Source organism: Mauremys mutica, chromosome 21, assembly GCF_020497125.1.
Source record: "Mauremys mutica isolate MM-2020 ecotype Southern chromosome 21, ASM2049712v1, whole genome shotgun sequence".
NCBI classification, from domain to species: Eukaryota; Metazoa; Chordata; order Testudines; family Geoemydidae; genus Mauremys; species Mauremys mutica.
In genome coordinates, this window is record NC_059092.1 from 17,147,234 (window position 1) to 17,216,196 (window position 68,963).

The window sequence follows — 68,963 nt, forward strand, 5'->3', positions numbered from 1 at the left end:
GATTTGGGGGAATTGGTGGAATAGGCCTAAAGCCGGCCCTGCAGGCTGGGCTCTCGTCCTCGCTCCGGGAAGGCGTGCCGCCTGGTTCCCAGAGGAGGGGAGAGGGGATCTGGATGCTGGTGCTTCCCCTCCCGTGCAGCGTGATCTCTGGGCCCCAGCGTCCCCAGCAGGACACCGGGGCCAGCGGGAAGGAGGGCGAGGCGTCAGAGTGCTGGGATCAGGGATGGACGATGCTGGGGTAGCACAGGGCGGGAGCAGCCGTTCCGTCGGCTGTTTGGCTGCGGCCCGTTCGGCTTTAGCCAAGCGCCAGGAGCAGCGTCCGGAAGCCGCAGGAATGGCAGAAACTCCCACGGCCAAGTGCCGCCCCGGCCCCTGGCCGGCCTTCGGGGCAGGAAGGAACTGGAAGGGCTTCTGCAGCTCCGGGGGCAGGAAACACCAGCTGGGCCGGATCCGCATTCCAGCACCCCCCCTCCCCCGTCCTGCTGCTGGGCTGGCGTCCCCAAGGGAGCGGCAGAGACCTGCGCCCTGGATGTGCCACCGGCCCCCCGCTGGGCCTGGGGGTGGGCGCCCTGGCACGCAGGCGTGGGGCCAGGCTTTGGGCTCAGTTACTGGGTGGGCTCAGTGGGGTGTCTCTGCTTTACACCGGGGTAACTGGGAGCCCAACCTGGCCCTGAGTCGGGGCCCACTCCCTGAGCCCGCTGCCCCAGCTTTCACCCCACCGAACCTGCGACCCCAACGCAGCCAGCCCCGGGGTGGAGGGGGGGTGCCTGGGAGAGTGGCCGGCTTGCTGCTGCAGGGAGACGCGCCAAGAGCAGGGTGGGCTCTAGCAGCAGAAACTCCTCCCCCTGCTCTGGGCTCTCCCCAGCACACTTGTGTAAGTGCGTGCACGTGTGTGTGCCGGGGTCTGCCCCGATCGCCTGGGACAACATCTTCCTTGCCTCCTCCCCTCTCTGTGATGCAGCGGGCGAGATTGCTGCTCGCCCCAGAGGTGGCTGCATCTCACCTGTGTTCTGCTGCTGCACCTGTGCAATCACGAACCCTGAGGATGACGCCCCTCATTGAACCAATGCAGAGATTGACACGAACTGCTCCTTCTTGGCCGTGCACAAGGTGGGACCAGCGACGGGCCAGCCTCCGGAGCTTGGGGTTCAGTGCTTTTCAGAGGCGTCTCTGCATCTTGTGTGAATAGCACTGGGCTGGAGAGCGCAGGAGGGAGCCCGTCCCAAAGAGCAGGGTTTTCTGAGAGACAGCCCAGCCCCGTGGAGAGGGCCCTGGCCTAAGACCTGAGAGACCACATTGTATTCCTGGCCTGCTGTGTGACCTTGGGCAAGTCACATCACTGCCCCGTGCCTCAATTTCCCCTCCCACCCTTTGTCTATTATGCCAGCTTAGCTTAAGTTCTTTTGGGCAGCGACTGTCTCGCACAGAAGACTGGTAGATGAGAAGACCGGGCGCCCTGGAGGCTTGTGGGCAAGGGCTGGCAGCCCATCATCTGTCACTCGTGGGAGCTGGTGTGGCCGTGCAGCATCGTTTGCAGACACCTCGAGTTAGCAGAAAGGCAGATGAGTTCATTTCCCGGCTGCCCTACACCCCAGAGCCTGAGAGCTGGGGGTAACCTCACGCTCTACCCGACACCCAGAGCCGGGTGGTTGGGGTAACCTCACGCTCTGCCCTACACCCAGAGCCGGGCAGCTGGGGGTAACCTCACGCTCTGCCCGACACCCCAGAGCCGGGCGGTTGGGGTAACCACACGCTCTGCCCTACACCCCAGAGCCGGGCGGTTGGGGGTAACCTCACGCTCTGCCCGACACCCAGAGCCGGGCGGTTGGGGTAACCTCACGCTCTGCCCGACACCCAGAGCCGGGCGGTTGGGGTAACCTCACGCTCTGCCCGACACCCAGAGCCGGGTGGTTGGGGTAACCTCACGCGCTGCCCGACACCCCAGAGCCTGAGAGCTGTGGGTAACCTCACGCTCTGCCCTACACCCCAGAGCCGGGTGGTTGGGGTAACCTCACGCTCTGCCCGACACCCAGAGCCAGGTGGTTGGGGTAACCTCACGCTCTGCCCGACACCCAGAGCCGGGTGGTTGGGGTAACCTCACGCTCTGCCCGACACCCAGAGCCGGGCGGTTGGGGTAACCTCACGCTCTGCCCTACACCCAGGGCTGGGCAGCTGGTGGTGGGGCCGAGTGGCACTGCTGAGGGATGCTGATGCCTGACCAGAGCGTGTTACTCTCGATTCACAGGGCGTTAAATATGTGCCTGCTCAGCGCCTTGCGTGATGGGCCCGACCTCAGCCGTTGCCATGATGGAGCCATTAATCTGTCCTGGGGCCTCGGTTCCTGGCTGGGGCGCACGGCCACTGCAGCGAACATGGAAAATGACGCTAACCGCAGCTTTTTTCCAAATCGCAGGAAATGTTTCGTTTGTGTCGGCTCCTCCTGGATCCAGCCCAGCTTCCCGCTGCCCCCCTCCCGCCTCGGTGGGACACAGAAAGGGGGGAGGGGGAGGGCACACTTTCCACCGAGCAGCAGTAACCGTCTGGGTACCGCGTTTCCCTGAGTCAGCGCTTGGGAGGCAGCTCGTGAGGGAGCAGTGGGCTGGCGCGGGACAGAGGGAAATTTGGGTCCAAGAGGGGAAACGAGTGAGTTACGGGAGGAAGAGCCGCGGTGTGGCTAAGACGCAGCCTGGCAGCACTGAGCCCTGGCTCTGACGGTGATTTGTTTGTATTGTGGTAGCGCTCGGGAATCCCATTCGTGGCTCCGGGCCCCGTTCTGCTAAGCACTGTATAGACAAGTAACAAAGGAGACAGGCCCTGCCCTGGAGAATTTTCTGCCACTGTCTTCTTGGGTGAGCTTGGGCAAGCGCGCCGTGCCTCAGTTTCCCCATCCGTTAGGCGAGGATAACAGTGCTGCCCTGCCTCCCGGGGGTCGTGTAAAGTGCTCTGAGATCATGGGCCGGAAGGAGCCGCAGAGTAGCCACAGGCTCCTGGGGACTGATTTCTGTATGAAGTGAGTGGGAGCCAATCCTTCCTTGCTAGGACTCCAGTAACCCCCAGGGAGCTGCCTCAGGGGTGAAATCGGCCCGATGTGACCAGGAAACTACAGCAGCCTCCTTCAGGCTCCCCTAGGAATTGGGACCCGCTGGCTGCCGGGGATAGAAATGTCTTCCCAGCCCCACCTGGCTGCTGCACCTCCCCTCTGACCTCTGTTCCCGCCTCCGAACATCCTTCCCAGCTCCAGGAGGGTCTTTGCCCCCCTCCCTAGGGCCCAGGCCTGTCCACTGACATTTGTAACAAAGGCGGCGAGATCAGACAGACCCTCCATTTCCTTGTGGATCGTTTGCTAAATTCCTGAGGATGGACCTGTGTCCATTGGCTGTGGCGTCAGGGCTTCCCCCTTGGCAAGCTGGCATAAACCACTGGCTGCGCTCCAGGGGCAAAGGGATTGGTCGTGGCTGCTTGGCTAAGGGGGCTGGCACCCATCACTCCCAGTGGTAGCAGATAGCAGAACAAGGAGCAATGGTCTCAAGTGGCAGTGGGGGAGGTCTAGGTGGGATATTAGGAAACACTATTTCACTAGGAGGGTGGTGAAGCACTGGAATGGGTTCCCTAGGTAGGTGGTGGAATCTCCATCCTTAGAGGTTTTTAAGGCCCGGCTTGACAAAGCCCTGGCTGGGATGATTTAGTTGGGATTGGTCCTGCTTTGAGCAGGGGGTTGGACTAGATACCTCCTGAGGTCCCTTCCAACCCTGATATTCTATGATTCTCTGATGTGCAGAACCAGAATCACACTGGATCTGACACTGAGGGAAGAGGTGAACTCATCCGGAGCCAGACGCCTGGCGCTCGCCACCTGCATCCAGAACCAGATGGTACCGGCCGCCTCAATCCCGCTGGGACGTCTGTTACTGAATCCAAACACCCCAAAACCACAGCGCAGCTGGAAGCTGGCTCCTGATTTGGCAGCCTGGCCTCATCTCGGTGTATCTAAAGCATAGGCCTTGTCCACACACACAGCCTGAAACCGGTTCGGCTTAAATCGGTGTTTAAACTGGGTTAGCGAAGCCGCTGCCGGCCCCTTTGTGGGCACTCCCATTTCAGGTCCAGAAGGGCTGATTTTAGCTTCGCTTTAACCTCTTCCCGAGCATTGACCCCTACCGGGGTTTGTGCGGCTTCGAGACGAGCCGCGCGGCCTCGGAGGTCCTAGGGAAGCCTGGGCTGGGGTAGGGGGCTGGCCTGACCTGTCTGAGTCGGCCCGGTGGGGAGCCCCTGTTCTGTGTTGCCCTGGGGCGGGGGTGCGGATGGCTGGCGGGGGGGTGGTGGTGGCAGGATGGTGGATAGTGACCCCCCTCGGCCTGCCAGCACATCCAAGGCTTTATGGAGATTTAACGACAGAGGAAGCAGCCCTGTGTGACACCAGAGCCCTATTCAGACTGTTTGCGCCCTCCTCCCCCAGCGATACACATTCAGCTTCCTCCCCCTCCCCCTGGTGACAGCTTTACGAGGGGGGCTGGGGTTCTCTCCCTTTGAATGAGCCGAGGCCCATAAACCGCAGGCCGCCCATGGCAGGGGCTGTGAGGAGCAGCACCTGGTTTACAAGGCGGATGCAGGAAGCTGGGGGCGCAGGGAGGCGATTTAGCAGGCCGGATGGTTGCAAGGAGGAGGCCAGGCTGGCCCTCGGACTGCAGACGGGGATGGGCAGAGAAGGACCGACTCGGGGTAGGCATGGGTGCCCCACCTCGCTGGCACCTTACAGACCCGATTGCACCCACCTTTAATAGAGGTGTGGCCCACAAAACTACCGATTCCAACGTGCCACGTTCCATCTTGCACGGAGCAGCCGGCCACGTTGCATCTGGGCACCCATGGGCGTAGACGGAGGGGGCACCCCTCCCTCCTGCAGAATGCAGGGGTTGCATAAAGGACAACAGTGATTTCCTCTGTGCACCTTGAAAACAGACGCTTTGGTTTGGGGTTCCCCTCAGTGAGGCTGGTGTCGGATTGCAGACGTAAACCCCCACACACCGTGGGTGGAATGCACGAAGCCACCTAACTTCTACTGATGCTCCTAACCCCCGTGGATTTCAACGCAGCACGGTTGGAGCTGTGTTCGTCCCAGGAGATGAGGGAGACAGGGCGGGCAAGGGAGTATCTTTTACTGGACCAGCGTCTGTGGGTGGCAGAGACGCACTCTCGAGCTCCGATCCAGCTCTGGGAACCGTACTCAGCTTTCCAGGGAAGTTAGGCGCCTACGGGCTGGTCTGCACCGACGTCACTCAGAGCTGTGAAAAATTTGCAACCTTGAGCACTGGGGTTAGGTCGACCTGCCCCCTGGTATGGCTGCGATTGGAAGGAGTCTTCCATCGATTTTGCTACGCCTCTCGGAGAGACGGACTAACCACACTGACGGAAAAACGCCATCCGGCGACGTAGGACGTGTCCACACAACAGGGCTGCGGCCGCACAGCTGCTGTGCCGTAGTGTAGACAGACCCGAGTGGGCTTTGCGGCTTGCAGCCGGTGCTCCCTGGCCAACTGACGCATTGAACTGGCCTCTTGCTTGCGACCGATAGTCCTAGTAGATCAGACTGGAGCGTGGCTGTGGGGAGAAAGGGGGCAGCCGATGCCGCTGGAAAACAACGGTTCCTCGCCCCCAGCGACTCTGGCGCGGAAAAGGCTGCCAAGAAGGTGGAAGCCCTTTGACCCCACCCCGGGGTGGATGGGCCTGGGGTGTGAGGCTGCGAAAGGACAGCCAAGGAGTCTGCCGGGCACCAGGAGCTGGGCTCTTCTGGGAGGAGCACGAGGCCCTTGTGCAGGAGCGGGGGGAAGGAGAGCAGAGAAGAGCCAATCGGGAGGCTCTGGAAGTCAGCCCCTGAGGAGTGACAGCTGGCTGGACCTATCCCGGGTCTCTCTAGAGAGCAAGAGAGGTTCAAAAGTTCCCATGTGGCTCTGCAGCCTTCGGGAAATGGCCAGGCTGGGTGGGTCCAGCCTGGGGCGCCTCCCGCAGCCATGCACAATTCCCCATCAATTCACAGCCAGGGCAGACCCGGCTCGCTGAGCCCGCCCAGCCAGGGCAGCAAGGAGCCGGAGCCCGGGCCTGGCTACCAGAGCCAGCGGGGCAGAGAGCAGAGCTCAGCCGGCTGGAGAGAGCCTGGGATCCCTTCTCAGGGGACGCCCGGCTACGACAACTGGAGTGTGGCAAAACACCATTCGGCCGCTCGGATTGTAGCCCCTCTCCTCCCGATGAAGAGTTGCCTCCGCCCCTGAACCTAGAGCCTGCCAGGGCCTCCACATTGGCCATCCTGGGTCTCGCTGTGTTGCAGGAGGAGCCAAACACCTTCCAAAGCCAGTGGCCTCCTTCGTGGGCTGCCTTTAACAGCCCAGTCCGTGCCGGCTGCTTCCCCAGCCAGAGCACCTCGTAACAACAACGGCTCCGCTCTGGAGTTCCCACGCTCCAGTCCAAGGCTGGTAAAGTTGGGTGAAGATCCTGCTGCATGTGGGGGTGATTCTTTGCTCTCTCCCTGCTCTGATCCCCGGTCTCCGGGGGTCCCCAAAGCCCGGAGGGGAAGCCTTCCCCTGGTAGTCACACACTGAGATGTTCTTTCAGGGGATCAGGGAGTAAGTGTGAAAAATCAGGAGCGGGGGGTGAGGGGTAATAGGAAAAAAAAGCCCCATATAAAAAAGCCCCAAATATTGGGACTGTCCCTATAAAATCGGGACATCTGGTCCCCCTAAGCTAGACGGGCCAGTGACCAATATATGCTAAGGAACATGTGTGCCCCGAGACCCAGTAATGGACAACATGGGACCCAGCGGGCTTCTCTGTCCGTCTCGTGTGGCTCTGAGGAGATGGAGGCCCCATAGAGGGTCATTAAAAACGGTGCTGGCGAAGCACTGGGGCGCCATGGTAACGGTGATGGGGGGCGCTGTGCTAGGAGGGGGGAGATGGCCTCAGGAGCCCGCTGGGCCTTTCCCATCTCCAATGGCTCTGCTCCCATGTGGGGTCCTTCCTCAGCGTCGCCCAGTGTCCCCTCCCCTGCTTTGCTGGATGGGAGCAAGGAGGGGCCTTACCCTGGAGCAAAGACCCTGGAGCTAAAGGAGGAAACCATCATCCTGCACTGTCAGAGGAAGCCTGGCCTAATGGGCCGGGCACCTGCCTGGGGCTTGGCCAGCCTGGGAGCTCTGCCCTGCTCTGCCACAGGCTCCCTGCCTGACCTAGGGCATGTCCCTTAAGAAGAGATTCCGCGTGGTCGGTGGGCTTTGGGGCCCAGGACTGGAGCGGTCCAGACAGCTCCTCCTGAGACGGGACTACTCCACCATAGCGCAGCCAAGGCAAAGGCCCATCCCTCCCGGCCCTGCTCCACCGCTCACGGAAATCAGGGGGAAAAGCTCCCGCTGATCCCCTGGGCGTTGAGTCAGGCCCTCAGAGCAGGAAGGGCTCCCTCCCCTCGCCCCGACCCCACTCGTGTGCCCAGACCTGGCTTTGGAAACCGGCTGGTTAGATTTGCCTGGCGACCAGCTCTCCAGGCTCCTCAAGGGACCTGGTTCTGGGGCTGGGAGCAAGGGGAGGGGGCCGGGATGAAAGGTTAACAAGCCGTTTAATTGCTGATTGCTGTGAAATGGATTGACACAGGCCTCAAAGGGCTTCCTATCTCCTGATGCGCCGGCTATCTCCAGCTGTGCTGCTTGCTGGCCTCCGAGCAGGGCAGGGGAGCAAAGAGCCGTGTTATCTCTGGTATTTGCATTCCTGGCTGTGAATTGCTGCACTCCACACCCCTACCTGTAGCTTTCCATTCCCCTCCGGACCTTGCAGCCTGCAGCCCCTCGGTGAGGTGAGGAGCAGGCTGGGAGCCAGAGCCCCCGGATATTTCATTTGGCCTTCTTTCACGCTGGCCAAAGGTGCTGGTGTGAGCGGGAAGGCCGGACATCTCACAGCCCCGGAGCATGGAGTTGTCCGTCTGTCTACAGACCAGGCACCGAATTCCCCCTGGATTAGTGATTTTGGGTGCCCCACCTGGATTTTCAGAGGTCAGGTGCTGAAGATCAAGTGCTTTTAAGGTGTCTCAAGTTGCCCCCCAAGCAGAGGCTCCCAAAATCAATAGTCACTCTGGAAAACTGAGCCCACTTAAACTCCTATTTCCGTCTCCTCGTCTGTCCAGCCCTAAGCGTCTCGGCTGAAACTGCCAGCGCAGGGGCCAGTGCGCACCAAGAGCGCAGGGGGTTTGGATTCCCACTGGGAAACACGCTGAGTCCCATCCAACTCATTTCCCAGAGGCCGGTGAATAGCTTAGTAGGGGGCACAGCCCCCACCCACTCCTGAGCTTGCAGGCATGCGGCCCAGTGAGCTGCAGGGGAACCCTGCTGCATCTCATTGCCAATTCTCTGAGCCACCGGCGCCTCTTGGGAAGATGGGTCCAAGCCCTAAATATTTCTGGAGTCCTTGTGGCACCTCTCAGAGGCGAACACATTTATTTGAGCATAAGCTTTCCTGCTCCAATAGATTTGTTAGTCTCTAAGGTGCCACAAGGATACAGACTAACACGGCTGCTGCTCTGAAACCTAAATATTTCTGTGCTTCTTTGGCTCCATTGAAGCCTCATTTCCTTTGCGCTGAGCCCGGTTAATGTGCAGCTTTTGGAAGAAGAGCCGCAGATGATAATGAAAGGAGCTAACTGGCAGCTTTGTGGTTTAGTCTTTTAAGACCTTTTCTCTGGGGGCTGGGTCCTTTGCTGTCTCCAGTGGGTTGCTTGGCTCTTGACCAGACATCAGCCATCTTTTTGCTCGTGGCTTCTGGCTCAGGGCACACGGTTCTGGCCCAGCTGTGGGAGAAATAGCGATGGGGAATGAGATTAAGACGAGAGCTGGATAAATGACAGCGATCAGTTCCTGGCTGCTCTGGGGTAAACTGGGGGAAGGGATTATGGTTTGACCATTGGCCTGCCAAACCCAGGGGTGTGAGTTCAATCCTTGAGGGGGCCACTTAGGGATCTGGGGCAAAAATCTGTCTGGGGATTAGTCCTGCTTTGAGCAGGGGGTTGGACTAGATACCTTCTGAGGTCCCTTCCAACCCTGAGATTCTATGATGAGAATGAATGAATTGTCTTGACAGAGATTTGGGGAAACCAGGAGCCCTCAGGGCACTTTATGGAAGGGAGGAGAACTTTCCTGTGGAAGCCCGACAGAACCTTCCTCAGCCCCACACTTGCAGCCTTGGTGGCACCTGCCTCGCCCTGGCAGATGAAAGTTGTCCCACATGATGTGCTTTGGCTCAGCCAGATGGGGCGCTGCTGAGTGAGTGACAGGAGGGATTCGCTTTGCCCATCTCAGGGAGCCATGGAGACAGAGACTTGAGCCCAGTTTCTGTTGGGAGCAGTGCAGAAGTGAGCTGCTGGGCTGAAGAGTCAAGCCCTACCTTGCCCCCCACCATCAGCACATCCTGCTGTTCCACCCTAGGTCCAGTGCAGAAGCACAGGGTTTGCTGTCCTGCCCGAGAAGCACACAGATGTTGCCACCTCCCAGCTGTGTTGATCTGGATGGAGAGGTGGGGTCTCCTTTGAGGATAGGCCTGAGGGTGATGCTTTCGCCCCTGCCCTTGTGCTGAACTCCCCCCGGGATCCCCTGTGGGCCCTGGGCTTTCCCACACACCAGGTTTCCTACAGGCTCCTGGCCTGGCACCAGAGTCCTTGGGAAAACTGATTGGGAAAGGGCTGGAAAAATTGTCTGGTTGCTAGAAGGATGAAAGGGGAAGGGGAGGAGAATGGGCTTGTCAGTGCCCCGAGATAAGTTGCCACTTAGCAGGGCCACGAGTCCATGGCGTGTGTTTACCCACCGGCCTCTCAGGGTGTGAAAGGCTGGAGAGGGCGTCCCCATGAATGGCCCCTTGTGTGCAGCGATAACCCCGGTGAAAAGGGGCTGTTTCCAGGGCCCCCAGGGCTCGGCCCCTCCCTGCGTCCAGGGCTTGGAAAACACACTCCAAAGCTGCCAGGTGGGTGCCAAGTACCTGCCTGGCCACGCCCCTCTGTGGCCACGCCCCCTGCCATTGAGAGGAAATGGAGCGACACAATTGGATACTGTCTCAGCTGTAACACTGTCAATCAACCTTTTGCTGAATGAATAAAATGTAACTGACTCAGTGGCCCTGGTCCTGTTTAACTCTTTCCTCTCTGCACTCTGCTGTCTTTTTACAGTGAAAGCTGTCACATGAACGCAGGAGCTGGGGTTTTAAGGAACGCACCAAATACTGCAAGACTAAATCATTGGCGCGGGCAACCCTGGCATAGGTCCAGAGCCCAGGGTGGGAATCGCACAGGGAGCAGCAGGTCAAGCTCAAAGGCCTTGGCAGAGCTGTAAGGACCTGGGAAGGCACCGGGTGGGAAGGCAGGACCGGACTGTCAGGGGATGTTGCAGAGAAGCACTGAGGTGCGGCAGATAAGCTGTTGGGGCCAGCAAAGTGGAGGACGCTGCCGGTCAGAAATAGAGAGAGGCATTGGCAGGGCTAGGACGAGGCAGGCTCGACTAGCCGGGCACTGGCAGGGCAATGGCAGAGGTGTGGGGGAGAAGCTCCCATGGCACCTGGCTCTAACTTGGTCCCTTCCTCACTTAGCTGGGCAAGAGAAATGAACCCTGGAATTCCAAACCAAAAATAGCACGAGACCCGGCAAACAGCCGAGGAGCCTCTGGCACCGAACCCGGAGAGCAAGGTGTGGCTGGCAAACCCCAGGCAGGTGGGAGGTACATACACTGGCTGGCTAATGGGTAGGATTTTGCAGGAATCGACTTCAAAGGCTACCGTGAAATGTGACCGATCCGGGCAGGACGTCACCCTGAAAGCAACCGGAGCCGGCAGCAGATTGCATGAGGGGAGAGAAAGAACAGCACTCAATTACCACACGGGGACTTTCTGCACAGGGACTTCAAACGCAGCTCACAGGACAATGAGCTGCTGCACCCACTGAGATGTCAGCAGAGCCAGCCGGGCCCGCTGGTTACACCCCATCCCAGCACTAGCGGGGGAGCAAGGGAGTCATGCTCCATCTGGGCCCTATAACCCTGGAGCCAGGGATACTGCAGGTACTATCTTGGTGTCTTACCATCCTACTCATCCAGCAGAGGATCTCTTGCCCTGCAGGGTGAATTCCATTGAATGACACCGAGGTCCTGTAAAAAATGGCACTCCCTCCCTCAAGGACTGGGAGCTTTCTGAACCCCAGGACTGTTGCAGCTCGGCAAGCTGCCCCACAACCCTGGGACTGCACCTCAGCGCTGTTCGGCAGCCCCTCTATGATTCCAGTCCTGGGGTCCCCACACACATCTCTGCTGGTGCCCCTCAATCCTGACCTCCAGCCCCTGCTAGTCCAGTCCTGAGTTTCCTCCTCCCAAGAGCTGTCAGTGCACCTCAGTCCTGATCTGAATCACACTCTACAAGTCTAGTTCCTGAACCTCATTGATCCTCGCTTAGCACTTTGCAGGGACAAGTCTGGTCCCCACTGAAGTCCATGGAGCAGCAGCTCATGTCTAACCAAGGGCAGAATTCAACCCACACAGTGCATAGTTTTGTACCAAATCCGCGCTGCTCTATGTCAGCTTTGGAAAGGAGATAAGAGGGGACACAACATTTTTTCCCCTGCACATTGTTGCTGAAAAAATGTTGCAATTTCACGTTAGACAATTATGTGATGCAAGATGAAACCGCCTAGTTCCCATTGAAAACATGGGACATCTGAACCTCCCCACGGTCCTGACATTTTTGAGCCATTTGTGGGTATTGCTTGAAAACAGGATCGGTTCAGAATGCAGGGCAGCCTCATTCCTCAGCGCAGCCCCCCACTCCCGGCTACATTTCAAAATTTTTCTTCTTGTCCGATTGAACCCTTGGGGTGATCCCTCAAATGAAACATGAAAGCCTTGATTTCCCCCCGGGATTTTACATGTTATTCCAGCTAGATCCTCGCCCTCAAATTCTTACTAGGATATTGCATCTAGGGCCCTCAGACACGGCTCAAGGCCCAGGTGTGCTACCAATAACACAAAGACGGTCCCTGCCCTGGAGAGCTCGCAGTGCAGGAGCGAGACAAAACAGAAATGGTGGGAGGACAAGGTAACAGCAGGGAACGGGGCGAGTCCTGGTGGTCTCTGCAGTCACAGGATAATTTCCAGGTCTGGAAGTCACGTCCTTCAGTGATTGATTTGGCTACCCATGCATGGAACTCTGTGGAAGCCAGATGGGCCCCAATCCTGGTGCTTGTTGCATGCAGGCTGCCACACTCAGCCTCTTGGGATGTCAGTAGGAAGGCAGCAAGCGGTGGGATCAGGGCCTTCCCTGCAGGAACCAAGCTGGCAGGATCAGGCCCAGCCATAATATGTTTTCCACTTGAATAAACCCCACTGGGGTGATGGTCCCTGCAGCAGCCAGGAGCTTAAGGCAGACACTCCGATGCTTGGCTAGCCCGTGATAAGAGATCATGGGACGTTGTCATAATTCACGCCTCCCGGAAAGGTGTTGCCATCACATTACACTTCCCAATACACTAAACAGGAGGTTAAGGCTGGAGTTTTACGAGCGCTTTGTCGGCTCGGAATGGCATTCAGCACCTCCGGCCCTTCCTTGGACTTTATGGGAAAGCTCCTTCTTCATTAGGGTTTATGGTGGCAGCATAAATACCACCTTCGATTATTTTTATAAGGCTTCCCTATAATCTTCCCTTTGTAAAGGCTGTTCAGAAGGGGCCCCTGGGGGGCTGTTCTCAGCTGGTCAGAGTGCAGGACTGGGGGCTACATCGGCTCAATAGAAAATCCCAAATACATACAGTAGTAGGGAATGATCCTGCAGTACCGGGTGTTGATAGGATAGGTCCTAGTGCGAGAGAACAGATTCTGATCTCACTTCACCTGCTGGTCCCAGTGCTCGAGAACATGGCCAAGCATGTGAACAGCCCCCTGGATCTTTGCACAACTAATTCCGGGTTTAAAGCTGACAACAGGACTAACTCCGCTGTAGCCAGCACCTTGTGTGAAGCCAGCCAAAGAGGGAGCCCCGGCAGGCCCTATGCGACATGTCTTGAGTAGCTCAGTGGTTTGAGCATTGGCCTGCTAAACCCAGCGTTGTGAGTTCAATCCTTGAGGGGGCTATTTAAGGATCTGGGGCAAAAATCTGTCTGGGGATTGGCCCTGCTTTGAGCGGGGGGCTGGACTAGATACCTCCTGAGGTCCCTTCCAACCCTGATATTCTCTGATTCCTCAGCCGTCACACCAGTGAAGTCAGTGGAGTCACACCAGTGTCTGTGGAACCACTGGCATCAAGTGCAGAATCAATCACACAAAAATCATACTCCCCAGAGAAGTCAGGGCCTGCTCACCCTCTGGCTTTACTCCAGTGTTGCTTCACTGCCTGCCGTGGAGTGACTCCTCCCGGTTTACTGGGGTGAGACGCCGATGACCGGGTCAAACAGAATTTCAGTGGAATTTTCAGGATGCTTTGGAGGGCTCGCATGACACATGGCGTTCAGAAAGCGGCACGTGGAGTGATCTCTCTAAAGCGCTTGGGGCCAGCGTTTCGAGTGCTCTGCACCCAGAACGGGAGCTGGATTTTAAAAACCGCTCTGCCCCCAGCATGCTGAGAGCATCTACAAATTGGGCTCTGACTCTCAGTACCGGAGCGGGCAGTTTTGGAAATCCAGGCCTTAGTGCAAGTTCTACCGCAGGCATTAAAAAAATAAAAATTTCTGAGCAGGTGAAAAGAAAGTCAGTATCTCAGTGTATCAGTGTGAATTACTTCGAGGGAGTGTGGAACGTTTGCTGAAGGATTAGGATATTAGAAGGACATTTCCTGCTAATTATTTGTCTCCTTTGAACTAAACTCTGTGTGTGTGTGTGTGTGTGTGTGTGTGTGGTGTGTGGTGGGGGGAGGGTCCGGCGCTAGTGCGAGGACAGGGAGGATATTTCTGTGTGTGTACCAGGAGTCCAGCTGCAAATGGGTGCAAGATCTCTTAAATACATTCGACTTTAACACCCAAATGTGTCCTTGTCCCTAAGCAGGAGGCGGGACGGGCAGCGTTTCTCATCTTGCTCTGTTCCCAAGGATTTACCATATGCCCCTGCGTGAAGCTTTGCTGCCCGGTAGGAGGATCCCGCCCCCCCCCCCAATGGGGTGAACAGGATGGCACCGGGATGAGAGATGATAAAAGATCAAAGCGCCTGAGTCACACGTGCTGGGGCAGCTTTGCCGCGCATGCTGGTGCGCTGTCTCTTTAAGGCATTCCTCAGGGCGTGGCCTGGGTGACGTCAGCTCGGGGCATGAATGAACAGGACTGAAGTTTCCCACAAACTCCCAGTAAGTTGTTCAGGGCAGGAGGGCGCAGATAAGGCACCAGCGGGAGCCGCCGCCGCCGGAGAGACTCGGATCGTTTCAACCTCTCCGGGGGGCCCCGGGCCAGAACCATGGAAAGCGGCTGGGCCCAGGCGCCCCTTTACTTCGCCCTCCTGCTGCTCCCCGGCGCCCTGCTCAGCTCCCGGGCCAAAGAAGGTAAAAACCAGGCTTTGCCCGGGGGGGTCAAGCCTGGCTCTGCCAGCTGCAATTGACGTGCGGGGTCCCCCGCTCCGGGCGGCCCATGGGAACGCGGCGCCCCTTTCTGGGAGCGGGGAGCGGGGAGGAGTGAGGGTCTTTCCCTGCCTTTACTTCGGGCGGCTCCGCTGCCGATCTCCTCGCGTGGGGCCCGCGACACGTGCGCGTGGGGGGGGGAGAGGGGCTGAGAACCGAGGAGAGGGGGCTGCGCCCCCGGGGGTGAGTGGGGGGCAGGAGCTGGCTTGGCCGGAGCGGAATCCAGAGGGGCCCGAAAGAACAACGCGCCGCGGAGAAGATTTGCAGGGCAAAGTCCCGCCGGCACCTCGCTGGCTCACAGACAGGTTGGGTTAGCGGCGCGTGGGATTTGCTGGGGTTGGGTGTGACTCCGGATCGAGAGGCGCACTCGGACCCGGCGCGGACCTTGGCCGATTGGCTACCAGCGGCGATTACCGAGGATCAGAGGGGTCGCCGTGTTAGTCTGGATCTGTAAAAGCAGCAAAGAATCCTGTGGCACCTTATAGACTAAGAAGAAGAAGTGGGTATTCACCCACGAAAGCTCATGCTGCAAAACGTCTGTTAGTCTATAAGGTGCCACAGGATTCTTTGCTGCGATTACCGAGGAGGCACATTTCGGCCAGCGGGGTCGGGGAAGCGTCACGCGTGGGGGGTTTGTTCACTGGAGGAACCTGCTGCTGGGGGTAGGTGGGAGAAAATCGTCCCGGGTGAATAGATTTCCCCCGGCTTCAAATACCCGGGGGAAGGCGAGGGGCCCCTTCTGCCTGCTCCAAGGCTTTGGAAGCCGCCTGGCCCCCGGGAGAAGTCGCTATTGCCCCACGTCGGCCCAGGGTGGCTGATTCAGGGCGATGTCACGCTTGCCTGGAAGTGCGAGTAGTGACACCCCGGTTACACAACCGCCTGGCTCGCCCCGACTGGGACAGGGCCCCACAGGCCCATGGCAGGGCCAGGTAGGAGGGGAGGGGGTGACTCACTGGGGAGATGTTGGTTGCATGGTGTGAACCATTAAAGGGCGTGTGTGTGTGTGTGTGGGGGGGGGTGTTTTCCTCATTTTGTCCAGGAGATTCCTTCTTTCTTTACATGCGGTTCTGCCCATTGTTAATTGAGAGACATTATTGAGGTGTTGCCTGAATGCTGCTTTTGTGAAAATGTAAATTGCAGGAGTGGTCTTTCTCCTGACTTAGAAACCCCCCGAGCCACACCCCCTGAGATATCCGAGAGGGGGCCGGATTCTGCTTTCAGTGGCACCAGAATAAATCTGATTTTACCGCTGCTGATTTCTGGTAAAGCTGCTCCAGATTGACTCTGGCCTTTAGCATTCCGAAGACAGAATTGTTAAATTCAATTGCGGGGGGGGGGAAGGGAGGAGCAGAGGAAAACTGGTCCCAAATTCCAAACCGTACTTTTACCATGTCATGCTTCCAGCCAGGCGGGGCTGAGGTCCGACTCAAAGCTTTTCCAGGGTTTGGATCTAGGCTTTTGGGTTCGGGCCCATGTCTGAAACATTCCCAGCGTTCTAGGATTTCACCTAAACTCCTGGGGATTGCTGCCCTAGGAGAAAAATCAAAGCAGGTTGAAGCAGAATTCCTGCCTGGAATAGTTAGGACAATATTAAGAGTTGTTTAAAAATCAAATAAACTTTCCCCATCCTTCACTCACCCCTTCGTGGTGAGTGATGACAATGACCAGGACAAGGGTGCTTCTGGGGGTTGTCTTCTTTCTGTGTCCTGACTGAGCAGACGCACCTTTATGCTGGTATGACTGTGCATCCATATACAGCTTTAACAAGATCTGTTTCTAAACTGATATAGTCCTCAGATTGCTACCAAAAAAACAGTGTGCAGACAAGTTCGCAGGGGTCAGTAACTGATCTGCGCAGTGGTCAGACTCCCACTGGCTTCGAGCCGTGGCTTAGGTCCAGAGAGCAACTCAGGCATGCTGCTTGGAGGCCCCCGGGATGGCTCCCAAATTTTGATGGGCTCCAGATTCAGCTCAGAACTTTCCCAAAGCATGGGGCTGTGCCGACCTGGCGTCTGAGTCCTCTCCCTTATAGAGCTCCGGGGCTATTTGCAAAATTCCCACCTAGAGCTGAATGTTGGGACGGAGGATGTTTGTCTGGACCTGTCTTTCATTCAAAGAAGCCATTAGAAAAGCCATTAGATCTAACTCTGAAATATTGTGTGTGTGTGTGTGTGTATCTTTAAAAAAAAAAAAAAAAGTATTGTAAAGCCATCCAAACTCTAGGTGCTGGCACAAGACACCAGGATGGTTTTGGTCCGATGGATTTCTTTTAAAAAACCAAGCCGAATGTGGCTTAGGCATGGAGGAATTTGGAATAATACGCACACTTGGGCAGATGGGCTGTAATTGCTCAGAAAGAAGCATAAGAATCTATTGCGTAAATAGTGATTTAAGGCACCCCCTCCCCCCCCAAAAAACCCCACCAATTTAACAGCAGCTGCTAATTTGGGGCGCTTAGATTTTTAAGTGCTCAGCACAGGAGCGCGTTTTGTGGGTGCCCGAGATTTGATATTGCTGCCTCTCAGGTTGGCCGCCCGCAACTAGCAGCCACGCTTGGCTATTAGACCATCCATAAAACCAGGCATCGCTACCACAGCTTCCCCGGGCAGCTTGATTAGCTCCCTCGAGAAGGAGCCGCTGGAAGGTTGTGGCAGTTTTTCAGATTAACGTTTGCCTTTGTTGTTTTCCAAGTGCCAAAAGTAATTGGTGTCTAATGTGGACTAATCGCTTGCCAAATTGCAGTTTCCAATTAACGTTGCTGTGGAATGAGAAGAGGGCTCGTTACTTGGTGAACTCCCCAGGTCTATTTTTATGCTTTTTATGCTGCAATAGACCAGCAAAATCAGCTGCTTTAAAAAAACGTGCTTTACATCAGTCCTCGGGCTATAACCTTCGAAGTATATTCAAGGGTGAAATTCTCCCTTCCGAGCTGCATGACCGATCTTGACATTACTATTCTGTTACCCCGAAGAGTAACGATTCTGCATTAGGGAAGAAACCTGGATATGTAGGGAGCGCAAAACATGCTAGTCCACAGCTAGTCCACAGCTGAGGGGCCAGCGGAGATCTTTGCCGTTAGTCCAGAGCCCTGTTATTACAGTTAAGATGCTCTGAGGGTCTGAATGCGGATCTACAAAACTGGAGATCTAATCCCTGCTCTGACAACCGGCTCCCTCTCTCGAGGACGCCCTGCTTGGGCTAGAATAGGCTAGGTAATTCTCCACCAAAGATAGAAGCCATAGTGTAGACAGGTCTCAGGTGTTCTCGGTGGGGCAACGCATGCAGGGGCGGGTCCCATTTTATCGGCCTTTGTGGCCATGAGCAAATCGCTTCACTTCTCAAATAAGATTTTTCCTTTGTTGATTTAATGTTTGTAGCAGCCAGTTCAAACAGATTAAACACGGCACTGAAAAGGGAAGAGAGAAAAGGATTAAAATGGGGTGGGGACAAGGGGGGGGGAATCTGTTCCAGCCTGGGAAAGCTTTGCCTGCATGACAGCACAAGCAGAGAGACAGACAGACTGTGATTGGGGTTCCCCCCGTCCTTGTGTCAAACAGTTAAATAAAACCTCGGAGCTGGGGCTGCTTGGTGACCAGGCTCTGAGATATTTGTATTATTCACATCGCCTTCCGAATAGGTTGGAGGGGGAGATAGTTAAAGTTACACACTCATGGCAGACGCGGGAGCTTTGCTCACTGAGGCCCCGATCCGGCACAGCCCTTAAGCACATGCTGAAGTCCTGGAAAGCACTAAGCGCAGATCCTCGAAGGGAATCAGGGCCTCAATGCCCCCAAAGTCAAATGGGATTTAAACTGGGCTTGAAACTGGCGCTTGCAAAGGCTGCGGCTGTGTGAGTCAAGAGATCCGGGTTCCAGGCTCTGCCACAGATTCACTGTGCAGCGTCACTGCCTCGCTCTGTGCCTCAGTTTCCCCAGTGGAGGCGTGGGGGAGCGATCAGCCCTGCAGCTGCCCTGTCAGCTGCAACCGGGGTGATAATTCTGGGAGATTCAGATGAATCTTTGCAAAGCGCCGGAGGGCAGGGGGCAGGGGAGATACATGGGTGAAGAAAGCAGAGAAAGCAGCACCACAGGCGCCCTGGAATGATGGGGATGGAAACCAGCTGAGCCCACCTTTGCGTATAAATAAGCCCGTTGCATTAGCTGGGCAATGGCAGAGACAGGTCGCCGCTGGCAGTCGGCCTGTAGCCACGAGAGAGGAAATGAAGGGCCTGGTGTCGACTCCCTGCACAGCCCGGTTTCTGAGCTCCGGGCTGGGGGTTCCTGCCGAGGGCCTTGCTGGTGACTTGCCAGGAGCCTGTGCACCACACCTGGTTTGCCTGCGGATTGCAGCCACCCTCGTCTTTAATATGGAGGCGCGGCTGGTGGAGGCGCAGGTCCCAGCACGCGATGTAGCAATGCTGAGTGGGTCGGGCTGGGAAACAGGAGGCTAGGATGGGTCGCCTCCATGTGCTGCAAGGGGAGGGTGGTAGGAACCTTGTTGGGTTAAGCGATAGCCAGCCCCTTCCAGGAGTGCAGATTGGGACGTCGGGAGACGCTGGGTGGTGCCATTAGGCGTCACGGGCTGGGTTAATTAGTGTGGGGGTTAGGGGGAACCCCAGTGTCTGTCTGTAGCTGGCAGCCTCAAGGATGAATCTTCTTTGCGTTTATCACGGGCCCTCCTGTGCCTGGGCTGCTAAATTCTCCTCCCAACAGCCGCCCGGCTCAGGGGCGTAGCTCACGAGACCCGCCCCGTCCCAGGCGCATGGGAGCTCGGAGAAAGCCCCTGTATAAGACCAGTCATCAGCGTGGCTTTAACTCCTTGGCTGGTCTTTCAAAACCTGCTGTGACTTGCCAGGTGCAACCTGCGCATGGAGCAGGAGGGAGCGCCCTCTCCCTGCGTGGGCCAGGGGCTTGCCCCTGCTGCAAGCCAGTATGCAGTGGGGTGGGACTGATGCTCGGGCTGAGAACTCTCAAACTCGGCTCACTGCCGCTGTGCAAGATCTCGGCTGTGCTTTGCCTCACTGCCACAGGGGAGGAGGGGGCTTGGGGGTGCAGGAGAACTGGGAAGAGACCTCGTGTGTTCGGATTGGGCCCGCAGCACTGGTCTCCCATGTCCTTTATCCCTGCACAGAGAGGGGATGCTGGCACCTGGATCAAAGAGATGGGGGGGGGGGGAGCCTGAGGAGCTAGGCTGCCCCCAGTTACCCGGTTGGGCCTGAACCCCACCCCCAAGCTCCCTGCTGGGGCTCTTCTTAGCCAGGGGTTCATTCCCCCGCCCCCCCCCCCCCCGGATTAAAGGCATTTCCAGCCCTAGAACTGGTCTGGGCCCAAAGGCAGGTAGTAAAAGATGGATCCACAGAACCAAAGGGGCTTCGCTGCCCAGCCTGCTTCCCAGAGCCAGTCTGCCCCACGGATCCACCCTGTACTTGCCCCGATCCAGGAACCCGCCCTTAGCTGCCCCACCACAGGCAGCGCAGAGGGGCGCTCGGCTGGGGATAAGGCAAAACGGGGTCTGGAGCCACTTTTGGCAACTGCCCTGGGTGGGAGTCGAAATGCAGGGGCTCATCGGAAAAGCGGGGCCCAACTGGGTCATGTGGGGGGGGGTGCAATGGGGCTTAGGGACCCTCTGGGGTGCAGGGCGTGGTCCTCCTGCAGCGCAGCCCCACCCAGGCACCATCCGGTCAGCGCTGAGAAAATGCAGCCACCAGTCTCGCCGCCCGGGTCAGCTGCCTCAGGCTGCAGGGCTCTAAAACTGCAGTGTAGACGCTCTGGCTCGGCCTGGTGCCTGGCCTCAGAGACCCTCGAGCCTGGGCGTCTACATGGCAATTGTACAGCCCGAGTCAGCTCAGCCGGGCCCCGTAGCCCTTCCCCGAGGTGTGGCGGCAGGGAGCACCCCCGTGCAGCAGGAACTGCAGGTCCTTTGGGAGAAGCAGAGGCCCTGCTGTTTCTCATGCCCACCTGGTGGGGCTGGCGGGGGGTGGGGGTGGGGTTCTTTTAGGGAAGCTGGCGGGCTGGAGCAGGGGGATCTGGCCAGTGCTGGTTTTTAGAGGGAGGGAGGGAGGGTGTGGAGCCAGCTCTGCTGCCCAGGGAGAATCACCATGAAGAGATTTCCCCACCCCGCGCCCGAGCAATGAGTTAGAACAGAGCGGGGTGAGCCTGGGGACTGCAGCCCGTCCCACGCAGCCCGGGGCCCCTCGGTGTTCCTCCCCCCGACTCCATCCAGGCCGCCCCTGGCTCGCACAGATCCGAGGGCGGAGAGTCAGGCCCCTTCCCCAGCCTGAACCCTGGGCTCCGTAACAGCCCGAGCCAGGAGCCCATAGGGTCCGTGTGCCTCCGGCCTGGCCGATGCCCTCCACCACTGGCTCAGAGATCCCTGACGCTAACACATTCCTGGCTGGCTGATTCACCGGGGCTTGGCAGGGCCCTGATGGGCTGGGTAATTGCTTCCGCTCAGGCCTGGGCCGCTTGCCCTTTGATTTCACTGCCTCTGTCATGCGGCTCGGGGTTATTTGTTTTTCTTTCCTTCTTTCCTTCCTCTTTTCAAACCCATCTGATCCCTTGGCAGGTCCCAGCCTCCGCCCCTGTGCTGATGGGGACAGGAGGCTCCGGCCCCGGCATGTCTGAGCATGTCTTATGAGGGTTTGGCTGGCTGAGGACAGGGGCTTGCCATGGCAGATCTGATCACTGGCCAGTCAAGGCCAACGGTGGCCAGTGCCAGAGGGTCCCTGTGTGTTATGTGCCTATGCAATGGTACAAGGCTCTGACTGGTGGGACTAGGGGTGTGTTTCTTTCCTGACCCTTGTGCCATGATCTGCCTTGTTGTCATTACCTTCGCTTTGCACGGCTCCAGTTTTCGCTTGTGGTTGCAAAATAGACTCATCCTCTCAAAGACTCCCAACCGCAATGTTTGCCTCGATGAGGAAAGATGGCCTTGTGGTGAAAGCCCTGGGCTGAGACTCAGGAGGGCTGGCTTCTGGCCCCAGCTTTTCCACAGGCTCCCTGGGTGATCTTAGGCAAGTCGCTTACTCCTTCTGAGCCTCAGTTTCCCCACTTTAGAATGAGGCTAATCCACCCCCCTAATCCCACTCAGAGGGTTATGGGGGTAAATCTGTTGGTAATGAATTAGGAGATACTTGGAGTGATGAGGCTGTGGAAATGCTTAGAAATCCTGCAGCGGTGAGTTACACAGGTTGGCAGTCTGGTGTGTGAAGACAGGAGGGTCTTATGGTTACAGCAATGGTTTTTGGGAGCCAGAGCTAGGAAAATGAGGGTTACCCGCTCCCCACACCAGCCCTCTTCCAGGCACAGATATCACCAAGCAAGGCCTAGCTCCTGGGACTGATTCTGCTCTCAGTCCCAGCGATGTAAAGCAGGAAGGCAATGGGGTTACAGCGCTGCAAGTCAGGGAATAAGCGAGAGCAGAAAGAATGGCGTGAGGCTTCCTTCAGCAATCCTAGTCCAGCCCATGTGCTGAGACCCAGAGAATGGAGACAGACACCCCCCCACCCCCAGCCTCCCCACCCCGTTCCAAGCCCCCTTGGAGGCAGAAGGGTTGGTTTGCAAGCTGCAGCGAAATGGTAATGAACGGTTTGCAGCCTTGGCAGCTGTGAGCAGCCGCTGGATCCAAACTGGCGTCTGGAAGAGATTTCGTTCCCCCAGCGCCACGGCTCCTTCTCACACAGTGGAAAAAACTCTGGAGAATGGGAGCGCTAAAGAGGAAAACCCTGGAGGTGACAGGGATCATGCCTGTTTGGGGTGAAGGACCAACAAGTCGGGGGGGGGGGGTGCAGCAGGAAGGGCTGAATCGGATGCTGCCAGCACAGGAGTTAGCAGAGCAAAGGGGCATCCTGCCTGGTATCCTGTCTCCGAAGCCGCATGCTTCCGAGAAAGGCATCAGACCTGCTACTGCAGTGATAGGGGGAGGAAATTCCTGCCTGACCACTGCTGAGCTGGTGCCCTGAAGCATGAGGGCTGATAACCGCATAATCCTTATCCCAGCTAGCGCAGATTCATCTCTGGCATAACGCCATTGACTTCACTGGGGTTACGCCAGGGATGATTTGGCCCTATTGTCTGACCCGACCTGGCTTCCTCTTAGCCATGAACGGAGCTGGGCCGGCCTGATCTTTGCCGGAACCTCCCTCCTGCACCTTTGGATCCTCTGCCCTTTCCTCTCCGGCTGCCGCCCTGTTCCTAAATATAAAGCCTCTAGCTCATTAGTCAGCTGCTCAAATACGGGGAATGAGGGCAAATAAAAAGCAGCCTGGAGATAAGCGTGCGATAAGGGCGCTGGTGTCCCCACCCCGATGGTGACTGCCCAGCACCGGGGGTATGATGCTGCTGCAGCCCCTGCGGCTTTGGGGACCCGGCACAAAGGGGAAGGGGTCGGGGGGTAGAGACCAAGGCCATAGGAAGCGAGTGCCTGCGTTGAGAGGTTACTCCTGGGCAGAGCTGTCCTGCTCCGGCTCTATGCTGAACTGCAGGGCCACCCGGATTTCATAAGCCCTGCTCTGGGGAACGGCCACCATCGGCCCCTCGGCCTAGCCAGAGCAGGGAGCCGAGTGCTCGTCGGGGCAAGGGCTGAGCCGTCCCTTGTGGTGCCCACAGGAGGGGCAAGAGGTTTGTTTAAAAGAAAAGCTGCTGCCCCTGTGCAGCATGGGGCCCGCCGGGGCCTTTGACACCCAGTCTCGGCAGGGGGGCTCTTTGGCCACACAGCGGGGCAGAGCCGGAGCTTCGAGGGGGCGTGGCTGCTGGATCTTTAACAAAGAGGGGTTTTCTCCCCGCTGCACAGCAGGTGTTGGCGTTAAATAGGCGTGAACGAAACCAGCCCCCGGCCTTGCACCCTCGCTCGCACCCGTGCAAAGTGCTATGCCAGTGTGCGAGAGCAGAGGGTTCTGATCTGGGGGGGGTTTTGCCCCTGCGGCTGGGCTTGGTGCATGCGTCAGGCACCTGGTTGTCTGTCGGCGGGATGAGGTGCCTGCCGCCGTGTTGTATATTTCCCCCTCCCCAGTCTAACTGTGTTCGTTTGCTCTCCCTTTCAGTCGTCCTGCTGGATTTTGCCAAGGCCCACGGGGAGCTCGGCTGGCTGACCCATCCCTATGGGAAGGGGGTAAGTCTGAATCCCGAGCGCTAGGTGGGAGCTATCGGGGGGAGGCTCACTCCATAGATCCGCTCCTGATTCACCCTGGGGTTAGCGAGAGGAGAATCCGCTTCCACGTGGGTTGGGAGGCGGAGGACACAGGACATCAGCAGAGCTCTGTGGGGAGGCCCCAGGGTGGAATAGCAGGGGCAGGTCTGCAGTGGGGCTGCAGGAGTGAGCAGCACAAGGGGGCCAGCATAGCAGGTCGGTGCTTTGGGGCTGGCCGGAGGGCGGCTGGAGCTCTCAACACACTCTGAACATTCGGTCGTGGGGGAATCTCTTCTCCGGCCCTGCCAGGCTGCCGGGAAACATTGCAGCCCCTGGGGGAGTCGCATGGGGCAGGCGGGGGGCGAGGAGGCCGGGGGGCTGCCGTGAGGGATCAGATGTCCCTTGTTTGCAGCAGTGCGGAGACCCCCAGGCTGGCTGCCCCTTCCACTCCCTCCCCCCGCCCCGACCCGAGCGGCTGTTTGTTTTGGTCTCTCCTGGCGGGTTTCCTATCTCCTGCCCTCCCGTGGGCCATGTCAGGAGGTTAATTGGCCGGTGTGTTCTGCCCTCGGCTCGCAGGACTGTGCTGACAAGTTAATCCCCTGGGTTTGCCATTTCCAAGGGCCAGGTGGACCCTGGCTGGCTCCAGCTGCAGTCCCAGTCCTGCCTGGCTCTCCCAGATCCAGCCTCCGCCCCAGCCATGCTGGCAGCCCGCTCTGGCTCCCTGTGGAAAGATACCCACTGACAGGGCTGCCCAGAGGATTCAGGGAGCCTGGGGCAATGCGGGGTTGCTGCGGCGCTTGTACTCACCCGGCGACGGTCCGGGTCTCCTGCGGCGGGGGTGGGGCCTTCGGTCGCTCTGCATTTTTGGCAGCAGTGAAGGGCCCCCTGCCGCCGAAATGCTGCCAAAGACCCGGAGCAACTGAAGGACCCCCCTGCCGCCAAAGACCCAGACCACCGCCAGGCCAGGGCTCGCGGGGGCCCTGCGGGGCCTGGGGCAAATTGCCCCACTTGCCCCCCTCTCCCCGGGAGGCCCTGTCCATTGATGTCGAGGAGCGCTGTGGGTCAGAGTGTCCTTGGCTGGCCAGGCTTCCCAGGAATGGGTTGAGATTTAATTTAATTTCCCGCATGTGGAATAATTTGGAAGCAGGGCCCCGCTGTGGCTGGGCTGAGAACCGGTCGACAGCCCTGGCTGTAGCCGGGAGTGGGCAGCTTGGGCCGAGCTCTGTGTTTGCCCTTCGCAGGCTTGTGCTGGGCACCCAGAATCAGAGGCCCTGAATAATGTTGGGCCTGAACCGCCACATGCCTCAGTTTCTCCATCTGTAAAACCGAGGTTGGTCTCTTGACCTGACGAGTGCACTGGAGGGTCGAGGGTCAATATCCATCCCTGGACAATGGCAGCGTGTCTGGAGGAGGCCAGGCTACAGGCAGCGGGTGTGGGGCGAGCACGCTGAGTGGTATTGGGATCAAACCGCCCGTGGCTGCCTTCGGTTGCAGGGCGGAGCCGAGGTAGCTGCTGTGTTCGGCAGTTCCCAGCTCCCTGCTTCAGGGCGTGAGCCAACCTCCAGCTGAGGGGGTCAGGAAGAAACGTAACCAGGGGCCCTGCAGGGTTTCTTGCACCTTCTGACCATCCGAGAGGGGAGCCGGGCTGGCAGTGCCTAGGCTCCAGCCCCGGCAGCCCATTTTGCTCTCCTTTAACCACTTGTCTCCCCGGGCAGTGGGATCTCCTCCAGAACGTCATGAACGAATCCCTCATCTACATCTACTCGGTCTGCAACGTGATGGAAGGCGACCAGGACAACTGGCTGCGGACCAACTGGATCTACCGCAGCGAGGCCGAGCGCATCTTCATCGAGCTGAAGTTCACGGTGCGGGACTGCAACAGCTTCCCGGGCGGGGCCAGCTCCTGCAAGGAGACCTTCAACCTGTACTACGCCGAGTCGGACGTGGACTACGGCACCAACTTCCAGAAGCGCCAGTTCACGAAGATCGACACCATCGCGCCCGACGAGATCACCATGCGCGAAGACTTCGCCTCCCGCAACGTCAAGCTCAACGTGGAGGTGCGCACGGTGGGGCCACTGAGCCGCAAGGGCTTCTACCTGGCCTTCCAGGACATCGGGGCCTGCGTGGCCCTGCTCTCCGTCCGCATCTACTACAAGAAGTGCCCCGGCGTGCTGCAGAACATGGCGCTGTTCCCCGAGACCATCGCCGGCGCCGACTCGCAGGCGCTGGCCAAGGTCAGGGGCACGTGCGTGGAGGACGCAGTGGCCAGCGAGGAGCCCAGCATGCATTGCAACTCGGACGGGGAATGGCTGGTGCCCATCGGGCAGTGCCTGTGCCGGGCGGGATACGAGAAGGTGGAGGAGAGCTGCAAAGGTACAGGCGGCCGGACGAGGGTGCGCGTGGCGGGCGGGGAGATCTCGTGTGTACGATTCTGCTGGGTACTGTGGGGGCGGGGAGATCTCGTGTGTACGAGGCTGCTGGGTACTGTGGGGGCGGGGAGATCTCGTGTGTACGAGGCTGCTGTGGTATCGCAGGGCCTTGGAGCCTCGTGCCCTGTGTATAGACGCTCACCCCCTGCCAGGCCTGGCCTCCAGCACCCTCCGCTCCTGCTCTAAGCTGCCCCGTGCACAGCCCTGCCAGCGGCCCTCAGTCCTGATCCGTAGCATCCTCTTCTGTTCCCAGCCGTGGGCTCCCACATTCAGCTCTGCCAGTGCCCCTCAATCCCGCCCTGCACACCCCCGCTTACTATTCCCAACCCTGGGCTTCACAACCTGGCAAGTCCAGCCCTGAGCGCCCCCCTATCTGCCCCAGATCTAGTGATGCCTCTCAGGCCTGACCCAGCCCTGGGCCTGGGCACCCACAGCGCTGACAATCCAACTCCACCCTGACCTGTGGCCACGTGGTATCTCAGGCCTGGGCTCCCCACACAGCTCTGCTGATGACTCTGAACCCTGCCCCGCACCCCACCCTGCTCTCCCAGCCCTGGGCAAATGCATCTATTTCCATTCATTCTCTTCTCTGCCCCACTCCCCCTTGGGGGCGCCCTGCTGGGCCGGGTCTCGAGGCTGTTTCCCTGCTCCGGGAGGGCACCAGCGAACCGGAGAGCAGAGATCTGAGCCTCCCTGATAAAACCCTCCTGAACAATAGGCATCAGTGTTGGGAGCGGTGGGGGAGGGGGCATGGGGTCCGACCAGGGAGCAGATGCCTGTGCCGGCCTGGCAGCTCCCTCATGACATGAGTGGTGAGGAATGCAGTGGGAGAGGGGCCGGCGGGATAAACCCCGGCAATGCGGAAAGTGGTGCCGGGGGCTGGGGAAAACTCAGAGTTTGGCAGGGTGGAATCGACACCCCCCCCCCCCCACACACACACATACCTGCTGTCAACCCTCGACAGCTCAGGGGAGTCGGGGGTTCCCCAGTCAAGGAGCAGGGAAGGGTTTGATTTTAGCTGCTAACAAAGCAGCCAGGAGTCCTGGGACAGTGGGGTCGGGGTGGAGGAAGGGGCTGAACACCCAGGCCATGTCCTGCCAGGTGCTGTTCTTCCTAGCCCAGCGCGTCCGCCAGGGACACGCCCAGTGCAGTGCTGGCTTGATGGCCCTGGGTGTCTGTCCCCCCCACGACAAGCCCAGCACGGGCAGCAGTCTGGCATGCCCCTGCCCCCGGAGGGATCCCCCTAGGAGAGACCCCACGGTCGCAGCCTGGCATGCCCCTGCCCCCGGAGGGATCCCCCTAGGAGAGACCCCATGGCCCGTTCAGTCCTCAGCTGCCCAGCTGCTGTCAGCTCCTTGCCTCGGACCTGAGAAATATTTTCCACCAGGTGGGAGAGAGGAGAGCAGCACGGAGCCCTGCTCCGCCCTGGTGTCTGCGGGGGCCTGAGCTGCATCTGGGCTCTGGATTGCCCCCCCCCTCCTGGATCAGGGCCTCGCCGGCCCCACAGGAAGGGGGCTACAGTGCCATGGGTGAGCCCTGCCCTCGCGCGGAGCTCTCGCGCGTCAGCGGCTGGTGCGGTGGGATCCCCCGGCCAGGTGTTGTGCGTGTGGGGTGGCCTGCTGGAGCGCTCGTGGTTATGTCACGACTGAGAGCTGCTTTGATCCAGCCATTCCCCTCCCCTTGGGCTGCCAGGGCCCTCACTCCAGCACCTGCAGCTCAACCCCCCCGGCTGGTGGGGCTCATGGGCCGTGCAGGGCCTACGCCCTCTCCCCTTGCTGTGGCCGCCCGGCTCCCTCCAGCCCAGCTGGGTGAGAGTGGTGCTGAGCCCCCGCGTGGCCCAAGAGCCCCCTGGCCAGGCAGGGGGAGCAGGGATGTGGAGGAAGGGAGCTTCCCCCTTCCACCCCAAATTGCTGAGCCCGGGGGGCTGCTAAAGGCCCTCCCCTCTTCGTACAGCCTGAGCCAGCTCTGCAGCTGGAGGAGCCTCCTGACCTCAAACCGCAGGTTCCTGGGGCTCCATTTCCTCCCCGGCTTCCCTTGTGCAGAGGGGGAGCTTGACCGGTCAATGCATCAGCCTCCCCCCGACACCTGTACTGGCAGCTGCCTTGGGTCACAAGTGACTCGAGTTTGTTGGTCTCAGCCCCACTCTTGGAGGGGAAGATGTGCTCAGGGACGGGCCCAGGGCTGTTGGAGCAGGGGTCGGGCGGGGGCGCGGGTTGGTATTGTCTTTACTGTGCCTGAGCAGCCATAAATTGGGACGTGCCTTTCCCCAGCTTCTGGCACGGGATCTGCAAGGGGCATCAGCTCCCATCCCAGGTGCACTGTCTCCTGGCCGGGTTCCCCGGCTGCTGGGAGCAGATGGGCTGGGATCAAGGCCTTGGGGTGCTGGGGCTGGCGTCTCTCTGGAGATTCGGCTCTTTCAGCTGTGTACCCCGAGTCGGGAACAGAGGGTTTGTACACAGGAGAATCCTGGGGCTACAATAGCAGTGGGGGGTTCAGTGTGATTGAGGGGGGCTGGCAGGGCTGTGTGGGGAGCCCAGTGCTGGGATAGCTGAGAGCTGCGGGTTGGGATTGAGGGGGGCTGGCAGGGCTGTGTGGGGAGCCCAGTGCTGGGATAGCTGGGGGCTGCGGGTCGGGATTGAGGGGCGCTGGCAGGGAGCCCAGATGTGGAATGGCAGAGCTGTGTGGGGAAGCTTGTCCCACCCCTGCCTGGGCCATGCCTGGCTTAGTCCAGGGTTGTCACAAGCCCAGTCCAACCATGTCACAGGCTGGGCAGCCGCCCCTGAGTTGTGGGGACTCTGCCCTGGAGCAGGGCACGGCGGGTCAGGCCCTGCGCTGGCCACCTGGCAGGGCCTGGGTCGTAGATCCCCGAAGTTAAAGGGAGCTTTGTGCCAACTCAGACCCTGCCCAGTGCTGAGCCAGCCATGGCTGCTGTCAGTGGGAGGGGAGGGTGCTGGGCCCCAGTATTACCCTGGGATCCTAGCGATGGCCCTGGGCGCCCCCCCAGCCAGCCTTGGACCTGCGAGCCCAGGTAAGGGGTGATGGGAAAGCAGCAAGCTGGGGTACACCCCCCCAAGTTTACCTGGGGGGCGCTGTGAGCAGAGGGGCCTTCACAACCCGCACACAGAACATGCCATGAGGGGGGGCATCATCTGCGGCCAGCCCCCACTCCCTGCAGAGCTCAGCCTTCCCCGGGGGCGGAGAGGAAGGGAGTGAAACAAACGGGAGATAAAGGGTTGGGGGCTGGACAGGGAGGGGGAGGGGCCCCCTCCATTTTGTTGGGGTCAGGAATGTGACGGGAGATAATCCAGGGGGTTGCATAAAGCGGCCGCTCAGTGCCGGATCTCCAGCCCTCGCCCACGGGTGCTCCGGGGAGAGCCAGATAAGGAGCCTTCCAGCACCGGAGACGCTCTGTCCCCCCATCCCAAGCCAACAACCAAAGGGAGAGGGGTGTTCATGGAGACTCCTCTCCCTCTCCCCGGCCCGTAGAGGGCTCTCCGGCCCCTCCCTGCTGCTGCGGAGGTCACCCCAGAACTGCAGACCCTGTACCCCCTTCCCTCCAGGCCAGCGGGTCGCCATGGTGACAGCATCCTTGCTGCCCTTCAGTCCCCTCTGCCTCCAGCTGGTGCATGAGGGGAGCAAGCGGCAGCTCCCGGGTGGGGTGAGGTGGGCCAGACCCCCGGGGGAGCTGTCCTCAGCCATGACCCAAACCACCCCATGCTGACATCAGGTGGGGCTCTGCTCCCTTCCACTCCTCCTCATTCTTACTTCATCAGCTGCGCAAAGGGATCTGCATAGTGCCCCCTTCCCGTTCCGGGCCCACTGAGAGAAGCTTTAGAGCAGGGCTCTGCGGTGCTCCCCCCAGCAATGCCCAAGCCCCCCCCCCCCCCCCCGAGTCTGCTTGCCCCGGTGCCCTGGTAGCCAGGTGCCAGCTGCACAGCGAGGCCCAGCGGAGAGTGCCCGGGCACCAAAGCACGTGTGCAGAGTGTAGTTGCACTAGCATTCCCCAGGGCATGTCCCGTGCCGGCCGGCCTGGCTCGCCGGTGCCACCTGCTCGAGCCCCCGCCCCTTTGGCATTGACAGATGTCTCCCCTCATCTCTGGGCAGCATGGTGCCTGCTTCCCCCTCCCCCACGTTCTTGTTTGTCAGCCACACTCCATCCGTCTTCCTCTCACGCCTTCCTTGTGTTTTCCCTGCCTTCCCTCCCTCCCCCCAGCCCATCCGCCACCCCCCATCGTCCTGGGAAAACAAGACTTGCTGAGGGTTTGCACCCCCTCCCCAGTGCAGACACTAGCTCTCTATGCTGGCTGAATGGAGGCATTGTGTCTGCAGGAGTGTGTGTGTGTGTATGGGCGGGGGGGGGGACAGGGACCCCGTCTGCTGATGGTCTCCCTCATTAAGTCAGACGGCCCTTTGGGACTGTGACCCGTGCGGGCTGACGCCTCCCTTTGTCCCAGGCAGGCCCTGCTCTTCCCGCTGTCTCTGGCGGTGAGTCGGACGGGCTTCATTGACAGGCCCTGCAGTGGGTGTCCTTGGCCTTTTGGGGGTCCCCTGCCGCCTGGGGCGGAGGGAGTCCTGAGCGCGAGGCCCAGATGCGGCTCACGGAAATCCAGCACCCAGAGCGCGGCTGCCCCTTCACTTGAGCCCAGTGGCGCAGCCCGCAGGGACTCCAGGCCCCAGCGTGCAGTGCAGGATGGCTGCCCACCGGTGCAGCTCCGCTGGTGTCACGGTGCAGCGCTGCACGATAGAAGCGGGGCTGCCCCTTTGTTTGGGGGTGGGTGGAGCACTGCACGCTGGGACCTGTAGTCTCTATGGGCCACACGCACCCCGGTAGGAACGATGGCAGCGGGGTTCACTAGCGCTCTGCCTGGGAGCCCAGGAGGCCTTCAGATGGGCAGAGCGTGGGTGACCAGGAGTAACAGTTCCACACAAATCCCCCCTCCACCCCCCAACCAGCTCACAGCAGTAGCCTGGGGCCTTGGGCCCTGAGGAAGGACACAGTGTTATGATGGGGGCTGCCCCAAAGGTTGGGTAGGACGGGCCCCAGCTGCTGTGGGACCATGAACCCTCAAGGAACCTCAGTTCCTGGAGGCCGTCCGTGGAAGCTGGACTTAAAATGGGGGGTCGTTCCTGGCACTGTGTGGCGAGCGTGAGGACTGTCTGTGTGCTTTGCGCCCGTCACTGTCTGTCTGACTCTGCCCCCGTGCCCGTAGGAGCTGAGTGCCTGCGGCGTGCCCTGGGGGCAGGGAGGGAGGGACCGCAGTCCGTGCCACTGGCAGGGCCGCACATCCTGGCAGTGGCTCCCAACCTGACTGGCTTCCTCGCCCTCCAGGCAGGCCAGTGAGCACCTTGCTCCCCTGGCCACTTGCCACGTGCCTGTGAGCTGCCCCTGTGATCTCTCCCTGGTCGGATGGAGGCGCTTCCTGCCAAAGATGGGGGGCGGGGATGGAGAATGGAATTTGCCCTTTGTGCAGAGAGGTTCTCTGACCTCCGGGAGCAGCGCTGGAGCCTGCTGGCCTCTGTGAAAGGGAGCCCAGGGAGCAGGAAACAAAGGAGTTTATCTCCAGGAATAAACACAGATATTCTTAGCCTCTCCTCCTGCTGCCAGAGTCCCCACCCCTCCTCCATGAAAGCTTCACCCCCTCCTTCCGTCCAGGGAACACAGAGAGGAGTAAGTCAGACCCTGCATTCTGCATCTATCGGTGTGTCTGTCTGTCTGTAATCTGTCCCCATACACTCTATCTATCTATCTATCCTCCATACATCCCATCTGTCTGTCTGTCTATTTAAGCATCGGTGTCTAATAGTTGGAAGTTAATTCCTATAAGTCTAATTGCTCCAGAGAGGCCCAGGGTCCCTCCTGCCCCCTCCCACTCCTCCCCTGCTCAGGGGGAGGAAGCCGGCCTCTGGGCACCAGTGAAATCCTGACAGGTTTACTGCCCTATTGTTTCAAGGTGCAGCCAAAGCCACCAAGCAGGGCAAGTGGAGACCACCCATGAAATAGGGGCAGCCTCGCTTTGGGAGAAGTGTTGTTTTTTTCTTTAACAGCCCAGGAAAAGAGGCAGTAGGGAGGGGAAACTTTCCTAACATTAGGGCTGGAGGGGTACTTAGCTGCTGTGGGGAAGGGGCTTGTGAACCTCTACAACACCCCTTCCCTAGAACCCTCCACCACGCGGGCTCGGCACCGCTGGGCTGGCTCGCAGGCCCCTGGCTTGCTTAGCTGCCTGCGGATGGGTGCTGGGGCCAGGGCCGCCTGAGCATTTGGTCGAGACCTTTGTGTTTGTATTAAAGAAACACGACAATTGAGAGGGGGAATCAGTGCCCAGCATCACTGCCCCGGGCAGAGCGGAGGAAAGGGCCTTCCTGAAAAGTCAGCTGCCGTGTGGCTTCCGAAACCGCTTCCTCTTCAGAACACTGGAGGAAGCAACCCTAGGGCGGGATGAGGTGGCGGAAACTGGGTTCCTGTGGAAAACCCAGATCAGATGGGGAATGAGTCAGGCTCCCCCCACCCCTGCTACTCTCTTTGTTTAAAGATACCAAAGAAAAGAAACTAACTGAGTCTGCAAACAATCCCAACCCAACCATGGGAGTGGGGGAGGGGTAGCCCTTTGTTGTCCAATGGGGCCCCATCACCTTGAGATAAGGCCTTGTCTACACAGTTCTTGTGGCTCTTTAACTGTATCCGGTGAAATTGGTCTTGCTCCAGTGGTACCACCCCCTTGTGTGCGTGGCCGTGATGGTAGAAAGGTGCCGTAGACTGGTATAGCTGTAGGGAAGGGGAAAAGGCACCTCTGTGCTGGGACAGCTGTGTGCACACTGGGGGTTGTACTGGTCTAACCATATTGGTAAAAAGTCGCCCCTCTAACTGGCAGGGTTAAAGCAGGATAAAATCAGTGTGTGGACGAGGTCTGTGTTACGTCCCAAAACCGAGTGAAAATTAATGTGAGGCTCCGTATCCGCCCCTGATTCCCCCTGGCCAATTTCTGTGGTTTGTCAGCCACGTGCGCCTGCATTTACGCAGTTTTCTCATCCCTGTTGCTGCGGAAAAACCCCCACCACTGGTGGGAGGGGGGTTTCTTTGAAAGAAGGACTCTGAAGGGGCGTTCAGACAGACTGAGCCATAGGCTTGTTCTCTGTAGCGTGACTGCGATTGGTTGGCATTGCGGTCAAGACCCCAAGCAGACAGTGGGGGCCCATCACACTAGATGCTGTACAAAGGTGAACATACCGCCCCGTCCCGCAGAGCTGACGGCCTAAGCCCTGTGCTCTCCTTGCATGTATCTGGGATCCGTTCCTACGCTGGGGGCTGCAGAGGGAGCGAGCTGAGCTCTCGGGAGAGCGGGAGTCCTCACGTCAGTCAGTGGCTGGTCATTCAGGTGGGCGCCCTGAGCAGTCCACCGTGCCGGGGTTGGCTGCAAGCCTGGAGGAGGGAAGTTTGACGTGCCAGATTTAGGGGAGGAATGTACTGGTCTTGGATTGGAAATGTGCAACGTGCGTGTGTCTGTCGGCCTGTCCCATTAATAATACTGGACGGGAAGCTGGGCAGGCTCGGAGGGGGAACCTCCCCCATCTGCCTTGTGGGAGCCTGAGCCGGGACTGAGGGGCGCAGGAGTTGAGGCTGCAGAGCTGCCCCGATCTCTGCGGCGAAGGGGAGATCTGTGTCTGGACGGGGGAGGTTAACACCGAAAGCTAAACCTACCCCAGGCCTCGGAAAGTCCAGCCCTGTCCCCGCACCCCAGCTGGTCCTGTCAGTAACTTTTAGAAAGGAAGCCCCCAACCCCGCCCCCTCCTGGAAACATGCAACCCCATCAACATGCCTTGGGGGGCCAGCATTGGAGGCTGTGCACACCCATGGTAGTGCCCCCACGCTGCTTCCGTCCCCTGACTGCAACGCCACCTCCCAGCGTCCTGGTTGTTAGGCTGTCTGAGGAGCTATCCCCGGCATCTGCAGACCCACTGGTCACCATCTCCTCTCGCAGTCCCTCCTGTGTTTCCTCCATCACTTTGCATCTCCTGGGTCGCAGGGGGTCAGGCTGGGCTCCGGGGAGGCTCTGCGGGAGCAGGATGCGTTGGCTGCTGCACGTTCAGGGCCGTGAATGGGTGTTACCCCAATGAGTGCCCCTATTGCCTAACCTGTGCCCTGCTCTCCCCTCGCAGCCTGCCCTGCTGGGTTCTTCAAGCCGGACGTCTCCGGTGATGCCTGCTCCAAGTGTCCCCCCCACACGCTCTCCTCTCCCGAAGGTTCCACCTCGTGCCCATGTGAGGAAGGCTATTTCCGGGCGGCAGAGGATCCAGTGTCTTTCCCCTGCACCCGTAAGTATGAGACCCTGCTGTGGTGACAAACCTCCGCTGTTCTCACCCACGTTCCCACCCCAGCTGCCCCCGGGACAGGTCAGAGCCTGCTCCATTTTCCTGACCCGTAATAGTAACCCTCTGCTCATCTAGAATAGTACTGACCCCTGAGGAGCTCAGAGCGCTTTGTGAGTATTAGTGCTTTCAGCGTGGGAGGTAGGTAAGGGCTCCCCCGTGTTTTATAAGTGGGGAAACCGAGGCACAGAGCGGTCGAGTGACTTGCCCATTGTCACACAGTGAGCCAGTGGCAGAGCTGGGACTAGACCCCAGGAGTCCTGCCTCCCAGTCTCCACCTCTAAGAGCCAGACCGCCCGCCCCTCAACTCTCTCCGGTAGCCCACATAAAGTTCCTCCCGCCCATCCGTATGAGGCTGTGAATCGGCAGGCTGGCTATGAGGCAGCCCAGTGAGCGCCACCCCCGGAGAGCTGGGATGAACTCAGTCTCATCGCCCACCAGGGGAACACCCCAAATGACAGGAAGTCCCGCCTCTCATGTCCCACGCCTTTGAGGGCGGCACTTCCTGTAGTGACGTCATTCAAACAGCGAATATATTGGCGGGGCAGCCACGGGGGATGGATCTGGCTGCTGTTCCCCAGGGCTGGGGATGGGGCATGTCGGTTGGCTCCCCCTCCTCCAGTTCCAGGAGCTCCAGCTCCTCTCTGCTCTGGGAGCCATGTGCCCCCAAAAGGAAATGCCCTTGGCACCATGGCCCACGACCTTCCCCCCACCCCATCCAGGTCCCCCTTCTGCCCCCCACAATGTCATGGCCATCGGCTTGGGCGCCAAGGTGCAGCTGCGCTGGTCCCCGCCCCGTGACACGGGGGGCCGTAAGGACATCACCTACAGCATCACGTGTGAGCAGTGCTGGCCGGACTTGGGGGAGTGTCGGCCCTGTGACAACAGCATCCGCTACTCGGACCATCCCCAGGGGCTGACCAGGACGTCTCTGACCATCAGCGACCTGGAGCCACATGTTAACTACACCTTCACCGTGGAGGCCAGGAACGGGGTGTCCGCCTACGGCCCCAGCCGCAGCTATGGCACTGCGAGCATCAGCGTCAACCAGACAGGTAAGGGGTGGTCGGTCTATATAACTGGTGGGCTTGTATCAACATGCCTGTTACATTGGGGTGTGGGTGGTGATTTATATACAGATGAGGGAGGTGCACTGGTTAATATGGGAAAGTGAACGTCAGGTATGGGGTTTGATGGGGCTCGGCAGGCAGGCAGCGGCGAAGGGGTTAGATGGGGTGTGGTAAAGCAGCTGAAGTCACCCGTGCAGCAGAGGAGACCATCCGCTGGTGACTATGGCAAAGCAGACGCACTGCTGCGTAGTTAGATGTTTGGACCGGCCATGCCTGTGTATGGGCAGCTCTGCCAAAGCCCTGGGGGCTGCTGGGCCTGGCATCCTGCCACCCGCTGAGTGAGGTGATGGCTTCACGCCTCCTAGCACCCACCTGACCGTCGCCTTCTTCTCCATTGGCCAGAGCCTCCCCGGGTGACATCGGTGAATTTGGACAGTCAGACTGAAACCAGCCTGAGCATCTCCTGGACCGTCCAGCCCCGGCAGCAGAGCCGCGTCTGGAAGTACGAAGTCACCTACAGCAAGAAGGTAGCGCTGGCCGCTCACTCTCCGAGCCAGTCACGCCCTTTGGGCTTAGAGGGAAGGAGAGGGGACCACAGCTTCCTAGTGGGTCTGCCCATGGCGCCAGTTGGAAGGGGAGGGCCTGGCTCGGATGCACAAGCCACAGCACGAATCAAGCTGTTGGAGTGGCCTCCAGGAAAACTCAGAGGGACATCAGGTCACTGGGGGTGGGGGGGCTGCTAGCGAAGCCAGATTGTCCTCACTGGCTTGGCCTCAGCCACTGATCCTTGAGCCAGACTGATGCTGTCACTGGCTCGCCCCCCTCCCGTCCCTGGCTGGGCTCTGGGGCGCTGCCTGGTCCCGCGAGGCTGCTGATCTTTGTGGTGGGGGTTGTGTGCTTTGCTTTCTGAAGATGGATGAGAACAGCTACTCGGTCCTGCGCTCCGAAGGGAACTCGGTGACCCTCTCCAAGCTCACCCCAGGCACCAAGTACGTGGTGCGGGTCCAGGCCCTGACACAAGAAGGCCAGGGGGCCTACAGCATGGAGTATGAGTTTGAGACGCGTGCCGAGGGTGAGTATGTGAGGGAGGGGCAGATTCCACTGTTACTACCTCCATTTCCCAGCTGGGGAAACTGAGGCACGGGGAGGCGAAGTGACTTGCCCCTGGCCATGCAGCGAGTCAATGGCAGAGTCCATGGGAATAGAACTCAAGTGTCCTGTCTCTGAGTCCCCAGCTCTGATCACTTGCCACACGCGGCTTCCAACTCTGCCTCTCCTTGCGCCCCACCTTCGAAACGTACCGACCCTCAGGCAGGGAGAGATCAGCATGAAGGGCGCTGAGCGCGACAGAGGGAGCGAGCGCTCTCTCTGCCTGGACGTCGCTCAATCTCAGGTGCCGAGGGACTCCCCACCACCACCCTTGGAGAGGCCTGGGCAGAGCCCGGCCAGTAAGGAGCCAGTGTGTGCGGTTAGTTTCCCCGTGGCTTCCTTCACGGTCTTTCCTTCCTCCTGCAGGCTCCGAGAGCATGAACATGGCGGCCGCGGTCGGCGGCTCTATCTCTGGGATCATTTTGATACTGGTCATGGTAGCTGTTGCCCTCTACCTTCACCGAAGGTATTTGCATTTATCCCCCCTTTGTTATTAGGGCGTCCATAGCCCAGGAGCGGCTGCCGGTCCCTTCCCCATTGGAGCTCCCTTCCCTCACAGCCAATGCACCCGCCTGCCTGGAGGTGTGGAGGGGGCAGTATTGCAGGCAGCTAACCTGGGCCTCGCTGCTAGCCCAGGCGTCTGCTATCACGTGATTCCCCGCTGCTGACCTGGCATCGGCTGCTGAGACGTACGTGGGCCGGGTTGGGTCCAGCATAGGCTGTGTAAGAGGAACCGAAATGTTTATTAAGGAAAAGACCCCCCCAGACACCATGGCAGGAGAGCCCGGGTGTGAAACTGACCAGAGACAGAAGTGAAACAGACTAGTCTGTTCCCACTAGGCCCTCAGGCCCTTACTCACTGGTTACCCAGCTCGGGCATCACTGGGAGCTTTGCCCAAGGAAGGACTGAGTGCAGGACCCCCTGGAATCTGGTCCCCCATATTAAGAGGCAGGGCAGGGGGCTGGATGGATCTGGGGTCTCTTCAAAGCAAAGAAGGATGTGGGGGAGAGGAGCTTGTCTGGCGTGTTCTCTCATGTGATTCGGGATGCAGTGGGGAGCGTCTCCAGGCCTAACCCGCCTTCTTGTTGTAGGAGAAGGCGCTCGCGGGCCCGTCAGTCGTCCGAGGACGTTTACTTCTCCAAGTCTGGTGAGTGAGAGACTCCAGCGGGAGCTGGGTCGGACCCGCGCCAGGGAGTCTGGCAGGGAGCATGTGCCCTTTAGAGACGAGTGTGGCAAATCCCAGCTCTGTGCTCAGCTGGGGCCGGGAGCCCCTGCACCTCCTGGAGGAAGGGACAGCGCTTCCCCCGCAAGGTGGTGGGCAGACCCAGCACAGTCCGTGTGTCTTTCCTCACCTGCCCATGCAAGGGCTGGGCAGAATGTGGCCTTACAAGCCCCGGCCCCCTGTGAGCGGCCTGCTGGCCCCACAGCCCGCTGCTGAAGAACGGCCCTAGCGTGGGACCCCGGTGGTGGTTGTGCAGGGTGTAGCTCGGCTGCGGGGCCGTGAGTGAGCAGGAACCCCTAGTGTGACCCATAAATGTCCGTGCGGGCTCAAGGGAGAGTCCCTGCCTGCAGCAGGGGGAGGAAACGGCTGTTGAGCTGAGGACGCTGGGGCGGCTGGGCTTCAAACGGCCATGAGTTGAACTGTACTTTCAGTAGGATGAGATCTTGCTGGGGTCCTGAGCCCCAACCTCATGCCTGCTTCCGTGTGTCCCCTCCCTCCCTCCGCCCCACAGAACAGCTGAAGCCCCTGAAGACCTACGTGGACCCCCACACCTATGAAGACCCCAACCAGGCGGTGCTGAAATTTACAACTGAGATTCACCCCTCGTGCATCACCCAGCAGAAGGTGATCGGTGCAGGTAGGTCGCTCCCTCTTCCTGCTGCGAGTGGCTGGTGCCGGTGGGGCCTGCCTTCCTCAAACAGGCTGTGATTGGTGTAGGAGGGATACGGCCTCCTGGTGCAGCCAGTAGTTGAAGGGGTTTTCCCTCCAGCCTTTGCATTGCCCAGCAGTGGACATGCCCAGGTCTCCAGTAGCCTCAGGAGGGTCACCCTCTTCCTCCTTTCCTCCTGCCAGGCGAATTCGGGGAGGTTTACAAGGGGACACTGAAACACGGGAAGAAGGACATCCCGGTGGCAATCAAGACCCTGAAGATTGGTTACACGGAGAAGCAGCGCATCGACTTCCTGAGCGAGGCCAGTATCATGGGCCAGTTCTGCCACCACAACATCATCCGGCTGGAGGGCGTTGTCTCCAAGTGTAAGCATCCCCCCCCCCCCGATCCCATACGCCCCCCGCGTGGTCCCTTCTCACCCAACAACCAGTTGTTTTTCCTGCCAAGAGCAGTGATTTAGCTGCAAAAATGGCAAAGTTTGTGCTGGGGGTGACTCGGGGAAAGTGGCTATTCTTAAACCCAGCTTCAAAAAATCCCCTCGCCCCTCACTGCAGGACTTTGACCAGGGATCATTCCTACCGAAAGGTACCCGGATCCTGGGGTTACGCCAGAACAACTGCTTGAAGCAGGATGTGGCGGCCGGCTTGGCAGGGCTTGGCTACAGACACACTGGAGTAGACCCCTCCCGCAAGCAGTCATGTTCCCTGCCAGGTGCCCATCAGCGCAGATGACGCCCATGCTCGGCGGCATCTTGATCACCTCATCTGGGCTTGTTCTCCTGGGAGGCTGTTCCTCTCCGCCCCATGACAGCACCCAGCTCCCCTTCCTGCTCTGCGTGCACAAACGCCCCCGGGCTGTCGCCAGGCGGTGCCGGGGCCTGGGGGAGGCAGCTCTGCCAGGGCTTCTCGTGATTTACCCTTCTCTTTTCAGACAAACCGTTCATGATCATCACTGAGTACATGGAGAACGGAGCCCTGGACAAGTTCCTGCGGGTAGGTGTTGTGGTTCCTCGCTCATGAACAGAGAGAGGAGAAGCACAGTTCAGTCCTAGCCAGGCCCACCCATTTTTAAAGGGACGTTGTCGAGAACTGCAGGCCACGCCCTCGGATTTAGGTTTTGTCCAATAACAAGGAAGGGAATCACCAAGATTTAACACTCAGGGTGAACGTTATTTGCTTTTTCAGTTCAGCTGAAATAGTTGTAAGCATGTGGGAGGATGAGAGTCTATGAAACTCTCCTCTACGGCCTTTGCATCCCTGGCATCTCCACCCTGGGCTAGTGCGTCCCAGACGGGAAGGGAAACCGACGAAACGGACCAGCCTCGCCCCATGGCTGGAGCTGAGCTGAATGCACAGTGAACGAGCTGCATCAGTGATGCAAAGTCCGTTGGGTTGTCAGAATGCTCCTGATCCGAACCCCGTGAGCTGGAATACGAGGAAGGGAATTGGCTCTTTAAATGTCTCTTTTTTTTTTTTACCACGACGTTAATAAGAAAAAGAGCCGGACTGTCTAACCCAGGGTTCTGCAATGTTTTTTGCTCAGCAACCCACAAACCACCATATCCCACAATCCTTTGCAGGTGCAGTGAGAGGACAGTCAAGCCCGTAGATTTACACGCAGTGTCCTGTAGGGGAGTCAAGCCCATAACTCCTGGGGTTCCACATGAGTGTTAAAGATCTCCCAGCCCAGTTTAGATTTGTGCCAGTGGCCGCATCCATGATTCATCCCCTTTGCCTCCACTGTTGTGCTGTGCACTGATGGGCAGCCACCCTCCACCCCAGAGGTGGCTGCATTTTGGCTGCATGGCATAGCTATAGTTTGTGGCACGCTCTGGGTTCGAGGAGCCATGTAAACGGGAGGTGCTGATAGGAGCACAGTGCATGCGGGGAAGGCGGTCGGCTTAACCCCTTACCATCCTGAGCGTCTCTTCTCCTCATGCAGGAGAAGGATGGTGAGTTCTGCATGATCCAGCTGGTGGGCATGCTGCGGGGCATCGCCGCAGGCATGAAGTACCTGGCCAACATGAACTACGTGCACCGGGACCTGGCTGCCCGCAACATCCTCGTCAACAGCCAGCTGGTCTGCAAGGTGTCTGACTTCGGCCTGTCCCGTGTCCTGGAGGATGATCCCGAGGCCACATACACCACCAGCGTAAGTGCTCGTCGGCTGCACTAGGGTCATCGGGTGTCTTCTGCGGTGGGGAGACTGAGTCCCCCTGCTATTCTGGGGCAGAAGGCCCCCAACGTCCCTGGCTACCCAGCCCTGCCACTGCCCCTCAAGCCCAGCCTGCAGCCCCTCCTGCTGTTCCAGCCCTGTTCCCTGATTTAGGTCCGCGGCTGCCTCTGTCTCCCAAACTGCAGCCCCTCCTGCTAATCCAGCCTTCAGGCCCCCCCGGCCAGCTCCCCCGACACAGCCTCAGGCTTGCAAGAGAGTGGGGGAGAGGGCGGGTAACACGAGACAGGATCCAAGAATTGGCAGCAGCAGTAAATCAGCTCTCAAGTGTCAGGGTCCCTCCATGTAGGAGCAGACCAGCGGGCTTGACGATGGGACGCAGGGGCACAAAGTGAGCTTGGAGCCAGCACTGTCGTGGCAGATCCCGGTGTGACTGTCCCTGGTGCTCGCACCCCCCCCCCCCTGCCCTTACACTGCTCCCCTTGTCCGAGAGGGGTTTGTTCTGCCTCTCCCAGGAAGCTGGTGGACACGGGGGACCCTGCCCCTCCCACCCCCTACCCCGGGGCATGGGGCTGATCCTGTCCTGTTCTCGGGAGGGGGAAGGGCAGTAGAACCCGCAAGATCATGATGGGAGCCCACCCCAGCCCCCAGAAATCTGCTCCAGCAGCCACGGTGGGCGGACACACCCCTGGGCTGGGGGCAGCTGAGCTCTTTCCGGCAGGGAGGGACTGCAGCTGTGGCCTGTGCCTTCCCCCATGGTTGGCGTAGGACCTACACTAAGTGGGCATGGTGGTTGGGGCTGATGGGATGTCAGAGAATCTCTTCCCCCCCCCACACACACATGCCCCCAGCAAGGAGCGTGGCCGTGATGAGAGCCCGCCCTGCTCCTCAAACCTTTGCCCAGCTTGGTCTGGGCCCTGCTGCCGCCGCCCCCTGCGTAGCCCCCTCTGGGTCCAGCGAGCTCCGGCATGCCCAGTGGTGGGCGCCGGTGTCGCAGCCTCCAGCGGTATCAGCCAGGGACAGAGCAGGCAGGCAGCAGTGTCAATCCCTGGGCTGTGTGGTTCTCGCAGGGCGGCAAGATCCCCATCCGCTGGACGGCCCCGGAAGCCATCTCCTACCGGAAGTTCACCTCGGCCAGCGACGTGTGGAGTTACGGCATCGTCATGTGGGAGGTGATGTCCTACGGCGAGCGGCCCTACTGGGAGCTCTCCAACCACGAGGTGAGCGCAGCCGGCGGCGGACCGGGGGGGAGCAGAGCCGGCCTGTCTGTGTCTGAACGGCCCTGATGGGGATGGACTGCCAGGCTCCCCCTGGGAATGGCTGCAGCGTGTCCCTAGAGTGGGGATCCGGCTATTCGCTGTGCCCACTGCCCTGGCACTGACAACGCAACGGGCGCGTCTCAACGGGGTCTGCGGGGAGGACAAAACAGCGTCTGTCTCTCCATGTCTCTCCACCCATCCATCTCCCTTCTTGAAGAGCTTGGACATCCGAGAGGCCTAGGATGGGCTGGGGACCAGACTCCAGCCTGGCTTGGTTGTGAAACGCTGCTCCGTCTGCTGGCCCTTTGTGGCCCATGTGAAATGCCCTGGGGGGGCCACGTTTCCGGGGACAGGTGGCCACGGGACAAAGGCCACCCAGTGGCCGGCACTCTCAGCTGCGGAGCCAAGGAGCGAGTGGGCCATGAAGGGTGGGGGACAGGTCGTGGGGCAGCACGGGGGAAGCCTGCACTGCTGTTAGCCTGGCAGTGCCACAGCGCTGCCTCCTTGGGCATCTGGAGTGGGTGTGGTTAACATGGCAAGGGTCTTTCCTGAGCCCCCACGCTGGGCAGCATGAGGCCCCCGCCTTACACAGCAGAGCCCCTGGGCTGTACCATTGCAGCCAGCCTGGTGTACGCTCCGGGTGGTTCGGCGGGTGATGAACGAGGTGCTCTGGGACGGTCTGAGTGTGTCCGTTCTCAAAGCAGGAGACAAGGAGATGCTCCCTGTGCAGCCAGGGATTTATGGGAGAGCTCCCTGCCCGCGGGTGGGCTCTGGGCCGCTCTCCGCAGCACCAGGTCCGCGCCGAGCTGGGAGGCCACCCCCTTGACTGCAACAAATGGCCCAGAGCTAGCTGCACTCGCCTTGCCAGCGCGTGGGAGGCGGGTGCCTCAGATCTGCAGGCCACATCTCTCACCCTTCGTGCGCCTTCCCTCGGCAGGTCATGAAAGCCATCAACGAAGGCTTCCGGCTGCCCGCCCCCATGGAGTGCCCCTCCGCCATCTACCAGCTGATGATGCAGTGCTGGCAGCAGGAGAGGAGCCGCCGGCCCAAGTTCAACGACATCGTCAGCATCCTTGACAAGCTCATCCGGGCCCCCGAGTCACTCAGGACCATGGCAGACTTCGACCCCCGGTAGGCAGCTGGCCACCTGCCCTCTCCGCATGCCCCTTGTCCGGAGCCCACCCGCCAGGCCCTGGCCCCGGCTCAGCCAGGGATTCCTCTGGGTGGAGGGGGGTTTGCAAACCAGGGCAGCAGGAGGCAGCTGGTCCGAGCCACCTCTGCTTCCTGATGACAAGACACGGCGCCATGTGCAGCTGGCACCATCGACTAGGGGCCTGGCAGCAGGGGCTCAGGCAGGGCTGGCCCAGAGGAGGGTGTTTCTGCAGGGCCGTGGCCTGCAGGGGGTGGGCACCGCACCAGGAGCTGGGAAAACAAGAGCGGGCTGGGTGCAGCGCGCCTGAGCGCTTTGTGGCACTGGCAGGAGGCTGCTGCAGGGAGGGGAAGACCTGGGCTCCTCGGGGTCGGGGCATCCTCGCTGGGAATTCCAGGTGGTGCTAACGGGAGGGGCTGCCAGCTGGCCGGTGCCCAGGGGCAGGGCTCGGACCATGCGTAGGGGACGCAGGGCCGAACCCAGCCCTCGAGCCAACAGGGCTGCGCCAAGGCTGAATTCGGGGCAGGCCCATGGGGCAGCAGACGTGGTCACGGGGAGCACAGACTGGCAGGGGCTGGAACCCTCCCACTGTAGCATGCAAGCAGGCAGCCAGGGCTCCCCCGTGGCATCTCTCCCCCATCGCACCCCCAGGTATCTCCTTGAAGCCGAGCCCCTGGGAAAGCTGTGAAGCAGCTGGGCCCAGCGAGCCCCCACCAGACTAACAATGAACAATAATTAAAAAGCATTTAGCACTGACCCAGCCCTTTACCGACACGATGCCATTAACCCTCCCAGCCGCCCCGCCCCTTGGAGTGGGGATTTGTTACCCCCACCTTCCTCTGACAGATGGGGAAACTGAGGCACGGATCAAGCTCTTTCTCCAAGGTCACCCAGCAAGCTGGCGGCGGTGCTGGGTTAGAACAGCGGGGATCCTGGCTCCCGGCCCTGTGCTCAGTCCAGTGGAGCATCATCAGCCCTGACACGTCAACGCCTTCTCCCACGGGGTTTGATGCCTCTGAGCTGAAAGGGAGGCGTGGCGAGGGGGTGGGAGCATGCCGTTCCTTGGGCATGGAGGTGTGACTCTCCCTGCAGAAGGGGTGCTGGGGGAAGGGGTGTGCTTTACTCATGTGGCTCATGGAGGAAGGAGAAGTGACCTCTGTTGGGTGTCTTCCCCCTTGGTCTAACTGCCCAGGGTGTTGGGCAGAGGACTCCACCCCCACCCAGCTGCTGCCCTGCCCTGGGGAGACGGGACGCTAACGTCTGGGGGCTTTGTGTCCTCGCAGGGTGTCCATCCGCCTGCCCAGCACCAGCGGCTCAGAGGGCCTTCCCTTCAGGACCGTCTCCGAGTGGCTGGACTCCATCAAGATGAACCAGTACACGGAGAACTTCCTGTCGGGCGGCTACAACGCCATTGAGAAAGTGGTGCAGATGAGCAACGAGTGAGTCACACTCCCCACTCCGCTGCCTTTGTCTGACCCGCTCGCTGGCAGGCCCCGCCTCTGAGGGCTTCCAGGGCACGGCCTGGGGCTGATCCAGGCGCCCTCCCGCCCGTGCGGATCTGACTGCTCACCACAGGCCCTGTCCTTCACTGGGGGCAGGCTCTGGCTCCGCAGGCAGATACATGCACCGGCTTCCCCAATGGGCTGCTTAGCGTCTTGCCAGGGCAAGGCGGGTCCTGGGCATTCCAGCGCTGGTCAGGGTAGAGGGGCTGCAGCAGGCGCCTACCGCCAGCTGGATTGTCTCTGCCTGTGGCACTCGGAAAGGAGTCAGATCGCTGGCCTGAGTCCTGGGTGGGGGGGGGAGAGAGCTCTGACCCGGGGGCAGCACTGGGCCTGGCACCAGAGTCCCCCGTGGGCTGGTACGTAGGGCCTGATGCCCACTGAGCTGCTCTTCCTACCTCCAGGGCTGAGCTGTCCCTTTTCCCCTGGTTCCCTGCCAGTGTCATTCTCCTGCCCTTGTCAACGGCTGGCATCGCCTCCCCCCCGAGTCCTGCCTGCTTTCTGCCCAAGGAGGGCAGGATCCCGTCAGCTGTCCCTGATCAGACAATGGGGGCACCTGTGAGCTCCCTGCCCCCAGAGTTTCATCTTTCTCCCGCGCTCCCAGCTCTGGCTGGGCCCAGAAGAGGGAGGCCGGGCCCGGAGAGCTGAGCCCAGAGCTGCTGTGTGGCACTGCATGGTGCTAACCGCTGCCCCCTCCCTGCTCTGCGTCGGCCCCGTCCCCCTGGGCCAGGCGCGGGTGAGGTGCCGGGGCCGAGGCGGGGGAATGGAGCCCCCCTTCGGGCTCTCTCTTTCCTTGGAGTTGGTGGTTTGGGCTCAGTTTTGCCCCTCTGCCTTCCCTGCTCCCAACCCCACAGCCTGAGGGTCTGAGTTCCTGGCAGAGCCGTGGGAAGCCGCGTCCCTCTCCGCGCTGGGACCCTGCTCAGAGTCACCCAGAAGGGAGAAGCGCTGTAATCTCCCCCCTGCTCCCTCCCAGGCGCTCTTGGAAGGAGGGGGGGGGGGGCTCTTTTCCTTTCCTCCCCTCTCCAAATCCTCATCGCCCAGGAAATACCAACACCCCAAGCCCTGTAGGATAAATATAGCCTGTGTGAGCAGCAGGGCTGGCTGGCTGCTGGACCAGGCTGGGAATGTTTTCTGTATGCCCCAGGGACGGGGATGGGGGTGAGCATCCGGGGGTTGCTGCAGAACATCACGTTCCCTAAACAAAGCTGGCTCAGCTAGGCCCCAGGGGATTCTCCTCTGCCGCCCAGCCCGGGGAGCCTTTGCCTGCAGCGTGCCTGCTCTAAATGCAGAGGAGGCAGTGTGGCCTAGTGGCCAGGGCACTAGAGTGGCCCTCAGAAGATCTGGGCTCTATTCCCAGTTCTGCCATGAGCCTGCTGGGCAAGCCCCCCCCCCCTCCGCCCCCAGTGCCTCAGTTTCCATTTCTACCCTAAGCTGTTCAGGACAAGGGCTGAGTCAGGCGCTGGATTTCTGTTGGGGCCTCTCGGTGTTCCTGGGCTGCCAGCAGGGCTGGGGGAGTTTGGCTCTTTGCAAGGCTGGAAGGCAAACTAGCTGGCCTGTCCCTCAATGTCTGTAGGGAGGCAGCATTGTCTAGTGGCTAGAGCATAGCACTGGGCGGGGGGGTGGGGGGGTTGGATCTGATTCCTGGCTCCGCCATGCCTGTGACCACTGGCAAAGCCACGCCCGCCCACCTGGGTTCCCCAATGAGGACAAAGCTCCCTTTGTGAAGCGCCTGGAGACATGCTGCGGAGCCCAACGAGACTAATTGCCCTCGTTAATTCCCTGTGGAGGTGTGTGGAGCTGCCTGTTTTCCCCACTGGCCTTGCCCTAGCCCACAAGGTGGCTCAGCGATGTCTCAAGAGGTGCTGCCGATCTGAACACGCACCCTGTAATTAACCGGCTTTACAGGGAAACAAGGGAGAGGCTCGTTAACAGGCAGGCTGGCCTGCCCTCCCCTTAGTGTTCAAGCGCTGGGGCTGCCAAGAGGAAGCAGTGTCAGGACAGGGCATGAGAGAGATTCTCCAGGCCCCAGCTGGGAACAGGGGGCCTCCCGCAGAGCTCACTGGAGCCTGGGAGTCTCTCCCTTGGATCGGGCCATCGGCAGTTGTCCTAAGGGAAGGATCGGGGGCGGGGGAAGTCGGCTGCCAGTCCTCAGTGGTGGTCACGAGAGGTGCAGGTGGCTCCTTGGTCCTGAAGCCAGTTCAACACCAGCTGCTGCGTAGTTTAGGGCAGCCTCGAGGCTGCTCTCAGCTCTGCGGGGGGTAATGCACCAGACGGGTGGCAGGCACTCCAGCCACGCCCCCTTTCCCTGGCCACGCCCCCTTTCCCTGGCCACGCCCCACATGCTCAGGGGCTGCTAGGTCGGATTTCATGGCCCCTTGGTAAATGCGGGCTGAGTCCTTCTCCCCTTGTGGATAGCAGTTTGAACCAGCTGGGACCGGAAGGGCGGCCCTCCTCCGGGCCTGGCATTCGCGCATCATGGTAGTGGCTGGGCCCTGCTGACATCCCCCTTTGCCTTTGTGTTCTCCAGCGACATTAAGAAAATCGGGGTGCGCCTGCCGGGTCACCAGAAACGCATCGCCTACAGCCTGCTGGGCCTGAAGGAGCAGGTGAGCACGGTTGGCATCCCGATCTGAGCAGGAGCCGGCCCCAGCCCAGGCAGCCTCGCCGCCTGCGTGGAGAAGGAGTCGCTGCGGGAGAGAAAGCGACACTCGGCGGCTGTGCCAACCGGGAAATACTTGAAGTGGAGAATTGAAGTGCCCTTCGCATCGTCCCCTAGCCAAGAGCCTCTGAGGACACTGACCGGCTGGATGGCGGTGCCCAGAGAGAGTCAGCCAGTCTCTCATGCCGATTATACCTCCACAGCAGTTAGTTTTATTTATTGCTGATATTATTGTGATTAGTATTGGGTGATCTCTTGCGTCCCTAGAAACCGCAACCGCTGCTGTGCAATGGTAGCTGGCTCCAGGGGGAGGCGCTAGGCTGCAGCCTGTTCTGAAGGACCGCCCTCCTTGGGCTTGGCCGGGGCACCAGCTGCCATCCTTGGAAAGCTCCAGCTGCCTTGCGTGCAGCCTCGTGGCCGGATGTCGGGCAGGCTCTGTGCGTGCAGAGGAGGCCCATGGCGAACTCTTCCTCCACCTGCTGCTTGCACAAGGCTGGCCAAAGCAGAGCGGGGCTCCTCGGGCTTGTCTTTCGTTCCCTGCTGTGCTGACCCTCTCCTGACTGGCGGGAGTATGTGGATTTTCCAGAACGGCCTCCATTTCTAAGCAGAGGGTAGGCCGGGACTTTGCTGTGACAAAGCAACATTGATTTTTCCTTTGCTCTTTATAAGAGGATGAAGATTTATAGTAAATAAAATGATGCAGTTGAAACTTTAAAACAACCAAGTTTCCAGGTGCGGGGAACCCGCATCTTGGCCAGGGTGCCCTGAAGCCTGGCTCGATCTACTTCCTTGCTCCTTTCTTTCGCCGGACACTGAGACGCCGCGCCAGCGTGTTTGCTTTTTAAGCAACTGGCTGTATCAAGAACCTTTTGCTGAGTAGTTTTTTTTCTCCCGTCGGTGCCACAAGAGAAGGGCAGATGCCAGTGCCTTAAATTTGACATTCCTCTGGTAGCGAGTGGAGCAGATGACGGTTGATAGCTATGCCCGAAGTCATGTAAACCATTTTTCCTTCTCTCTATTTATTCTTCCACGCCGCTCCCCACCCTATGCCCCGTTGTGTTTCGCTAGACTCCCTTTGCCAGTCTGTCAGTGTTCACTTTTTTTTAATGTAATTTATTATATTTTTTTATATTTATTGATGGAAATCAAAGGCCTTTTGCCCTTTCTCAAAATTGCTGTTAAGATTAAAACCGCCGACAGTCCAATGGAATTGAGTTTGCTCGTGGGTTCCAGGAAAATTTGTTCTGTGATTTTTAATAAAATGTGCGGGTTTTTTTTTAAATACTTTCCACTGAGCGTGCAATCTTGTGGTGGAGCAGGGGACATGCAGGTTCACTTTATTGTTTGCACAACATTTGGAGAATCGACACGGTAATAGATAATGACCCATTGCTTGGGTCATCGGCTGGGACTGACCCCACAGCCTCTAGATTCAATGCAGAGACCTTCGCTGCGTCAGCTAATTTACTAAAGCACGTGACGTTCCTTTCAATGGGACTTAAATACTTGTTGACGTTGAGCATGTGTGTTAAGGGAGCTTTTCAAAGGCATAAACCCAGCTATGTAACCAGCTCCCACTGAGCTGGATTTCTGGTCCAGATGCAGGGAATAGATAGATGGTGAGAAACAGGGGGCGCAGGGGAATTCTGGGGAGGCGCTGTGCTCGAGTGGAGCTAGCCTGCGTCCACATTACAGAACGGTCCCCTTAGCAACTGATGAGTTGGGCTCACTCCGATATTGCCCTGCCCTCCCGCTCTGGCCGACCACCTCAAATTAACAGCAGCATCACACGTGAGCGCCAGCTCAGGTAATGCTGCCGTGCAGCCAAGCTGACCTGCCTGCGGTGCGTTGGGCATTGGAACCCAAGCTGGGAGCACTCGCTGGGGGCTGCCCCCTCTGGGAACGGGGACGGGGGGCACACACCACAGACTTGGGGCTTGTCGACAGTGTTTGGGTGTATTGCTTGGATTGAACCTGGCTCGTTAAAGCAGTACAGCCCCCCACTGGTGTGGATGCAGGAGCTGATAGAAAGGTGCTAGTCCCAGCTGGGGAGGGGTATTAGCTACCCTGGTATAAAGCACTTTTATACCGGTTTAACTGCATCCACACAAGGAGTTGTACTGGTAGAACTATGAGTAAAAATCACCCCACCCCCGGCCCACTAGGAGAAAATCTCTGCCTTGTCCACACGGGTGATTCGCTTTGTGGGGTGTGATTTCGAAAGCACACAGAGGGGTTGCGCATTAATTGGTCCGTGGAGCCCCTGCTGGTGTGCGCTAAAGGTTCCCTGGTGCGCTTTAATGCAGCGCTGTTTCAAACTGCACTACATTACAGTGCGTCAGCAGGCTCTACGCTGCCCAGTTCATGCCCAGTGCGTTAGTGTGCGCAGGAAACCACGCCTGCGGAGCGCATTACCCCACCACTGCCGATGTGGGACCTGCTCCCTCCTGGCTGCAGAAGGGCTGCTTGTCCCGAGCTGCTGAGCTCCCCAGCAGGTCAAATCGTCGTGCCAGCCGGTGCCAGGTTCAGTTGTTGCTGCCGGCTTAGCCATGTGTATCGGGGGCTCCGAGGCCTTCATTCAGCCCAGCTGGGTGGTCAGACACCTCCGAGGTGCGACTCCCACTGGTGAGTCGCTCTTCAGACCAAATGAGAAAAGGCCAATAAAGTTTGGGTTCTGGACAGAGGCCCGTATGGCATGGAGAATCCATTGCCCACCCCTCTGCACGGCTCGGGTGAGGCCCCCCGTGCAGTTGTGTGCCCACCAGGGCCGGGTTTTGCAGAGCCATGCACCTTGCGTGTCCGGCGCCGTGCAGAGAGGTGTCTGTGGGTTGCTTGCTGTGTGGGAACATGTCTGTGCTCGCAGGAGCAAATTGGCACTGCTAGCCGCCCGAGCCAGTTCTTAGGCCGTTAGTCAGGATTTTACAGAGGCGAGCGAAAGATTTATTTGCATGGTCGAGCCCAGCTTAGTCAGCAGCGTCCTCCCGAGATTGCAAAACTGCCTAGGAAGGATTGCGTTAAAGCCTCTGCTTATGAATCGCTCCAGCCCGGCTCGGAAGCTGAATGCTCCTAAAGAAACAAGCCAGGCTTTGCGCATGAGGACCCAGCCGAGGGCCTGTTCCCATAAGGACAGCTCCCAAATGACAGGAACAAGATAAAACTGGAGGGGCAAAGGGCAGAGCTGGGATCAGTGCATGGGAAAGCGTTTCCTCCGCACAGAGCCATATGCAGCCTCCCGGAGAGAGACTGTTTCCTCGCAGAGTTCTGGCAGCGATTCGTGGCAAAGGCTGACTACGATGGCAGTAGTTTGATGGCAAATTAAACAGCACAAAGGGACCAATCGATTAACCCGTAAGCTTCCAGGGCCAATAAACAGGAACAGGGACTGGCAGTTGAGGCTGTGCGGTCCTAGTCCCAATTCAGGCCCTGATCCTCAAAGGTATTTAGGTGCCTAACTCCCATTGAAGTCCATGGGAGTTAGGCACTTCCTTTGAGGATCAAGCCCTCTGCCCCTGACCGTGGGCAAGTCGGTTGATGGCTCTGCACGTCTGCCTTCCTTTCAAAGGCCACGCTGTGGTTCTGCCCGAAGCTGATCCAGCCGAGCTGAGGCAAGCACAGTGGTTGCAGGCGGATGTGCTCTCTCCAAACCAATGTCTGCAGGAAAGCGAGCCGGAATGTACCTCGGCGCGCTTGCCAACAGCTCTCAAGCGAGTGTCCCTTGGCCCAGAGGAGCTGCATATTTCACAAAGTCCCGGCCCTGACTGTTAACCAGAAGCAATTCAATTAGGCTCGGATTCCACCTCTAAATTGAAGCCCGGTTCAGAGATGGAAACCGAGCAGCGTTGGCCTCGGCGCATCGTTCCCTAGCGGTGTTGGGTCGCGCGCGCTGGCATCACCCCCGAGCATCTTCCCTCTGTGTCGTGTCATGTTTTAAAACCCAACTGTCTCGTCCAATCATGGTCAGCAAAGCGCCGCGAGGATTTGCTTGGGATAAACGCTGGGTTCAGCATTCAGTGATTGTTCTGATCTCTGGCTGCCGGGAGTCTGGGCCTCTCTGCAAACAGGGAGGGAGGTTAAGGACAGATCAACACGTCTCTTTTTCGCTCCTTCAAAGCCAAAAAGAAAGAAATCCATCGACTGTCCCAGTCCTCCCAATAATGCAGGGAGAGGGGAGAAGGCCCTTAAAGAAAGATGTTTATATTGAAAGAGGAACCCAACCCACAGGCTGTTCTATAGATCCGCGGATGGTCAAATCCGAAGGGACCCTCATGGTCATCTAGCCCAGCCTCCTGCATGCAGAAGGACCCTCAACCGGCGATTCCTGCAGGAATCGGTGGAGCTAGAGTGGATCCGGTGCTGATTTAAAGCTGCCCCGTGACAGAGCTGCCATGGCCTGCCTCGGGCAATTGGCCCGGTGGTGACTTACACTCACTAGAAATGTGCACGTTAGCTCTAGTCTGAATTCAACTCCCTGCCACTGGAGCTCGTTCCCTGTGTACCAGCGATGCTCCCTTGCCAGCCGAGTCTCCTGGGATTTTAGCAACGACAGGCTGAGGCAGAAGAGAGCAGGAAGCCATCAAACGAGGAAGTGCCGTAATCAATCCAGGCGTCTTATGCTCCTGCCCACCCTTCACAGTCACCCCCCCTGCCGCCCGCTCCAGCGGCCCAGCTCCCTGCTGGCTGAGCTAGAGAAGAGTTTGGTGTCTCTGTTCGTAATACAGGGCCGAGGACACAGCAGAGCAGCTCTGCTCCCGAGCTTCATCCCTGCGTCTCAGGCTGTGCTGCCTGGGCCAGCCCTTTGAGATGCTCCAGGCAAGCGCTCGGGGAATGGGGGTGTCACGGAGTCCCCGGGCGATGCTCTGGAACTGCTCCCCACCAAGCCCGGCAGGACTCTGGGGAGCCTCCTCTCCCTCGGAGCAGACTGTCTGCAGGGCAAGAAGCTCACACGGCTTCACCTCCTGGGTCTCTCCTTGGAGCATTCAGCATCCTCTGCCCCTCCGTGCGCTTCCCACAGCGAGTCCACCCCAGCAGGGTCCTGGGGAAGCCACCGGGTCCTGCACCCCCACTTTGCAGTCAGACGTGACTCTCAGCCAGCCAGTAACACAGAGGTTTATTCGATGACAGGAACAGGGTCTAAAACAGAGCTTGTAGGTACAGCGAATGGGACCCCTCGGCCGGGTCCATTCTGGGGGGCAGTGAGCCAGACCCCCACGTCTGCCCTCACTCCTCGTCCCCAGCCAGCTCCAGACTGAAACCCCCTCCAGCCCCTCCTCTGCTCAGCTCCTTTCCTGGGCCAGGAGGTCACCTGACCTCTTTGTCTTCAAAACCTTCAGTTGGCACCTTGCAGAGGGGGGGCCTAGGCCATCAGTTGCTAGGAGACAGAGTGTCAGGCATTTAGGTGCACTGGCCCCTTGCTCTGCAGGAATCACACCCCCTTACCCCACCACCTAGATACTTAAGAACTGCACAGGGGACACTGAGGCACCAACACAGTATTCAGAGAAAACATTAAGAACATTCCCAGTTCGTCACAGGGGGTCTGAGCAGCTGCCTTCCCGTCTGATGCCACTGCCAGAGGACGGGGCGTTGGCCTTCTTGTGCCTTCCTGGCTGGTGCTGAGACCACAGGAGGAGTAATTTGCCTGTGGCTCTGGTCTATTCAGGTTCTTCTCCTGGGCCCATCACCAAGGTATCTGGGCCCAGAGCTTCTGGGCTGCTGAGGCTCTCTGGGAAGCAGCCCTGATTTCCAGAGGTGCTGAGCACCCGCCTTGCCAGCTGAACGCAGTGGGGGTGTCGGCGCAGGCCCAGCCTGTCTCGGGGGACCCAGGCAAGTGTTCCCACCACGAGGGGTTAATGTCTTCATTGACAGGCCCCTTTCGGACTGATCCAGTGAGCAGGGGCTGCAGGTTTGTAGAAATTTTGGTGGTGCCCAGAATGCCCAGAGCCCACTCCCCCCAAACTCCACCCCCACCTGCTTAAGGCTCTGGGAGGGTGTTTGGGTGGGGGAAGGAGGTCTGGGGTGCAGGCCCTGGGCTGGGGCAGGGGATTGGGGTGCAGGAGGGGTGCAGGGTGCAGGCTCTTGGAGGGAGTTTGGGTGCAGAAGGGGTGAGAGGTTGGGCTCTGGGAGTTTGGGTGGGGGAGGGGGTGTGGGGTGCAGGCTCTGGGATGGAGTTTGGGTGTTGGGTGCCGGCTCTGGGCTGGGGCAGGGAGTGGGGGTGCAGGAGCGGGTGAGGGGTGCAAGCTCTGGGCTGGGGGTGCAGGCCCTGGGTGGGAGTTTGGGGGCAGGAGGGAGTGTGTGGGAAAGGGGCACACGTGGGTGGGAGCACCCGGGGGCGGAAGGTGGGGCCGAGGGAAAGACCCAGCCTCAAACAGTGCTGGAGCCAGGCCCCAGACCAGGAATATTCCTGGTGCCCAGGCACCACAGGCCCATGGAAGTCGCCGCCTCTGCCAGTGGGGCCCCTGCTCCTCTGAGCCCAGCCCTCCCTGCTGCTTTTGCACAGCCCTGTCCTAACGCCCCTGTGCTGGGCGGGGAGCTCTCGGCAGGAGGCCAGGTGCCTTTGTCCGGAGAAGCTTTTCTTTAAGAAGCCCCCTTTGTCCTGGCCTTGGAAATGCAGCTTGGTTGCATTTGAACACAGGTCCCCACATGATCCAGGCAGCCTGCGCTGGCTGCGTCGTTCAGGCCTGGCTGGCGAAGCTCTAGTCATTCCAGCGACACATGCCCGGTGCTGCACGCCCTTTCACGAGGAGCCCTCAGCCTGTGGCGGTCCCTCCGTGTCAACGCAGCACGTGGCTGCGGCGAGCACACCAGAACCCGGCGCCTGGGCCACGAGCAAGGTTTGGCTTATCGTTTATGAGGAGGATTCAGCCAGGAGAAAGACACTGAACTCTGCAGCCACCGTCCCAGCCGGGCCCCGCACCCTGAGCGTGGCGCCTCCAGCGTCTGCCTGCGTCCTGCACTTTGCCAAGGGACGTGCTGGAGTTACATGGGCACCACGCAGGGACAGAGTCCAGCCCAAAGGCCCATCCAGAGCCGCTGGCTGCCTGGGTTTGGCCAGTGGCTGCTACCCCATGGACTGAGAATCTAGACGTGACCGACCTGAGATCTGCTGTCTTTCAGGCTCCTGCCCACACCGTTGACTCACACTGCCGCTCAAGCGTTAGGCAGTGTCACCTAGTGGTTAGAACAAATGGGATCGGGGTCACGACACTGGGGCTTGTCTATTTCCCTTTTTATCGATGTGACCCAGGGCAAGTCACTCGCCCGCCTTGTGCCTCAGTTTCCCCACCTGTAAAGTGGGGTTGGTAAGCCCGGCCTACATCCCAGGATTCGATCACTGTGGAACTCTTGGGTGAAGGGCATTGCCATTGCTGCAGCTGCCGAGTGGTTCTCTGGCCCACTGGGTTTTAGAGGCGGCCCCATGAGGCAAACACTAGCCCAGGGCTACCAGGTTTCCAATCAGGCCGATAAGTTCCTGTGATTTCCCTTCCCAGCAGCTCTAGAAGAGAAAGATGCGAAAACGGCCTGACCCGCTGGGGTGACTTAGCATGGAAAGAAGTTCGGCTGAGTGATGACCCGGCCCTGCCAGAGCTTGAGAAAAAGGAGACGGCCGAGCGGGCGCGTGGTCCGCACTGCTGCAGTCTCGGAGAAACAAACCGCACCTCCCTCAGCAGGTTGCCCCGCGGGCCCTGCACCAGCCCAACGCCACCCGCGGCAGCCCCCGCTCTGCTCCCTCGGGCGCGGGAAGGAGGGGGCTGCTCCCTCGGGCAGGGGAAGGAGGGGGCTGCTCCCGCGGGCAGGGCAAGGAGGGGGCTGCTCCCATGGGAAGGAGGGGGCTGCTCCCTCGGGCAGGGGAAGGAGGGGGCTGCTCCCTCGGGCAGGGGAAGGAGGGGGCTGCTCCCGCGGGCAGGGCAAGGAGGGGGCTGCTCCCATGGGAAGGAGGGGGCTGCTCCCTCGGGCAGGGGAAGGAGGGGGCTGCTCCCTCGGGCACGGGAAGGAGGGGGCTGCTCGCACGGGCACGGGAACAAGGGGGCTGCTCCCTTGGGCGTGGGAAGGAGGGGGCTGCTCCCTCGGGCACGGGAAGGAGGGGGCTGCTCCCTCGGGCAGGGGAAGGAGGGGGCTGCTCCCTCGGGCACGGGAAGGAGGGGGCTGCTCCGTCGGGCAGGGGAAGGAGGGGGCTGCTCCCGCGGGCAGGGCAAGAAGGGGGCTGCTCCCTCGGGCAGGGGAAGGAGGGGGCTGCTCTGTCCGGCAGCCTTTGCAGGTCACGTGAGGCCTCCCCCTCTGGGCCTGGGAAAACAGAAACGCTTTATTTTTAAAGTAGGGCCATATTGTTTCCTGTCATGCTGCGACGCTGATCCAGGGCTGGGAGGGGGGGGCGAGGATGATGTCCAGTAGACTGGCCCCACTCCCTCTGGTAGCTGGTCAACCTCAGGGGGCACGAGGGGCTCTGGGGTGTTTGCTGGAGCGCCCCTGTTCCCCCACCTCACTCTGGGTTTGTTCCTATGACCCTATTTCCCCCGCCCCACTGGGCTGTTGTGTCTTAGCTTCCAGCCTGCAGGCTCCTGGGGGCAGGGACTGGTGCTCTCGATCCAGGCTCTGATTCTCCTGGGTCTGGTTCACTAGGGGGCTGCTTTTCATAGGACTATGTGTGAGTGGATGCTCAGCACTCTTGGCAAGTGGGCCCTACATGTTTGTACAGCGCCTGGTGCAACGGGGCGCTGGCCCAGCTCCCACGTGTTTGTACAGCGCCTGGCGCAAAGGGGCGCTGGCCCGGCTCCCACGTGTTTGTACAGCACCTGGCGCAACGGGGCGCTGGCCCGGCTCCCATGTGTTTGTACAGCGCCTGGCGCAATGGGGCGCTGGCCCGGCTCCCACGTGTTTGTACAGCGCCTGGCGCAAAGGGGCTCTGGCCCGGCTCCCATGTGTTTGTACAGCACCTGGCGCAATGGGGCGCTGGCCCGGCTCCTTCGTGTTTGTACAGCGCCTGGCCTGGCTCCTACGTGTTTGTACGGCACCTGGCGCAACAGGGCGCTGGCCCGGCTTCCCTCCAGGAGCCCCAGCAATATAAACATGACTGGCTAAGTGCGCCAGACCAGGCCGGTGCAGCCTTTGGCCTGTGCCGCCCTTGAGCCCATCAGCGAGGCTTTCCCCCAGCACCTCCCATGCAAGGGCTTGCTGCGCAGAGAGCTCTGCTCAGGGGTGAGTTCCAGCCCTCATGTCCCTTTGGGCTGTCCCTAGCCAGGCCCATGGGAACGGCCAGCCGGCCCTGCTGTGTACGGCATGTGCTGGGGCTGCCCCTCCTGCCCCCACGCTGCGTTCAGCAGCCCCAGGCAGAGCCTGCTGCGGGGCTGGTGTCCGGGCGGGCGGAGGGGCTTTCCCAGTCCCACACAGCACCTCAGCGGGGAGGGGGGCACAGCGGGAGGCAGATTCCCAGCCACAGTACGGTGCCATTAGGCCGAGCTAACCCTGCCAGGCTGGGCTCAGGCGGGTGGGCCAGTACCGTGACCCCCAGGCAGCAGGTGCCTGTAGCAAAGCGTTCGGTCCCGTCCAGCACTGAACGCACGTTGCTGGTTAGGAGCCCCTGGCCCTCGGTTCTCCCCACGGCCTTGTCCCACCGGGGCCACCTCCCCGCTCGGCTTGCGGCGTTCCTGGGCGATGCCCCGTCTCGGCCCCCTCCCTGCCCTGGCCCCGGAGCCTGGTGAAATTAACCCCCTGCCCAAAGGGGATTAGCCCCCCCTGCAGGGGCAGGCCAGGGCACCCCAGCCGGAGCGGAAAGAGGAGAGCAGAGACAGGCCTGCCAGAGCCGCCCTCCCCTTGCTGTGGGGCCCTCACCAGCTCCCTGCACAGTCACTGTTCCGCTTCGCAGGCCCCTGAGGAAGGCTGGCGGGGGCGGGGGCTCTAGGCCTGGCTTCCCCGCTCTGTGGCTCAGTTTCCCCAGCTGTACGATGCCAGTGTTACTCGTTATCGCCCTCCCAGCAATAGGCCCTGACACCAGAGGAGCGGGGGCAGCCCGCAGGGGGTGCGTTGGGTGAACTAACAGGCCTGGCCCAGCTGTGATGGATACTGTGTTGGACAGCAGGGGCTGAGCTGTGACAAGCCGGGGGGGGGGCACCCAGGTGGTGGGGGAGGGCTCACCAGGGCCTCGAAGCCATGGACAGCAGGGGAGGGAAAATACAGGGCAGGGGAATGACTCTCCAGTGGGGTGAGCCAGAGAACAGGTGGGATGGGGGGAGGGTAACCCCCCCCCCCCGACTGCCTGCTCCTAGGAGTAATTCCCTGGGGCTGTGGGGTGATGGTGAGTGGGGCAGCGGGGAGGGAATGGCCGACATTGAGGCACTAGTCCTCCACTGGGTTCAGCAGGCTTACCCCAGGGATGGGTTTGGCCCCTAAAGGATAGGGCACTGGCCTGGGACGCAGGAGCCAGGGATTTGATTCCCAGCTTTGTCACTGACTTGCTGAGCTTCGGCAAGCCCCTTTCTGTGCCTCGGTTTCCCCAGTTGTAACGCAGGGATGATGGTAGTACTGACCTTCCTTCGAGCGCTGTGGCTGATATGGGTTAACTATAGTTAATGCTGCAGACAGTACCGTGTAGGGCACAGCCCGGGACACGGGCCCTGGGGCCTCCCCTACTCCTCCCATGGCCTCCCCCAAAGTGCCCGGGTCACCAACAAACAGCCCCAGAGAGGCCCCACTCCTGCACGCCTCCAGTGCACAACGCCCACCAAAGTCGCAGACTCCAGCCAGCCATATCGCAGGCTCCAGGGATGTTTATTTCAGGCCACCCAACCGCCCTCCCTTGAGCCCACTGGCGACCCAGGTGGAGCTGGTATTTTAAAGAGCCTCCCGTTCCCTGCCCGCATTTCATCACAACCGCAGCTATGCCCAGGCGCATTCCACTGGGACCTAGCCACAATTGCAGCCTAACCCTCCAGCCACTTCATCTTCCACCGGCCGTGGCCAGCCAGCCAGCCAAAGCAAAGACAACAGCAGTTAGCGGGTGGCCCGGCCCATGTGCTGAGCTTGCATGTTGGGACGGTGGCTTGTTTTTAGGATTTTGGCTTGAGAAACAGAGACCAACATGTTACTTCATGGGCTAGAACTAGTCTCTAAGAGCTCCTGAAATTGCCGCTGCTCGGCCTTCATAGCATCATGGTGAGTCGCCCGGCTAGAACGGCTCCCGTGCCGTGATCTCAAAGCGCTTCACCGCCTCGATTTAGCCTCAGCGTCTGCACGGTGAAGTGGCCTGTATTGCTAAGGGTGGGCAGGCGACTCTGCGATCTAGTCGATTTCACCTCTGGCCTTTGGCCGACGGAAATCCTTATCGTGTGGGGTACGGGCATCATTTGCCACGTGACGGCTGGCTCGTGACACGGATGGGGACTGCTTGGTGTTGGAAATAGGGTGAGCAGGTAGCAAGTGTGAAAGATCAGGACAGGAGGTGGAGGGTAATAGGCGCCTCGACAGGACAAAGCCCTAAATATCAGGACTGGCCCTATAAAATTGGGCCATCTGGTTACCCTAGTTGGAAACACAAGCTGTTTTGATTGGACGCCGAGCTCACACGGTGTGGTGGTGTCCTCTGATTGGACGAGTGCCTCTCTTCGGGGTTGATTCTCCTCTTGCTCACCCCGCGTTGACACTGGGGGTCATGTCACCCCAGTGACGGCAGTGCAGGGACCAGCCCGATTTCTGTGCCTACGCTCACCACTAGGAACGCTCAACTCGCTGCAATTCTTATTTGTATTCCCACAGCGCCTGGAGGTGCCAGGCAAGACTGGGGCCCCGTTGTGTCCATGTGCTGCACAAACAGAGCACGGGGGACAGTCCTTGCGCCAAAGAGCCCCCAGTCTAACCTGGTGTTCCCATAGACTATACTTTTCATAGCGTCATTGAGTTTAAGGCCGGAAGGGACAAGCAGACCATCTCGTCTGACCGCCTGTATTTCACATTTCACCCCTGTATTGAGCCCAATAACTTGCGCTTGGCTAAAGCATCCCCTCCAGCAGATCCAGACTGGCTGCATCAAGAGACGGCGAATCCACCGTTGCCTTGGGTGTTGCAGCTACCTTCCCTGTTCACCGTGCGAGCCTGACTTCGTATTTCTACGTTTCTGCCTCCGGCTTCCAGCCATTGCTTCTTGTATCCTGCAAACACGCCCAGCAGCAGTAAATGCCTTTACTAGAGCAGTGCTGTGCAAACTGGAGAAACTGGAAACATAATAGTGGCAGAGGGATAAAAACAGAGTGGGTATTGTGGGGCGGGTGTGTGTGGGGGGGATTAAAAACCATAGTACCTGTATTCCCGCCCCACAAACAACATGAACATCCTGGCCAGCAGCCGCTGCTCTCCAGCCGCCCAGCTCTGAAGGCAGCGCCGCTGCCAGCAGCAGCGCAGAAGTAGGGGGAGGGGAACCAAATCCCGTGAATGGAAAGGGGGGGTTGCACCTGGAAAAGTTTGCGCACCCCTGTGCTAGAATATTCAGGGAAAGGGGAAAGACAGATGATCAATGGCCACTTAACTTTTTGTAACACTGTTCACCCAGTTCTATAGCTTATCCCTGTATTACCGGTGGGGAAACTGAGGCACACAGACATGCTCAAGGCTGCACAGCAAGTCAGAACCAGGGTTAGCGGACACCTCTCCCTGGCCCGTGCTCGAAACACAAGCCAACAATTCCTCCCTTTGATTTGTCATTAATTACCTGCTTTTGTCTCTGTTACTCTATACACTGCTGTGATCAGTGCAACCCTCACTTCCCTCAATAAAAATATTTACTACCAAAAACAAACAGCCCCCTGAGATTATGTGATCCTTACAAACTGTCTCCTGCCTCTGGTTCCCATTCCCTTTGGTCTAATTCTCATCCACTGTGGTGGTTGGGTCTGTGGTTAGTACAATATCGGTGACAGATGTTTTCTGCTGCTGGGACCCTGCTTTCAAGTTTCAGGCTGACCCTTGCGTTCGTCCCCTTGTCGGTTGTTTATTCCTGTCTGTGGCTATTTTAGCTCTTTGAGAGATCTGTGTTCCCAGCAGGTCCCAAAGGGAACGCAGGCATTGAGCAATAGCATCCAGCCTGGGCCAAGGAGGGAGATGTTAATGGCCAGGGCACTGTACTTGTGACCCTAGGAAGCGCAGTCCATGACCACCGCGCTCCCGCTACAGAGCAATGCTGAGCAGTGATCCAGCAACAATGGGCTTCTTTTGGTTTCTGGAGGTGGGAGGGCGGGTCGTGCTGCAAAGGAATACGTCCAGGACCCCAAAGTTAACCGCCTGTGCTTCATTTTGTTTTGCCATGGCCTCAAGAGACAGACCGTGGCAGACAGTCTCCTAACAGGTCTGTGAATTTCAGGTTGGTGAAATTCCCCCTCTTCAGAGGCCTGGCACACATTACTATGTGGGTGTAACTAGGGCTGGGCGAAAAGCTTCCAATGGAATGTTTTAACGTTTCCACGGGAAAGCACCAGGGCCGCCCAGAGGATTCAGGGGGCCTGGGGCAAAGTGGGGGGGGGCTGTGGTGCTTGTACGCACCCGGCGGCGGTCCAGGTCTTCGGCGGCGGGGGAGCCCTTCAGTCACTCAGCGTCTTCGGCAGCACTGAAGGGCCCCTGCCGCCGAAATTGCACCGAAGACCCGGACCGCCGCCGGGCCAGGGCTCGCTGGGTCCCTGTGGGGCCCAAGGCAAATTGCCCCACTTGCCGCCCCCACCCCATCCCCAGGTGACCCTGGAAAGCACCAATTTCAACAACCTTTTGTTTAGGGGGGAAAATGAGGGGGAAAAGCGTTGGGGTTGGGTCAGAACGTTCTGTACCGGACGGGAACGTGTCCATTTTTCATTTCACAATCACTTTTCATTTTGCAAAGTACATTGTATTTGTGGCAAAGTGCAACAGCAAGACCCAGTTCAAAGGAGTTTTTAAACAGTGTACACCTCTACCCCGATATAGCGCGGTCCTCCGGAGCCCAACAATCTCACCGCGCTATAGGTGAGACCGCGTTATATCAAATGTCCTTTGCCCCCCCCGCTCCTTGTCCCCTGACCCAACCCCTATCCACACCCCCACACCCCCTGACAGGCACTCACTGGCAGTGGCAGGAAGCCCAGGCCGCTCCACTCCGCCAGCTCCCAGCCGTGGCGCTCCGCTTCCCACCACTGGCGAGTGCGGGGAGATTGGGGAAAGGACGCCCCCTGCACTCACCGGGGGTGGGAAGTGGAGCGACGCGGCCCCAGCTGGCTCCGCATTCCTTGCCCCGGCCCCAGCCGTGTCACTGGGGGTTGGGGAAAGGTCCCACACTCATCGGCAGCGGGAAGCGGAGCAGCCTGGCCCCAGCCAGCTCCACTCCGCCAGCTCCCATCCACGGCGCTCCGCTTCCCGCCGCAGGTGAGTACGGGGGGGCGTCCTTTCCCCAACCTTCCCGCGCTCACCGGCAGTGGAAGTGGACACCCCGGGGCTGGGAGCTGATGCGCTGAGCCGCGGGAGCGCTGCTTTACCGCGTTGTATGCGAACCCGCGTTATATCGGGGTAGAGGTGTACCACGATTTATTTTAATTCAGAAAGCGAGAGAAAACACCAACAAACAAGGAGCATCTGCCAGGCCAGAAATCCAGCCAACCCAGGATCCTCCAAGTAACCCTTCCTCCTGGAACTGTGACGCCCAGCTGAGAGCCAGGGAGTTTTATAGCTGGCTTCCTTACCCAGTACCCTTTGTGGGGAAGGGAAATCCCACCCCGTCTCTCTGGGTGATTGACAGCTCATCCAGCTAATCAGCTGTCTTTCCCTCACTCCTAGTTCTATAAGAACTTCATCCCACCACAATATTCTGTTATAATTTATATAGACTATACATGTAAAAGGCTGAAATCACAATGATACAACTCAATTTGATCCAAGCAGCACATTTCGCTTGATTCAGACTGAAATTTATTCAAAACTGTTGTTTTGCTGGAAATTTTGCGTTGGGGATGGGGGGCGGGGGAGGGTTTGTTCCGATTCAGAACAAAACCGAAGGTCAGACGGTTGGCATTTCCCGTGGAAGGGACATTCCAGGTTCCAGCCAGCCCTGGGGAGTGGGCATTAGGGGATCCCTGCTGTGGATCAGAGGCTGTGACAGCCCCACTTACAGAGGGTTGACTGTCTAGCTCCAGCTGTTGCAGTTTTAGCTGTGGAGGTCCCAGGCCTCAGCAACGTGTCCGTACACGGACACAAGTGTCTATGGTAAAAATGTTGAGGTCGGTGGTAATTTTTCAAAAAATGCAATGACTGAATGACTTGCCACCACCACCACCCCCGCAATGTCCATCACGAACTACAGTCGTTTTGTCAAGTGTCCGCCATGCAACATGGTGGTGCCGACCCCTGGGAGGTCCCCAGTTCAATCCCTGCTATATCGGACATGATGGCCGCCAAAATACCATGCACCATGGGTGGGTGTCCACAACATGGCTAACGCAGGACTTCCACGGGGCTAGGCCTGGTGCCGAGCCTCTGCCGTGGGGGGATTTCACTGTTCTGGCTGTCGCTTGAGATGGGAAACGTGAAGGCTCTGACCTCTCCATTTACACTGGCCGTGGCGCTGACCCGCCCCTGGGTGGAAAGGCCCTGAACCCTGCTGAGACGTGAAGTCATCATCATCACTGTGGTGAATGGGAGGGAGCGCGTGGCTAGCCCGCTGCTCAGGGCCTGATCTGGGCTGGGTACAAGTCTATCACAGTTGCCGCGGCGCCAGGCCACATTGAGCATCAAACCCAGCAGCATCCCCTGTGCCAGGCAATCGGCGCCGTGTCACCCAGCCTGCGTGCCAGGTCCCTGTTCAGCCACCTGGCTGTGTGGCCGGATGCTCAGCGGGGCTGAGGGTCGGCAGCTCCCCTTGGAGGCAGAGCAGCTGGGCCCAAGCGGCATGGGAATGGCGGCTACACCTGACGCTCTGCTGGGCCTAGCGCCACATCCTGAAATAAACCGTCCCAAGAGAAGTGTTAAGTGTTTTCATCTCTGATTTCTGGCAGGATAAAGGGATGAGGGAGTTTAAAGAGCTCAGGAAATGGCTGTCGTTTAAGGCTCTAATAAATCACATCGCAGGCGGGGAGATGGGTTGGGGGAGGAATCAGGCTGAACCGGCTGATTACCCGTTGGCAGGACAGGCGACTGGATGAAGGATCAGCCGGGCCAGGACTTCTCACAACAAATGTTTTGGTGGCCCCAGAGTGCGGCCACCAACTCTTGCTGGTGGCGGCTTCTGACACTTTTTCCTAAAGTATTTTATTAACTTTAGGAAAAATAAATAAATATGCGCGTATAGACATCCACATCATTGCTGACCCCAGGTGCTGTCCCTGGCTGCCGACCCCTAGCTCCAGCCGAGTAGCAGTGGGCGCCAACCCTGGGCTCCAGCGAGCACTGGCCCCTGGTGCAGATCCCTGGCAGCAGGCTCCAACCTATGGGTCAGCAGCTCGAGGGTCAGTGGCCAGGCCAGTGCACCACAGTGGGGGCCAGCGCCAGGGGTTGGCAGCAGCTGCCTGGGATTGGCACCCGGGACCAGCACCCGCTGGAGCCCAGGGTTGGCGCCTGCAGCCGCACAGCCCGGGCTAGGGGGTGGTGTCCAGGGCTGGGGTTTGGAACGCAGAAAGCCGAAGCGCCACCGCCTAGGGCAGAAGCTGAAGCCTGAGCAACGTAGCGTCTCAGGGCCCTCTGTGGCATGGAGCTCAGGCAATTGCCCTGCTCGCTACCCCCTAATGCTGCTCTGGCTTTTATATGCAGAAAACCAGTTGTTGGGGCACAGGGGGGCTATGGAGTTTTATAGCGTGGGGGGGGAGGGGTCAGAAGGAAAAAGGTTGAGAACCCCTGTCCTGGATCATTGCACTCACATGGCCTATGGTGCGGTACACGCCGGGATTGGTACTAGTTAACACGGCCAATTAAACATTCATTTGTCAAAACACTTTCCCACCGGAAAATGCCATGTTGCTTAAGCCAACTTTTTTCACATAATTGTGTTGCTTTTGCTGAAATTTCAAGGTAAAAAACGGGAACCCCCTGTTTTCCCAGGGTCGAAATCTCCCGGGTTTGTTCATTTTGGATTTTTCATTTCAAAACAGCTTTTTGTTGCGACGCTGATTGTATTCTATAGCCAGATAGTTCAACTGGCCAAAATCAAAAGGAAACGTTTCAATTGACCCCAAGTGAATCTTTTTTTTTCAGAATTTTATTTAGCAAAAAAGGGCTCAATTTTGGATTTTTGCTTCAGGTCAGGACGATATTCCTGAAATCTCGACTATTTTGTGGGACGGAAGATCCGTTTTCCCGCCAGCTCTTGTGCTGTATATTCAGTTCCTCCTTTCCCTGGGCGCTCTGCTAATCGAAGTTCTTATGTAGCAGGCTTCACCGCAGTGTCTGATCCCCTTGCAGGAGTATCAAGTGCACAGAAAGCTTTAGGCCAGGTTGTTAAATGTGACTCGGGCAGATGGGTGTTTAGGTCCCTTCGCACTCTTTGAAATCCCAGCCAGTGTTCGCTCTCCCCCATCAGTCAGCAGGGACTGGACTGAGTGTTGTCCTGGGCGGCTGGCTGGTGGAGAGGGCCTTCCATTGTGCTCTGAGGATGCTGTGGTTCCTGGTTCTCCTGGGATGGAGCTGCCGGTTGGAAGAACGGGTATGGAGAAAGCTTCGTCTCCCGCACACAGACGGGCCGGCTCCGTTGTGCCAGGGGCTCGTAGCCAGGGTAAGACATCATGCTTGCTGGGACGAGGCCATTAGCAGATAGGATAGTCCTGCCTTGGAGGGGATCAAGGAGCCAGGACTTCTGGTTTTCATTCCCAGCTCTGCTGCTGACTCACCGTGTGACCTTGGGCACATCACGTATTCACCTCCCTGGGACTCAGGTAAGTTTAGTCATGGTTAAAATGGGCCTAATTATATTTCCCCATCTCCCAGGGTGTTGGGCACTTTAAGTAATCATCTGCAAAGTGCTGTGAGCTCTGGCGTGAAAGCCATTGCATAAGCACAATTTATTATTATTATTACCCATAATTAATTATGACAATGATGTCATAAACGCTAGATTTAGGAAGCACTGAGTGGCCGAGGGAGGCATCTGGTTAGAAGGGAAAGAATTTGTGTACAACACAGTCCCTGAGCAGTTCTGGGGAGAGAGGAGGTGCGGGAAAAGCAGGGCCGAGCTACGAGGCACACCCTTGGATTTCCGTAACAAAACGCTGGATTCTCTGCGGCTGGGAAAAGGTTTCCAAGGAGCATCAGAGATGGAACCATTTTCGAAAGCAGCCGCTTTGCACACCCAGCTCTCTCCACACGCAGCAACAGCTCCACATTGAAACATTAGTTGCAACAATATTTTGAGTGCTCGCGGGAGCTTGGCGTGAATAGGACCAGAGTGGCAATTTAACAGGGACTCGAGCAACTACCCAATTAAAAAACCTGCTGGGCTGAGACCGTGCATCCTTAGCACTATCCGTCTTTATGGACTTTGGTATGGCAGGTCAGTGTTATCCCATCGTACAGCCAAGTCCAGAGAGATTAAGTGACTTGCCCAGGGTGATGCAATGAAGTTGTGGCAGAGTCGGGAACTGACTGCAGGTCTGTGCTCTAGCCACAAGGCAGGCCTTCCTCCCTGGCTCCGTGACGAGACAGAGATTCAAAATGTGCCTGTCTTCTCGCCTCAATTTAGTGCTGGCTCAGCAACCACAGACACACCAATGACCTGCGTAGGACAGGCTCAGCACAGCTTCCCCCACGTTCTGCCCTCTACCAACCTGCCTCGGCCCTGCCTCTAGATCAGAGGCGCACTCGGGCTCCGTAGCCCTGTCCCGCTCCGTGCCGGCAAGGAGTCCACTGGCGTTAGCTGCCCAGCTGGTTTGGTGCTGGCAACTGGGCTGAGCTCGCCCGCTCGTTTTACACGGGGAACGTCTGACGGCAGAGACGCCCCAGCTCGCTACAAGGCTGGGCTGACATTGACCCAGTGGCAAAAGCCCAAGTGTTGCTCACTACAAATTCATACTCCGAGAAGCTCCTCCCTGGCTGCGGAGTTACCCCAGGGAGGAAAGTGGCCCAACTGCCCTTAATTCCCAAGGGAAGCTGTTGTGACCAGGGAATGCCCCAGCCTTGCACCTCTGGAGAGCCGGGACCGAAGCAGCCTCAGGTCAGGCGTGAATGAAGCCAGGTGGACTGTAGTGTATCAGAACTGGGGTGTGTCCCCTAGGAAGCCTCCCTTTTCCATTGCAGAGCCCCCAGGCCCTCCTGAGCAGCAGCCTGTGCACATCCCAAGCCCGGTGTGTTGCAGCTAGTCAGTCAACCCAGGTACTCGGACCCCAGCTGTGGCGTCACAATGCCATGCACAGGGCACACCCACAGCAGTGCCCAGCCTCCGAGCCCAGTCTGCCCAGGACTGGATCCCCCCGGGGCGTGGTTGCAGGATCGGAGCAAGGGTGAGCAACAAGGGAGGAAAGGGATCGGCGTCCCAGCGAGGGGCCATTTCGCCTGGTTCTGGGGGGTCAGGATGAGTGACGGGGGCAGCGGGAGATGAGGCGAGGGCTGCTAGGCTGCGGGCGAATCTACCAAGGAGCTTAGGCCTGACAGGGCACTCCCCAGTGACCAGTGCCTGCTAGTGCAGGCCATCCCCCCTTTCCAGCTGGAAACCTAGCAGCGCCCTTCTCCCGAGTTCAGCTGGAGAGCGGCTGCTCCAGAGCTTCACTTCTCCTGCTAACGTCCTGCTGAGATTTACTCCTGGCCAGTTCTTGTGCCGACATCATCCGGTCGCGTCGCTAGCTCTGCTCTCGCTCTGGGCAGGGGTGGAAGCCACATTGCTTGGGCCACTTTGAAAACTGCACTGGACAAAGCCCTGTCCATACCCTGCTCCACCCTGGCGGTGCTGAGATAGGCCGGCGGGGATGCCGGAAAGCCGTCCTCTTCTGGTTAGGGGAGGGAAATGGACTCGCCAGGTGTTTCTCAGCTGGTGGGTCATGCCCCCTAAAGCCCTTTCAAGGCTGTGATTGGGGCTTCTGTGCACAGCAATGGGCCTACTAAATACTAATGAAGAATAACAAAAAGAAACAACAGTTTCCAGGATGACCTGGGAGCGGCCCTAGACCAGGGTGCAAGCCCAGCTGCAGGGAGGTGGGTGCACCATGCTCAGCATATCTGCTCCCGCTTACGAGACGTGGGGGGAACCTGAGGTGTCCGAGCTCAGCGCGGATCTCACTGTGCCCCCAGTCCAGACAGCACCCACGTGAGGTCTCTGGATCCGCCCCGAAACCAAAGTGCTCCCCTCCCCCACATCTAGTGCTCGCCCTAGCAGTGTCTTGGCGAGTCCAGCAGGTTCCTTTCCAGAGGCAGCGGCTCAGCCGTCCCGCAGGGGTGCAGGTGATATGGGCCGTGCTCACTCCGGCAGGGGGTTGTCTGGCTCGGGCCGTTGCCCACTGGAAAAAAAACCGACCACCCGTTCAGTGACTAGAGGAACTTGCTGCCCTGAGATGCTAGGAACGGACTGAACTACAGCCTGGCCTACCCAGAGATGGGAGCTGTTGGCCCAATTCCCTGTGCGTCTAGAAAGAGTGGGGGGGGGGCTGTGTGAACCACCCCTCTGCCAGCTGCAGCGTGACTTCCTTTTGGTCACCCATGAGCCCCGCTTGGCACTGCTCCGTGCCCACTGCGTCGTCCCCACGAGCCGGGCTCCCAGGAGCTTGGTGCCAAGATGGCGCAATTCTTTGTTAGCGAATTTCATTCTGGAGCCGGACGGGCAGCCCTGGAGCCCGGCAGGAGGGGGCGGCATGGGCAGGGGTCGCACAGGTTTTCAGCAAAGGTGGCATTTCTAGAGAGCCTAATGCAGCCAGCTCTGGGGTGGAGCGCAGTGACCTGCCAGCGCACAGTGCGCTGCACAGCAGACTGGGGAGAACATCAGGGACTGGGCCAGAGCCCCAGAACACAAACCTACGTACGCAAGTATCCTGGCGTTCTTAGGGCCAGCGCCGGGGGACATCTAAATTAGAGGCTGGGAAAGATCTGTTCAGTTGTTAAGACCATCCAGAGCCATGATGCCAATGGGCACAGGACTCCCCCAGCTTTTCTTCCCATGAGCCCCCCTCCCCCCAATGCTCTCTGCCCGCTGTGGCACCGCGGGCCGCTCAGCTGAGCGAGGCGAACAGGGCCAATCCCTTCACCCCCTGTAGAAATGCCGTAGCCTCAATGCAGAGTGGAGTGGGGGCTCTGGGACGTGGGGGGGAGGCTGCTGGGTGTCTTGCCTGCACAGTGGCCAAGCTGCTGCCCCAACGCCCTCCAGATGCAGCCGGGACTCCCCCACCAGCAGGGCCTGACTTGCTGTCTGTGGCGCAGAGAGCTGGAGAAACACAAAACCTCCTGCTTCTCCTCCCGCTCTGCTGCTCCCCACCCTCCCCGTGCCCTCGGCCTGGCAGGGGCCTCCCCTGCAGCGTTCGCTCCCTCGCCCTCAGGAATGCGCCTGGCGCAATGCCGTTTATGGGCAGAGATTTACAAGGGCCACAGGCCGGGAAGGTGGGGGCGGCTCTTCTTGCTGGGATTCCACAGAGGGAGGCAGCGTTCGGGGACGGAGACGCGAAGGAGTGGGGGTGGAGGGGTACAGCCAGGC

General features: G+C 59.3%; 1 protein-coding gene across 1 annotated transcript; it reads left to right on the plus strand.

Annotated features, from left to right (window-relative positions):
* Nucleotides 1–14,316: 14,316 nt before the first annotated feature.
* On the plus strand, nt 14,317–48,657 carry EPHA2 (EPH receptor A2). The gene is made up of 17 exons (XM_044996293.1): nt 14,317–14,520; nt 23,636–23,703; nt 25,437–26,097; nt 34,308–34,463; nt 35,240–35,572; nt 35,990–36,114; nt 36,500–36,659; nt 37,103–37,202; nt 37,829–37,884; nt 38,471–38,596; nt 38,812–38,994; nt 39,560–39,621; nt 40,571–40,780; nt 41,872–42,021; nt 42,998–43,191; nt 44,494–44,649; nt 47,237–48,657. Exons 1-17 carry the CDS (start codon nt 14,436–14,438, stop codon nt 47,340–47,342), a joined length of 2,931 nt encoding a protein of 976 aa, XP_044852228.1. The 5' UTR covers nt 14,317–14,435; the 3' UTR covers nt 47,343–48,657.
* The last annotated feature ends 20,306 nt before the right edge of the window (nt 48,658–68,963 follow it).

Bases quoted from the DNA above. Each gene is read 5' to 3' on its own strand.
- EPHA2 (XM_044996293.1), top strand. From the start codon at position 14,436: ATGGAAAGCGGCTGGGCCCAGGCGCCCCTTTACTTCGCCCTCCTGCTG. The intron at 26,098-34,307 runs GTACAGGCGGCC...CTCCCCTCGCAG, and splicing joins GGTGGAGGAGAGCTGCAAAG to CCTGCCCTGCTGGGTTCTTC. The intron at 37,885-38,470 runs GTGAGTGAGAGA...TCCGCCCCACAG, and splicing joins CGTTTACTTCTCCAAGTCTG to AACAGCTGAAGCCCCTGAAG.